Raw genomic sequence first — 72,089 nt, 5'->3', positions numbered from 1 at the left:
CAGAGGTTAGAGAGTTTGGAGAGCTTGGAAGAAGATAGCAAGAAGAGGGAAAGTTTGGACCATTGCAGAGACTTGTTAAATAGTTATGATTAAAAGGCTGACAGAAGGATGGACACTGAAGGCCAGGCTTGTAAGGTCTCAGATGAAAATGAGGAACTTACTGGGAAAAGGAACCAAGGTTTTTTACTTTTGCCTTAGCAAAGTAATTGGCTACACAGTGACCATTCCCTGAAGATCTGTGAAACTGAACTTTAGGGTGATGGTTTAGGGTGTATCTGGTGGAATGAAATTCTAAGCAGCAAAGCTGAAGAGTTGTCCGGCCTACGTCGAACAGCCTGTGCTCCTATGTGTGATGAAAGAAATTACCATAAGTTGGAACTTATATTTAACTGAGAAGCAGAGCTTCAACATTTGGAAAATTTGTAATCTGGACAAATGGCCAAAAAGAAAAGCTGATTTTCAGGGGGAAAATCAAGAAGCCTTCGGATATTTGCATAAAAAGGAGCCCAGTGCTAATAATTCAAGACAATGGGAAAAAGGCCTTGAAGGCATTTCAGAGATCTTTGTAGCAGTCCTTGCTGTCACTGGCCCTGGGATTTAAGAGAAAAGAATAGTTTCCTGGCCCAGCCCCATGGCTCCACTGCTGTGTGCAGCCTCAGGACACTGCTGCCTGCATCCCTGCAGCTCCTTTTCCAGCTCCAGCCATGGATGAAAGATGCACAGGTACAGCTTGCGTCACTGCTTCAGAGGAAGCAAGCTCCAAGCTTTGGTGGCTTCCACATAGTGTTAAGCCAGCAGGTGCATAAAGCACAGGACTAGAAGCTTCAGAGCCTTGGTCTGGACTCCAGAGGATATATCAGAAATCCTGAGTGTCTAGCCAGAAGCTTTTCCAAGAGGCAGAGCCTCATGGTAAACCTCTACTCGGGCAATACACAAGGAAAGTATAGGGTTGGAGTCCCCATACAGGGAGGCACCATTTTCCAGACCCCAGTATCATAGACCCACCAGCTGCTTGCACCCTTAGTGTTGAAAAGCTACAGGCACTCAACACCAGCCTAGCCAATGAGGGCAGCTGTAGGGGGAAGATTCTGCAATGCCACATGTGCAGAGCTGCCCAAGGCCTTGGGATCCCAGCCATCACAAAACCCTGTGCTCTGGATGTGGACATAGATTCCAAAAAGATGATTTGGAGCTGTATGATGGAATGCCTGGCCTGCTGTGTTTTTGACTTGCAGGGGGTTTGTAAGTCCCATCTGTGTTTTGTGCTTCTTTCTGGGAAATTTCTTCTTTTTGGCTTGGAATGCTTACCCAATGCCTGTACAACCATTGTAACTTGGAAGTGGTTAAATTGCTTTGTATTTCAGAGTCTCAGGGCAGAAGATATGGCAGCCTTGTCTCAGAGGAGACTTTGGCCTTTGGACATTTGAGTAAATGCTGGGATGAGTTAAGATTTGGGGGACTCTAGGGAAGGCCTCATTGCATTTTGCAATGTAAGAAAGACATGAACTTTGGGGGACCAGGGACAGAATAATATGTTTTGGCTCTGTGTCTCTACCAAAACTCATGTAGAATTTTAATGGGAAATGTTAAAGGTGGGGGCTTGTGGAAGGTTAGTTAATCATGGTGAAGAGTGGAGGTTAGATGGTTGGGGGGTGGGGAGGGTTGGGGGGATTAAGGGGTGGGGAGGGTTGGGGGCGATTGTGGTGGGGTTGGGGGTGAAAGGCAGGGGTAGGGGGTAGATCCTTCACAAATGGACATTTGAGTAAATGCTGGAATGAGTTCAGACATTGGGGGACTGTAGAGAATGCATCATTGTATTCTGCAGTATGAGAAGGATGTGAGATTGGGGGGCCAAAGGGAGAATAATACGATTTGGCTCTGTGTCCCTACCAAAACTCATGTGGAATTATAATGGGGAATGTTAACTGTGGGGCTTGGTAGAAGGTGATTTAATCATGGTAGAGAATGGGGGTTGGAAGGGGGATGTGGGAGAATGGAGGTTCATGGTGTGGGTGAGGGTGAAACATGGGGATGGGTGGCAGATCCTTCACAAATGGTTAAATACTATCTCCTTAATGCAGTCTGTGTGATAGTGAGTTCTCGTGATAAATGAATGCTGTCCTGCTGGGTTTTGGAGTCGGATTGGGCCTGTGTCCCATTTGTGTTATTTTTCTGGGAAAACCTTCCCTTTGGTTTAAGAAAGCCTACCCAGTGCCTGTGCCATCATTGTAACTTGAAAGAAAAGAATTGTCTTTTACATTCAGGGATTCATAGGCAGAAGGGGTTGCAGCCTTGTCTTGGATGAGACTTGAACTTGCTACATTTGAGTTACTGCTGGAATGAGTTAAGACTATTTGAAACTTTTGAAAAGGCATGTTTGTATTTTTCTGTGTGAGAAGTACATGAGATGTGGGGGTGTCAGGGTCAGGATAATATGGTTTGGCTGTGTTTCCCTACAAAAACTCATGGGGAATTGTATTCCTGACAGTTGTAGGTTGGGCCTGGTGGGAGGTGATTTAATCACAAACGGGAGGTTGGTAGGGGTGGAAGGGAAAACAAATGGGTAGGATGGGGAGGAGTAGGCTGGCAGTAGGGTGGTGAGAGGTTCGTGGGCAGTAGTAAGGGCGAGTAGCCTGCTGCAGAGGCAAAGCCTCATGGAAAACCTCCACCAGGGCAGTGCACCTATGGCTTTGCAGGGTGTAGCCCCCATGGCTGCCCTCATAGGCTGGGTTGTTGTTGAGTGCCTGTAGCTTTTCCATACTGAGAGTGCAAGCTGTTGGTGAGTCTATGATTCTGGGGTCTGAGGATGGTAACCTCCTGTGTGGGGCCTCCAAGCCCATATACTTTTTCTGCTCTGCCCTATTAGAGGTTTTCCTAGTGGGTCTGCCTTTTCCTCAGGCTTCTGCCTGGAAACAGCGAGGGGTGTGGGTGGTAGGGGGCAGAACTTTCACCAATGGTTAAGCAACATCTTCTTGATACTGACCTTGTGATAGTGAGTTCTCAGGAAATCTGGTTGTATAACAGGGTTATACAACGTGTGGCACCTTTTTCCTCTCTCTGTTTTGTTTCTACTTCTGCCATATAAAACATCCCATTGCTGCTTGGTCTTCTGGTATGATTGGGAGGCTTCCTGAGTCCTCCCAGAAGCAGAAGCCTCTATGATTTATTTAAAGCTTGCAGAACCATGAGCCAGTTCAACGTCTTTTCTTTCTGATTATGCAGAAAAATAATGCTATAAAGTGGAACTATGAAATGCCTTCAAGGCCTTTTTCCTATTCTCTTGGCAATCAGCACTCAGCTTCTTTTCAGGCAAATGTCTGAAGCCTGCATTAATTTTTCTCCTGAAATGGACTTTTCTTCCTTTACCACATTGCCAGGCTGTGACAAACGTAGCTGAAAATGTAGGAGCAGGTTGAGACGTGTGTAATGGCCAGAGGTTGGAGAGTTTGGAGGTCTTGGAAGAAGACAGGAAGATGAGGAAAAGTTTGGATCAGTGTAGAGACTTGTTAAATAGTTATAATTAAAAAGGTGACAGAAGGATGGACAGTGATCACCAGGCTTAGAAGGTCTCACATGAAAATGAGGAGCTTGCTGGGAACAGGAGTCAGGGTCACCTTTGTTTTTTCCTTAGCAAAGAATGTTGCTGCACGATGCCCCTAACCTGGAGACCTGTGAAATTTTGAACATCAGGGTGATAATTTAGAGTGTATTTGGTGGAATGAAATTTTAGGCAGCAAAGCTTAAGAGGTTTCCTGTCTGTGTCGAACAGCCTATGGTCCTATATGTGACCAAAGAAATGACCTCAAAGTGAAACTTGTATTTAAATGAGAAGGAGAGCTTAAAAGTTTGGATAATTTGAAGCCTGGCCAAGTGGCCAAAAAGGAAAGCTGATTATCAGTGGGAAAGTTCAAAAAGTCTTCAGAAATGTGCATAAAAAGGAGTTCAGTGCTAATAGTCAATACAATATTAAAAAGGACTTGAAGGCATTTCAGAGACTTTTGCAGCAGCCCTTGCTATCACAGGCCCTGAGGCCTGAGAGAAAAGAATGGTTTCCTTCTCCAGCCCCATGGCCCCGCTGCTATGTCCAACCTCAGGACACTGTTGGCTGCATTCCTGAAGCTCCAGCTCCAGCCTTGGCTGAAAGATGCACAGGTACAGCTTGCATCACTGCTTCAGGGGTGCAAGCTTCAAGGCTTGGTGGCTTCCACATAGTGTTAAGCCAGCAGCTGCACACAGCACAAAACTAGACGCTTGCAAGCCTTTGTCTAGACTCCAGAGTATGTACGGAAAAACCTGGGTGTTCACACAGAATCTTTTCCAAGAGGCAGAGCCTCATGGGAAACTTTTACTAGGGCAGTACAGAAGGAGAATTTAGGGCTGGAGTCCCTAAATATGGAGGCACCATTCTCCAGACTCCAGATTCATAGACTCACCAACAGCTGGCACCATTAGTATGGAAATGCTACAGGCACTCAACATCAGCCCAGCCCATGAGGGCAGCTGTGGGGTACAGACCCTGCACAGCCACAGGTGCAGAGCTGCCCAAGGCCTTGGAAGCCCAGGCATCACACACCTGTGCTCTAGATGTGAGATGTAGATTCAGAAAAGATGATTTGGAGCTGTAGGATTCAATGACTGGCCTGCTGGGTTTTTGACTTGCATGGGGTCCGTAAGTCCTTGTACATTTCAGTAAATGCTGGAATGAGTTAAGTCATTGGGGGACAGTAGAGAAGTCATCAGTGTACTTTGCAGTGTGACAAGGATACAAGATTTGGGGAGCAAGAGCCAGAATAATATGATTTGATTCTGTGTCCCTACCAATGCTCATGTGGAATTGTAGTGGGGAATGTTAAAGGTGGGACCTGGTGGGAGGTGATTTAATCATGGAGAAGAGTGGGTGTTGGAGGTAGGGTTGTGGGGAGAATGGGAGAGATTATTTTGTGGGTGGGAGTGAAAGGTGAGGGTGGGGGGCAGATTCTTCACAAATGAGTAAACACTATCTCCTTAATGCTGTCCGCATGACAGTGAGTTCTCTTGATGATTTTGGAGCTGTGAGATTGAGTGAATACTGTCCTGCTGGGTTTTGGACTTGCATTTGTGTTATTTTTCTGGGCAACTTCTTCCCTTTGGATTGAGAAACCTTACCCAATGCCTGTTCTACCTTGAAGGAAAAGAAATCCCTTTTAAATTCAGGGACTCATTGGCAGAAGGGACTGTAACCTTGTCACAGATGAGATTTTGAAATTTTTACATTCGGAATGAGTTAAGACTTTTGGAAACTTTTGAAAAGGCATGATTGTGTTTTGCTCTGTGAGAAGGACATGAGGTTCTGGGGAATCAGGGTCAGAATAATATGGGTTGGCTGTGTGTCCGTATAAAACTCACGTGTCATCCTTAATGTTGGAGGTGGGCCAGGTGGGAGGTGACTTAATCTTGGATGGGAGGGAGTTGGGGTGGAAGGAAAAGGAGGGATAGTGTGGGGAGGAGTAGGTTGTCAGTAGAGTGGTGGGAGGGTGGGAGTAACCTGCTCCAGAGGCAGAGGCTCATGGGAAACCTCTACTAGGAGAGTGCACCTGTGGCTTTGCAGGGTGTAGCCCCCATGGCTGCTCTCATGGTCTGAGTTGGTGTTGAGTGCCTGTAGCTTTTCCATACTGAGAGTGTGAGCTGTTGGTGGGCTTATTAATCTGGAGTCTGGAGGATGGTGGCCTCCTGTGTGGGGGCTCAAAGCCTATATTTTCCTTCTGCACTGCCATAGTGGAAGTTTCATAAGAGGTTCTGCCTCTGCAGGAGGCTTCTGCCTGGAAGAAGTGGGCAGTGGTGTGGTTGGAGAATCCTTCACCATTGGTTAGTCTTCTTGATGCTGATCTCCTGACAGTGAGTTCTCATGTGATCTGGTTGTCTAACAGGATGTCACACCTCTTTCCCCTCTCTGTCTTGCTCCTACTCCTGCCATATGAAACATCTCATTGCCTCTTGGTCTTCTGATATGGTTAGGAGGGGCCTGATCAGTGTGGGCCTGCTCAGTGGACCTAGTCAGTTGGGACTTGTCAGTGAGGCCTATTTAGTGGGGGGTGGTCAGCAGGGGTCTGCTTAGAGCGGGTCTCATTAGAGGGATCTAGTAGTGCATGTCTTGGTGAGTGGGTTGATAGTGGTAGACAAATGTTTGGTGTCTGGTCAGTGCCAACCTGGGCTGTGGGACTTGGTCAGTGGAGACCTTGGGACCTAGTCAGCAGAGACGCTTGTCAGTGGGGCCCTGGTCAGGGCAGGCTGGTCCGTGGAACTTAATCAGTGGGGGCCTGGTCAGAGAGGACTTGATCATTGGTGGCTTTTGTAGCACTGGTCTACAGGGTGACCTGGTCAGCGGGGATCTGAGCAGTGCGTGCCTGTTCAGTGGGGCGTAGTCATTAGGGTCCCAGTCAGGGGCATCTTGTCACCTCAGTCCTGGTTAGCAGGGGCCTGGTCACTGGCTGCCTATTCCCTGCAGGCCTGGTCAGTGGGGCTTCGTCTGTGGGACCAGACAATGGGGTCATGATCGGTGGAACCTGATCAGTGGGGCCTTGTCAGTAAGGACCTCGTCAGTGAGGCCTTGCCAGTGAGGCCTTGTCAGTAAGGTCCTCGTCAGTGGAGTCCTGGTCATTGTGGGCCTGGCAGCGGGAATCTAGTTAGTGAGGCCTGGTGATGGGGCTCTAATCAGTGAGGGTGTGGTCAGGGAGGAAGTGATATGCTGGATCTGGTCACCAGGGACCTGGTCAGTGGGGGCTGCTGAGTACTGCTGGGAGATGTCAGGGGAAATGCATGTTATCGAGGAGCCTGTGGACAGCTGGGGTGGCCCAGTGGTGTTCAATGGTCCGTCAAAAGTGGACAAAGCAGGTGTTTGGATGGACCTGGGAGATCTTGCTCAGAGATTCTGACAGGACAAAGGTAAAGGAAGGGCCAGAGTGGCCGGAGAGATAGTCACAGTCTATGGTCTGCACAGGATGGAGGAGGCCAGGGAACAGGCAGGGTGGGCAGCTTGGTTTCAGGGAGAGGCAGGTACATGCTGGGAGGTCAGACCCTATGAGGGTTGTGGGGGCGTCAGGTGGTGTGGGCTCCAGGTGCACCCTCAGCGCACTGGGCAGGTCTTGGCCCAGGCTCCCTGGACCTTGGCCGGGTGATGTGGTCACTTGCTGGGAGACTGTTGTCAGGTGCTGGCCACCCACCCTGGGTAGCACTGTCCCATCTCAGGACTGGACTTCCTCAGATACTGTAGAGGGCACAGCCTCCAGCCCAGGAGGGGCAGCCCCTTGGTGCAGCCTGAGCTCTCCATGGGCCTGGAGCATCCCCTGCCAGCCCTGCACTCCCTCTTCTCCCAGGTCCCGCTTTTCCAGGGTCAGCCAGTAGGGAGGCCCCGTCCTCCCTTCCCTATGTGTCTCCTGGGCTGAAACTTGCAGTGCACTGGGACAGGGATGAGGCTTCCCTAAGGCCCATTTAGGGAGAGGACTGGCTCCCAGCCTGGCACAGGTCCTCAGCTCTGCCTTGGTTGCCTTAGAATGAGATGTATCAGTCAGTGCCCTGAAGGTAAAGGTAGGAGACTGTCCCTGCTGTTGGGAGGCTGGTCTAGGGATGGAGGACTTCACAGGTCCTCCCAGTCTGTCAGGCCTGGGCAGCACTGTCCTGTTTTAGGACTCAGAAAGTCCAGTTCTGGGATGGGACGGTGCTGCCCAGGGAGGGTGGCAAGGGTCTGACAGCAGTCACCAGGGAGTGACCACATCACCCAGCCGGGGTCCAGGGAGCCTGGCCTGAGACCTGCCCTGTGCACTGAGGGTGCACCTGGAGCCCACTCCACCTGATGCCCCCACAGCCCTCACAGGTCCTGACTTCCCAGCATGCACCTGCCTCTCCCTGAATTCCAGCTGTCCACCCTGCCTGTTCCCTCACTTCCTCCATCCTGTCCAGCAGGATGGGATGGGCAGGGGGACAGCCTGTGTGCACATTTCATGGCAAGCAGGAGTGACACACCATCCCTGGGAGGCGCCTTGGTTCCTCCAAAGCCCGGCCCCAGAACTCTGTCCTTGGGGTGGTTTTACCAAACCCCAAACCCAGAACTGTGGTTGTGGCTCAGGGGTCAGCACCTGCTAGTTCTACAATGTCGCCAAGGACTTCGATTGTACAATGTTTTTCTTTTCAATAGTCATTCCAAATATTGTGAGATGCATTGTTTCAGGAAGCCCCTTGCCCTCCTAAAAGCCTCCCTACTTCTCTCTAAGGAGAATGGCCCAGTCCTCTCCCGAGTTCACACATGGTAGGCGATAGCATTGCTTTTGTGTAAATTATGTAATGTAAAATTTTTTAAATCTTTGCCTTAATACTTTTAAATTTTGTTTTATTTTGAATGACTAGCCTTCATGGCCCCACTTTTTTGTACCCCAACTTGGAATGTATGAAGGGTTTTGGTCTCCCTGAGAGTGGCTCGAGGCAGCCAGGGCTTACCTGTACTCTGCCTTGAGAAAAGTTGGATAAAAGTGCACATCTTAAAAAAAACTGAATGATGAAGAATTAACAAAAACAGAATTTCAGTACAGTGGACAGCTTAGCATTTTGACAATTGGGAATAAAGTGCACAGTTCTGAACTGTACAATGTAAGACACAAAAACGAAACACAGGAAATGGAAATTCAATTATGTCACTGTAGACTGGCTACTGCTCTACATGATTGTGACCAAAGTCAGAGAGCTGAAAGAGATTTCTTTCCAGAGAACAAGACATGAACAGATTTATTTACAGAAAACAATGAATTCTCATATATCTAACCTAAAAGATAACAGATTCTTTCAGAACAAGTCTAATGTAGACAGTAAAATTAACAGGCTAAAAATTAAGCTCCATCAAACAAGATGAACTCTGAGAGAATAGATGGGGCAGGCCGCCATCTTTCCTGTTCAGGCAACTTAGTCATTCCAGCCTGAGGGCTTTGGAGAGTACAAACCGACCAGGGGCAGAAGAGATCCCACAGCACAGCATGGCTGCTTTACCAAATCATGGCCAGACTGCTTCTGTAAGCAGGCCCCTGACCCTGTTGCATGTCACTGGAAAGGACCTCCCAACTGGGGTCTCCAGCTACGGCCACCAGCATTCCTTGGCCAATGGAAATTTGAAGTGTTCCCGGTACAGAGCTCCCAGAGAGAGGGGCAGGCCACCACATTTGCTGTTTGGGTGACTAGCCATTCTGGACTGCGGGCTTTGGAAAGCCCAAGGTGACAAGGGGTGGAAGAGGAACCTCAGCACAGCACAGCCACACTACAAAAACGTGGCCAGACTCTTGTTTAAGTCAGTCCCCGAACACATTTCTAATCAGTGAGTGAAGCCTTTCAACCAGGGTCTCCAGCTACCTTCACTGCTGTTCTCTGGCCGACAGAGGTTTCAGGCCTCCCTGAGTCAGAGCTCCCAGGGGGAGGACCAGACTGTCATCTTTGCTGTTGGGGCAACTCAGCCATTTCAGCCTTAGGGCTTCAGAGTGTTTGAGGCGACAAGGAGTGGAAGTGAACCCCGGCATAGCACAGCTGCTCTAGAAAAACGTGGCCAGACTTTATTTTAAGCAAGTCCCTGTTCTTGTTCCTCCTGACTAGATAAGACTTCTCAACTTGCCTCCAGTCACATCTTATAGGTGTGTTCATATCGGCAACAAGTTCGTACCTCAGTGGCCCAGAGCTCCCAGAGGAAGGGGCAGGCTATCATCTTCCCTGGAAAATACAAGGCAAATAGGGACTGGAGGGACCCCCAGCATACCACAGCAGCCTGACAGAAAAGTGGCCGGACAGTCTACTTGATGGACAAGTCCTCCTGGTCTGGGTCTCCAGCCAGTCCACCATTGGAGCTATCAAGCCAGTAGCAACTCAGCAATTCCCTGGACAGAGCTTCCAGGAGCAAATGAAATTCCCTCTGCCACTGTCTCTGCAGTGGAACTGCCCTTGCTACCCTCAGAATATCAAGGGAGCAAAGACCCTAAGTGCCATATCGACACCTCCAATAAGCTGCAGTTGACCCAACGAACAAGCCAGTCCATCTCCCACGGGTACCACACACCCCACACTGCTCATCACCAGAGAGGGAACCCTGGCTTGGGCTTACAACACAGACCCTCCATCCTGGGCTGATTACGCTAAGTGATTGCTAACTCACATCTCTCTGGGATGGAGCACCCAGGAGACAAGCAGAGTGGTGGAGCAGCAAGTCAGGTGATGTGGAGCCCAGAGGGCAGGGACAGCTATCTCTCTAGGCTCCACTTGCCCTTGTGAGACACTTTATCCCAGCACTTTAGGAATGCTAAGCTCAGATCAGCCCCATCTCATGTTCAAGATTGCCCAGCAGAGATCAGGTCCGAGAGTTCCCCTCTTAAAAAGGGGGACTTGCTTAGAAAAGAAGCCTGGCCATGTTTGTGTAAAGCAGCTATGCTGTGCTGGGGGTTCACTTTTGAGAGAGTTCTCCTCTGAGACTTGATCTCTGCTGAGCAGTCTTGCCCATGAGATGGGGCTGGTCTGATCTCAGCACTCCTTAGTCTGCTTGCCTCTCCCAGGACCCCAGCCTGGCCACACCTGCTTACAGGGCACTCTCGGATGCCCACAGCATAGCTTCCGTGCTAGTGGACCGTAGCTGATCAGTGGAGAGCTGCAGCAAGGTGGCCCCAACAGCCACGCACCAGTCTGCACATTACCTCTCCATACTGCAGCCCTTTATATGGAAACTTCCTACATCACTTTGCTGTGTGTGTTTACACAGGTGGGTTTTGCTGTACTTGCCCTGACAGCACACAGGAGTGCAGCACACACACCAACCCACACCAACTGCTATTGAAGACAGAGCCTTGGTGGGCACAGAACCAAGAACCCCACCCCTGCCAGCACCTCACCCTTGAGCTAATCCTGTGCAGAGAAAAAGGGACCTTCTTATACCCTGAGCGACCACTGTTTCTTTGAGGGGCACAGAGAAGGCACCATGGTCTGCACTGGCCAGCAGCTCACCCTGAACCAACACTACCTCCAGTGCAACACACACACAGCAGGGGAGCCCTGGCCCACACCCCAGCTGTCTTGCCTCCACCACTGGGTGAACGCCCGCAGGGAGGCAGGGAATTTTGCATCCACTAGCATTCCGCCACAGTTGCCACACTTCGGTCCCCTCAGTGCAGTGGACTCCAAACCTCGAGGAGCCAGAGAACAAAGTTGGGGCCTAAGACAAGTTCCCTAGGGTTAAAGCACACAGTCCAGGAATTGGGAGCTGCACATTGGCCCCCCCAAAATCCTCCAAAAACAAAGCCAGTTGGTTGATTCCACCTTATACCACAATGAAACCCTCAAGATCATCAAATACAATAAAACAAAAATACCCTGTCCGAAGGTCAGCAACCTCAAAGATGGAAGGTGGATAAGCCCATAAAGATGAGAAAGAATCTGTGTGAGAACACTGAAAACTCAAAAAGTCAGCATGCCTTCTTTCCTCCAAATGACTGCATCAACTCTCCAGCAAGTGTTCAAAACTGGGCTGAGGCTGAGATGTCTGGAATGATACAAGCAGGGTTCAGGATATGCGTAGGAACAAAGTTCACTGAGTGAAAGAAGTATGTTGTCATGCAATACAAGTGAGCTAAAAATCATTGTAAAACATTGCAGGAGCTAACAGACAAAATAGCAAGTATAAAGAAGACATAACCGACCTAACAGAGCTGAAAAGCACACTACAAGAATTTTCATAATGGAGTCACATGGTGATTATGTGTGATTGCATTATGAAAATTATTGTAGTGTGTATGGGCACCAGAGATTGTCCTGTAGGCAGGTGTGGCCAGGCTGGGGTCCTTGGAGAGGCAAGCAGTCTAAGGAGGGCTGAGGTCAGACCAGCTCCATCTCGTGTGCAAGACCACCCAGCAGAATAGACCAAACAGAGGAAAGAATCCCAGAGGTTGAAAACTGGCTTTCTGAAATACAACAGGCAGACAAAAATGGAGGAAAAGGAATGAACAAAACATCCGAGAAATATGGGATTATATAAACGACCAAATCTATGACTGATTAATGTACCTGAAAGAGATAAGGAGAATGGAACCAGCTTGGAAAACATACTTCAGAATATCCTTCATGAGAATGTCCGAAACCTAGCCAGACAGGCCAACATTCAAATTCAGGAAATCCAGAGGACTTCAGTAAGATATGCCACGAGAAGATCATCCCCAAGACATATAATCATCAGATTCTCCAAGGTCAAAATGAAAGAAACAGTGTTAAAGGCCGCTAGAGAGTTAAAATGGTTAAAATGAGAGCTAGAGAGTTAAATGGTTAAAAAAAAAGAAAAGAAATTTCAACCCAGAATTTCATGTCCAGCAAAATTAAGCATCATAAGTGAAGGAGAAACAAGATCCTTTTCAGACAAGCAAATGCTGGGAGAATTCATTATCACCAGATCTACCTTACAAGAGCTCCTGAATGAAGCACTAAATATGGAAAGAAAAGACCATCACCAGCCACTACAAAAATGCACCGAAGTACACAGACCAGTGATGCTAAAAACCGACCACATACACAAGTCTGCAAAATAACCAGCTGACAGCATGACGACAGGATCCAATCCACACATACCATTACTAACCTTAAATGGAAATGGGCTAAATGCTCTGATTGAAAGACACAGGGGGGCAAGCTGGATAAAGAACCAAGACCCATTTGAGTATGCCATCTCCAAGAAACCCATCTCACATGCGGTGCCATACATAGGCTCAAAATAAAGGAATGGAGAAAAATCTTTCAAGCAAACGGAAAACAGAAAAAAGCACGTGTTGCACTCCTAGTTTTGACAAAACGTATATACCAATAAAGATAAAAAAAGACAGAGAAAGACATACAAAGGTGGTCCTGACCTTTGATAAATCTCATTATTGCTTGATACCAACCTGGGCTATCTTTATTGCCCAAATCAACAGGATAATTTGCTGAGGTTGTGGAGCTTCTCCCCTGCAGAGGTTCCCTGATCTCCCAAAATCTGGTTGAGATCTAAGGTTGATTTTGCTGTACAACTCCTTTTCTGAAGTTTTACTCATTTCCAACAAAGAAGGCAAGTTTTCCTGCTTCCATGATGATGGAGAGCAGGCACCTCCTTTCCTGAGTTTCAGCTTGCTTCTGACAGGGAAGGTGAGTGTAAGTTTTTTCCAGCTTCTAAGATGGCAGAGAACGATCACCAGCCTGAGCCTTATTTCCAGGTAAGTAGCTGAATTAGAGTTTTGTCTTAAAATTTTTCCTTAATGACTAAAATTTAAGATTACTCACCAGCTGCTTTTAATTTCTGCTTTTAATTTCTCCTTACCATTAGAACACTCAGTAATCATATGAATTGTGCATTTGTTGTTTTGCTTAACTCTTTTTGTTTGTTTATGCTTGGGGTTTTATTGTTGTTGTTTCACTTTTCTCCCATCTCTTCCTGACTTCGTCAAATCCAAAGGAATGTTCCAAATTGTGGGGAGCAAGGCCTCTGAATTGGCTAAAACTCCTATGGCTGCAAAAAAACAAACAAATAAACAACAACAAAAAGCATTCCAGTTAGCAGAAATTATTTTTTAAACCTTTTTTTTTACATAAGTGGTCTCATCTACATAAAAAGGTCATCCTTTTGCTAGCCAAGGCCAAACTGAAGGAGTAGTGGTGGTGTCCCAATGTGAAGATTCTGCCCTGTTCACTACAGAAACCTGAGTTTGGTTCCTAAGTCTAGTTCTTTCTGTTTGATATTTGTGTTACTTTTAAAGTGTCAGCAGTTTGTCCCAGCTATGATGTGGTAATAAAAGATTCAAAAGGATTTTCTTCACAAGTTCTATGATTAAAAGCTTAATTAAAAGCACATTTCTTTTTTTTTTAATTATACTTTAAGTTCTGGGGTACATGTGCAGAACATGCAGGTTTGTTACATAGGTATACACATGCCATGGTGGCTTGCTGCATCCATCAACCCATGATCTACATTAGTTATTTCTCCTAATGCCATCCCTCTCCTAGCCCCCCACCCTCACAGGCCCTGGTGTGTGATGTTCCCCTTCCTGTGTCCATGTGTTCCCATTGTTCAACTCCCAGTTATGAGTGAGAACATGTGGTGTTTGGTTTTCTGTTCTTCTGTTAGTTTGCTGAAAATGATGGTTTCCAGCTTCTTTCATGTCCCAGCAAATGACGTGAATTCATCCCTTTTTTATGGCTGCATAGTATTCCATGGTGTATATATGCCACATTTTCTTTATCCAGTCTATCATTGGTGGGCATTTGGGTTGGTTCCAAGTCTTTGCTGTTGTGAACAGTGCCACAATAAACAGACAGGTGCATGTGTCTTTATATTAGAATGATTTATAATTTGGGGGGTATATACCCAGTAATGGGATTGCTGGGTCAAATGATATTTCTGGTTGTAGATCCTTGAGGAATTGTCACACTGTCTTCCACAATGGTTGAAATAATTTATATTCCCACCAACTGTGTAAAAGCTTTCCTGTTTCTCCACATCCTCTCTAGCATCTGTTCTTTCCTGATTTTTTAACGATGACCATTCTAAGTGGTGTGAGATTGTATCTCATTGTGGTTTTGATTTCCATTTCTCTAATGACCAGTGATGATATGCTTTGCTTCACATGTTCGTTGGCTGTATAAATGTCTTCTTTGGTAAGTGTCTGTTCATATCCTTTGCTCACTTTTTGATGGGTTTTTTTTTCTTGTAAATTTGTTCTTTGTAGATTCTGCATATTAGCCCTGTGTCAGATGGATAGATTGCAACAATGTTCTCCCATTCTGTGGGTTGCCTGTTCACTCTGATAATAGTTTCTTTTGCGCTGCAGATACTCTTAAGTTTAGTTAGATCCCATTTGTAAATTTTGGTTTTTGTAACCATTGCTTTTGGTGTTCTAGTGATGAAGGCTCTGCCTATGGCTATGTCCTGAATGGTATTGCCTAACACAAGGACATTTCTGTGCCTGAGTGCTATACCACCCAAAGTAATTTATAGACTCATTGCTATCCCCATCAAGCTACGGTTACTTTCTTCACCGAATTAGAAAAACTACTTTAAATTTCATATGGAACCAAAAAAGAGCCCACATAGCCAAGACAATCCTAAGCAAAAACAACAAAGCTAGAGGCATTACAGTACCTGACTTCAAATTATTCTACAAGGCTACAGTAACCAAAACAGCATGGGGCTGGTACCAAATCAGATCTATAGACCAATGGAACAGAACAGAGGCCTCAGAAATGACACCACACATCTAAAAGCATCTGATCTTTGACAAACCTGACAAAAACAAGCAATGGGTAAAGGATACCCTATTTAATAAATGGTGTTGGGAAAACTGGCTAGCCGAATGCAGAAAACTGAAACTGGCCACACCCATACACCTTAAACAAAAATTAAGTAAGATGGATGAAAGAGTTAGAAGTAAGACCTAAAACCGTAAAAAATCTAGAAGAAAACCTAAGCCACCAACCTCAGGGGAAATGTACCTGTAGTGAAATGCATGGTACAAACACGCATTTCCTGCTTCCTTGAGTGGGCGACGTTGATTGCTAGTCCAACCACTTCAAGCACACCCTTGCAAATGTGGCTGGTTGCTTTTTGAGCCAGCTTGGCCTTGCCTGGCATACACAAGCCTCAATGCAACAACTGTGCTAAAAATGGAGCCACACAGAGGAAATGAGCAGCAAGCTCAGAAGCAGGGTGTGCACTGCCTTTGGGGCTCCAGTCCATGCCTCAGGGCTTGTATGGGACTGCAGGATTCTTGGTTGCCAAGAGGTAGACCATAGACCAGCTGAGGAGGACTTTATGTTCAAGGGCAGAAAGCAGCCAGGATTACCACCCAGGGGACTCAGCCTTCTGTGGCCCCGGCCAGACTTAGAATTTGGCTCAAGGCAGGACCAGCTCACTTGGAGTAGTGTGTCAGTAGCTGGGGCCTGTACATGCTAGGCAAGGCTAAGCTGGCTCAAAGAGCAACCAGCCACCACTGCAAGGGTGCTCCTGGAGGAGGTGGAGCAGCCAGCAACCTCAGCTACACAAGGAAGCAGGGATGGCCAGGTTCCCACAGCATGAGTGGCCGCCGCCTGATGGCTGATCAAGCAGAGGCCTGAGGAAAAGCAGATGACACTTGGGCCCTACCTCTAGGATAGAATAACTGATGTACCCTGACCGGTAGCGAGTGAGGTTGGTGATGGGTCCATCGGCTCCTGGCACACCCTTGCAGAGGAGGCTGTTTGCTTTTTAAGCCAGCTTGGCCTTGCCTGGCATGCACAGGCCCTAGGTACAGACACGCTGCTCCCAGTGAGCTTGTTCTGCCTTGGACCAAATTCTAAGTGGCTTAGAATTTGCCCAGCATGCACAAGCCTCAATGTAATAACTGTGCAACAAATGGAGCCACATAGACGAAACGAGCAGCAGGCTCAGAAGCAGGGTGTGCCCTGCCTTTGGGGCTCCAGTCGATGCCTCAGGGCTCCTATGGCACTGCGGGTTTCTTGGTTACCTAGCTGCAGACCACAGGCTGTCTTGAGGAGGACTTTATGTTCAAGTGCAGAAAGTAGTCAGGATTACCATCCAGGGAACTCTGTCTTCTGTGGTCCTCTCCAGACTTAGAATTTGGCCCAAGGCAGGACAAGCTGACTCGGAGCAGAGTGTCAGTACCTGAGGCCTATGCATGTCAGGCAAGGCCAAGCTGGCTCAGAGCAACCAGCCACCTCTGCAAGGCTGTGCCTGTAGCAGGCGGACAAGCCAGCAACCTCACCCACTCAAGGAAGCCCAGATGGCCAGGTTCCAACAGCATGAGTAGCTGCCACCTGATGGCTGATGGAGCAGAGTCCTGAGGAAAAGCAGATGGCACTGGGGCCCTAACTCTAGGGCAGAAGAACTGATGTACCATTACTGGCAGCATGTGAGGTTGGTGATTGGCCCACCTGTTCCTGGCACACCCTTGCAGAGGTGGCTGGTTGCTCTTTGAGCCAGATTGGCCTTGCCTGGCATGCACAAGCCTCGGTGCAACAACCGTGCTACAAATGGAGCCATATATAGGAAAGGAGCAGGAGGCTCAGGAGCAGGGTGTGCACTGCCTTTGGGGCTCCAGTCCATGCCTCAGAGCTCCTATGGCACTGCAGGCTTCTTCGTTGCCAAGAGGCAGACCACAGGCCGTCTTGAGGAAGACTTTATGTTCAAGTGCAGAAAGCAGCCAGGATTACCACCCAGGGGACTCGGACTTCTGTGGCCCTGGCATGACAGAATTTGGCCCAAGGCAGGACAAGCTCACTCAGAGCACTGTGTCAGTAGGTGGGGCCTGTGCATGCGAGGCAAGGCCAAGCTGGCTCAAAGAGCAAGCAGCCACCTCTGCAAGGGTGTGCCTGGAGCAGGTGGACCAGCCACCAACCTCACCCACTGAAGGAAGCCAGGATGGCCAGGTTTCCACAGCCTGAGTGGCTGCCTCCTGATGGCTGATGGAGCAGAGGCCTGAGGAAAAGCAGGTGGCATATTTAACTCTTTAATCCATCTTAAGTTAATTTTTGTATAAAGGAGATGGCACCAGTCCATGCCTCAGGGCTCATATGGCACTGTGGGCCACAGAAGGGCGAGTCCCCAGTGTGGTAATCCTGCCTGCTTTCTGCACTTGAACATAAAGTCCTCCTCAAGATGGCCTGTGGTCTGCCTCTTGGCCCCACCTTTAGGGTAGAAGAACTGATGTACTACGTCTGGCAGTAAGTGAGGTTGGCGGCTGGTCCATCTGCTCCTGGCACACCCTTGCAGAGGTGGCTGCTTGCTCTTTGAGCCAGCTTGGCCTTGCCTGGCATGCACAAGCCTCACTGCAACAAGTGTGCTACAAATGGAGCCATATAGAGGAAATGATCAGCAGACTCAGGAACGGGGCGTGCACTGCCTTTGTGGCTCCAGTCCATGCCTCAGGGCTCGTATGGCACTGTAGGCTTCTTGGTCGCCAAGAGGCAGGCCACAGGCTGTCTTGAGGAGGACTTTATGTTCAAGTGCAGAAAGCAGCCCAGATTAGCACCCAGGGTACTGGGCCTTCTGTGGCCCTGGCCAGACTTAGAATTTGACCCAAGACAGGACAAGCTGACTCGGAGCAGAGTGTCAGTACCTGGGGCCTATGCATGCCAGGCAAGGCCAAGCTGGCTCAGAGCAAATAGCCACATCTGCAAGGCTGTGCCTGTAGCAGGCGGACAAGCCAGCAACCTCAGCTACTCAAGGAAGGAGGGATGGCCAGGTTCCCACAGCCTGAGTGGTTGCCGCCCGATGACTGATAGAGCAGAGGCCTGAGGAAAAGCATATGGCACTGGGGCCCTACCTCTAGGGTAGAAGAACTGATGTAACCTGACTGGCAGCGAGTGAGGTTGGTGGCCGGTCCACCGGCTCCTGGCACAACCTTGCAGAGATGGCCGGTTGCTTTTTGAGCTAGCATGGCCTTGCCTGGCATGCGCAAGTCTGTGCAACAACTGTGACACTAATGGAGCCACACAGAGAAAATGAGCAGCAGGCTCAGGAGCAGGGTGTGTGCTTCCTCAGGGGCTCCAGTCCATGCCTGAGGGTTCATATGGCACTGCGGGCTTCTTGGTTGCAAAGAGGTAGACCACAGGCCATCTTCAGGAGGTCTTTATGTGGAAGTGCAGAAAGCAGCCAGGATTACCACCCATGGGACTCAGCCTTTTGTGGCCCTGGCCTGACAGAATTTGGCCCAAGGCAGGACAAGCTCACTCGGAGCAACATGTCGGAACCTGGGGCCTGTGCATGCCAGGCAAGGCCAAGCTGGCTCAAAGAGCACCCAGAGCATCCATTCTGGTGGATGAGCCAACCACATGGCCAGTTTCTGGGTGTGGGCACAGTGCCACATCTTCCATCACTTTCTGATGTATCCCACCAGCACTGAAGAGACAGCCTGGAGAGAGTGCAAGAGGAAGGCTGAGAAGGATGAGATAGTGAGTGCCGGCTTCTTTCTGACCCTCAGCACACCCCCAGGTGGTGACCATCAACCTTTAGGGGTAGGAGAGCAAGACTGATGGCTTCAAATGCTTCCCCAAGAAGATGGACACAGGCCACTCAGCTCAACCTCACAGCCAATGAGTTGACAAGCAAGTAGATGACAGTGACAGGCTTTTAGAAAGAGCATCAAAAGGTGGCCAGTTTTTCTTCAGCCTAAGCCAGGCCTTGGAGCTTGACTAGGCCATCCACTTCACCAGAGATGCCTTCAAGAACATCGGTGACCTCCTTGCCAATCAGTCCAGGAAGGATCTGGACCCAGCCATGGACCTGTTAGTGCTGTCTCAGGACACCAGACCAACATCCTGGACATCATCCTCATACACAAGGAAGTTCTTACCAAAGTCACGGAGAACAGGCAACATGTGGCAGAAGGGAAGACAGAGGTGCAGAGGCTGATGGCGTCACTATCACAGGAACAGGATTTCTTTGGCCACTTTGGCTGAAATTCACCACTTCCATCCAATTCACTCAAGTGAGAGACTTGAAATCACAGGTGGAGCATTTCTTGCAACAAGAGATACTATTTTTTCTAAAAGTCACCTAAAATTTGATAGTGTTGAATGACTAGCTATTTGATTGTGGACTTTTTCCAATTCACGGGTACTTTCTACAGCAGAATGATAACAGTATCAAAGAGCTAGTGCCAGCTATCGGTGTTAGTACAAGGATGACTTTGTGCTCAACTGAAACCCAGCCGAATATAGAATTGTGTAGGAAAGTGTTAATATGGTGATAGAATAGAAACAGTAGGAAATGAACTAAAATATACTATGAATGCCTAAACTACCATTATAACTTTTTGAAGAATGATAATACCACTTACTTTATTGCCTTTTGAAGTAGGAATATTTTAGTGGATATGCTATAGACCTGAAACCCTATAAAGAATCCCAAAGAAGCTGGCTGGATAAAGCCTACTATGGATGTCTTTATACTCAGACTGATGAGGCAATTCGAATATGTGACCCCACCAAATCTCATGTTGAGTTATGCTTCCTAATGTTGGAGGTGGACCCTGGTATAAGGTGATTGGATCATGAAGGCAAATTTCTCATGAGTGGTTCAGCACCATCCCCTTGGTACTGTCCTCACAATCATGAGTGAATTCTCGTGAGATCTGGCCACTGAAAACTCTATATCACTCCCTACTCTCCGTGATTTCCTCTTGCCATGTGAGACAATTCACTCTTTCATTACCTTGCACAATGATTGAAAGATTTCTGAGGCCCCCCAGAAGCAGAAGCACTAAGCTTCCTGTCCACTCTGCAGAACCATGAGCCAATTAAACCTCTTTTTCAAAATAAATCTTACCAAAAATGGCAAATGAGGACTGGAGCATTGCTATAAAGATACCTGAAAATGTGGAAGCAACTTCGGAACTGGGTAATGGGTAGAGGTTGGAAGAGTTTGGAGGGCTCCAAAGAAGACAGACAGATGAGAACATTTTTGGACCATCTTAGAGACTGGTTAAATGGCTGTGACAAGAATGCTGACAAAAACATGGACAGAGAAGGCCAGGCTGAGGGGGCCTCAGATAAAAATAAGAAGGTTTCTGGAAAATGTCTCCCTTTTGGATATGGAAAGCTTACACAATGCCTGTACCATCATTGTACCTTAGACGCAGTGAACTTGCTTTTTATTTCAGAGACTCGTAGGCAAAAAAGAATGTAGCCTTGACCCAGATGAGACTTTGGACTTTGTAACTTTGAGTTAATGCTGAAATGAGTTAAGACTTTGGGAGACTGCTGGCAAGGCATGACTGTATTTTGCAATGTGAGAAGGATATGAGATTTGTGGGGTCAGGGACAGAATAATACGTTTTTTTCTCTTTGCCCCTTCCAAAACTCATGTGAAAGTACACTCCCTAATGTTAGAGTCGGGGCCTAGGTGGAAAAAGCTTTAATCATAAAGGGGTGGGAGTAGATCCTTCACAAATGGCAAAGCACCAAGCCCTTAATGCCATCCTCCTGATAGTGAGTGAGTTCTCATGAGATCTAGTAGTTTAAAAGGCTGTGGAACCTCTTTCCTCTCTCTGTCTTGTTCCAACTTCTGCCATATGAAATATGTCATTGCCGCTTGGATTTCCGGTGTGGTTAGGAGGGGCCTGATCAATGTGGGCCTGGTCAGTGGACCTAGGTCAGTGAGGACTATTTAGTGGGATCGTGGTCAGCAGGGGTCTGTTTAGAGAGGGTCTCATTAGTGGGGTCTAGTAGTGGGGGTTTTGGTGAGTGGGGACCTATTGGCTGCCAGTTGTTTCGTGTCTGGTCAGTGCTAACCTGGGTTGTGGGGCTTGATCAGTGGAGACCTGGTCAGCTGGGGCTTAGTGCTGGCCTGGTCAGCATGGGCTGCGGCACTGGTGACCAGGTCAAGGGGTGCTATTCAGTGGAGGACTGGGCACATGGGACCTAGTCAGCAGACCCTGGTGGGCGTGTCCTCATCAGTGAGGCCCTTGTCAGTGGGGAACTGGTCAGGGCAGCCTTGTCAGTGGGACCTAATCTATAGCGTCCTGGTCAGAGAGGACTTGGTCAATGGTGACTTTTGTAGCACTGGTCTACAGGGTGACCTGGTCAGCGGGGATCTCAGCATTTGGTGCCGGTTCAGTGGGGTCTACTCACTAGGGTCCCAGTCAGGGGCATCTGGTGACCTTAGGCCTGGTTATTAGGGGCCTGATCAGTGGCAACCTGTTCCCTGGAGGCCTGGTCAGTGGGGCCTCATCTTTGGGGCCAGGGAATGAGGTCATGATCAGTGGAACCTGATCAGTGAGGCCTTGTCAATAATGACCTAGTCCGTGAGGACTTGTCAGTAAGGACTTGGTCCGTGAGGCCTTGTCAGTAAGGTCCTGGTCAGTGGTGTCCTTGTCATTGTGTGCCTGGCAGTGGGGGCCTTGTTAGTGGGGCCTGGTCATGAGGGTCTAATCAGTGAGGGTGTCGTCAGGGAGGACCTGATGTGCAGGGTCTGGTCAGCAGGGACCTGGTCAATGTGGGCTGCTGAGCACTGCTTGGATAAGCCAGGTGCAATGTGCATTATTGAAGGCCCTGTGGACAGCTGGGATAGGGCAGTGATGCCCAAGGGCCTAGGCAAAAGTGGACAAAGCCCGTGTTTGGATGGACCTGGGAGATCCTGCTCAGAGATTCTGACAGGACAAAGGTAAAGGAAGGGCCAGAGTGGCTGGAGATATGGTCACAGTCTATGGGCTGCACAGGATGGAGGAGGCCAGGGAACAGGCAGGGTGGGCAGCTGGGGTTCAGGGAGAGGCAGGTGCATGCTGGGAGGTCAGACCCTTTGAGGGCTTTGGGGGTGTCAGGTTGGGTAGACTCCAGGCACTCTCACTCACATAGGATTCCAGAACACTGCTACAAGGCTCTGAGTGTTTGTCCCTCACATAGGATTCCAGAACACTGCTGCCATTGTCTGAACGTTTGTCCCCCACATAGGATTCCAGAAGCCTGCTGCTGGGGTCTGAATGTTTGTCCCCCATCTAGGATTCCAGAACACTGCTGCGAGGGTCTGAATGTATGTCCCTCACATATGATTCTAGAACATTGATGTTAGGGTCTGTATGTTTGCCCTTAACATATGATTTCAAAACACTGCTCCTGGATTCTGAATGTTTGTCCTTCACATAGGAATACAGAACACTGCTGCTGGAGTCTGAATGTTTGTCACTCACATAGAATTCCAGAACACTGCTGCGAGGATCTGAATGTTTGACCCTCACATGGGATTCCAGAACACTGCTGAGAGGGTCTAAATGTCTGTCCCTCACATAGGTTTCCAGCACAATGTTACGAGGTTCTGAATGTTTGTCCCTAACATAGGATTCCAGAGCACTCCTGCTGTGCTCTGAATGCTTCTCCCTCACATAGGATTCCAGAACACTGCTACGAGGGTCTGAATGCTTATCCCTCATATAGGATTCCAGAACACTCCTGCTGCGGTCTGAATGTTTGTTTCTCACATAGGATTCCAGAACATTCATGCTGGGGTCTCAATGTTTCCCTTAACATAGGATTTCAGAACACTGCTCTTGGGGTCTGAATGTTTGTCGCTCACATAGGATTACAGAACACTGCTGCTGGAGTCTGAATGTTTGTCAGTCACATAGAATTCCAGAACACTGCTACGAGGGTGTGAATATTTCTCCCTCACCTAGTATTCCAGAACACTGTTGCAAGGGTCTGCACGTTGGTCCGTCATATAGGATTCCAGAACACTGCTGCTGTGGTCTGAATGTTTGTCCCATAGAATTCCGGAATACTGCTACAAGGGTCTGAATGTTTGTCCTCCACATACCATTCCAGAACACTGCTGCCGTGGTCTGAATGTATGGCTGGGAGGGTCTGAATGTTTGTCCCTCACATGGGATACCAGAACACTGCTGCGAGGGTCTAAATGTCTCTCCCTCACATAAGATTCCAAGACACTGCTATGAGGTTCTGAATGTTTGTCCCTCACATAGGATTCCAGAGCGCTCCTGCTGTGGTCTGAATATTTGTCCCTCACATAGGATTCCAGAACACTGCCACGTGGGTCTGAATGTTTGCCCTCACACAGGATTCCAGAACACTACTGCTGGGGTCTGAATGTTTGACCCTGACATAGGATTCCAGATCACTCCTGCTGTGGTCTGAAATTTTGTTCATCACATAGGACTCCAGAACACTGCTAAGAGGGTCTGAATATTTGTCCCTCACATAGTATTCCAGAACACTCCTGCTGTGGTCTGAATGTTTGTTCCTCACATAGGATTCGAGAACACTCCTGTTGTGGTCTGAAAGTTTGTTCATCACATAGGACTCCAGAACACTGGTAAGAGGGTCTGAATGTTTGTCCCTCACATAGTATTCCAGAACACTCCTGCTTTGGTCTAAATGTTTGTTCCTCATATAGGATTTGAGAACACTCCTGCTGTGGTCTGAATGTTTGTCCCTCACCTAGGATTCCAGAACATTCACGCTGGGATGTGAATGCTTGCCCTTAACATAGGATTTCAGAACACTGCTCCTGGGGTCTGAATGTGTGTCCCTCACATAGGATTCCAGAACTCTCCTGCTGTGGTCTGAAAGTTTGTACCGCACATAGGATTCCAGAACTCTCCTGCTGTGATCGGAATGTTTGTCTGTCACATAGGATTCCAGAACACTGCTGCTGGGGTCTGAATGTTTATGCCTCACATAGGATTTCAGAACACTGCTACGAGGGTCTGAAAGTTTGTCCCTCACATAGGATTCCAGAACACTGCTGCTGGGGTCTGACGTCTGTCCCTCACATCAGATTCCAGAACACTGCTGTTGGGGTTTGAATGTCTATCCCTCACATAGAATCCCAGAACACTGCTGCGAGTGTCTGAATGTTTGTCCCGCAGATGGGATTCCAGAACACTGTTGCGAGGGTCTAAATGTCTGTCCCTGACCTAACATTCCAGCACACTGCTACGAGGTTTTGAAATGTTTTTCCCTCACATAGGATTACAGAGCACTCCTGCTGTGGTCTGAATGTTTGTCCCTCAAATAGGATTCCAGAACACTGCTGCTGGGCTCTGAATGTTTGTCCCTAACATAGGATTCCAGAACATTCCTGCTGTGGTCTGATTGTTCCTCACATAGGATTCCAGAACACTGCTACGAGGTTCTGAATTTTTGTCCCTCACATAGGATTCCAGAACACTGCTACAAGGGTTTGAAAGTTTGTCCCTCACATAGGATTCCACAACACTACTACTGGGGTCTGAATGTTTGTCCCTCACATAGGATTCTAGAACACTCCAGCTGGCTTCTGAGTGTTTGTCCCTCACATAGGATTCCTGAAGACTGCTGCTGTCGCTATAGTCGTTGCGAGTGTCTGAATGTTTGACCTTCACCAAACACCAAATATCCTGGCCCTTTAGTCTTGGACTTTCCAGCCTCCAGATCTGTGAGCAATAATCTCTGTTGTTTATGAATTACTCAGTCTAAAGTATTTTGTTATACTAGCCTAAAGAGACTAAGAGAGCATCATGTGCCCTGTCACCTCATCACGGCATTACTGAAGCTATACTAACAACAGTCACTTTTAGTGGGTGCTTCATGCATGAGAATAAACGGAAAAAATTGCAAGGCATACTAAAATACAAAAAAAGAAAAAAATACAATTTGTGTCAACAGAGCAAGCTTCAGAAGCAGACAAAGATATGATTTTGGAATTTTTTTTTAAACCTCTGGAGAATATGCTAAGGGCCTAATGAATGAAGTAGACAGCATTCAAGTGTAGATGGGTAATGTAATCAGAAAGACGGACATCGTAAGAACCTTCAACATAATGTAGTGATAAAAAATGTGGTAAATAACTGAAGAATACCTCTGATGGCTTATTAGTAGACTGGACTCAGCTGAGTAAAGAATCTCTGACCTTGAGGATTTATCATCAGAAACTTTGAAAACTAAAGAAACACTGAAAATAACAGAAGATGATATCCAAGACTGTGGGACAACTACAAAAGGTGAAAGAGAGTAATGAGAATACCAGGAGGAGAAGAAATAGAAGAAAGTTCTGCAACAACCATGTCTGAGAACTTCCAGTATTAATGTCAGACACCAAACCAAAGATCCAGGAAGCTCCGAGAACACCAGGCAGAATAAATGCCAGCAACCTACACTTGGACATATAATTTTCAAACTATATGAAATAAAAGATAATGGAAAACTCTGAAAGAAACCAGAGGTGGGGCAGAAAACACCTTACCTACAGAGACACAAAGATAAGAACTGCATTCAACATTGCAGAAACTGTGAAAGCAAGAAGACAGTGAAATGAAAAATTCCAAATATTGACAGAAAAAAACCCACCAACCTAAGTTTCTGTACCCACTGAAAACACCCTTCAAAAGTGAAGGAGAATTAAGGCCTTCCTCAGAAAAATAAAAATTCAAGAAACTTGTTGCCAGGAGACCTGTCTTGCAAGAAATGTTAAATGAAATTCTTTAGAGGGAAACGAAAGATATATAACTGAAACCTGGATCAACATTTTTTTAAAAAGAGCATTAAAGAAAGAATTGTGGTACAATAAAAACCTATGTATTTATTCTTAATTGATCTGACCAAGAAGTTCATAGACAATAACAAATACACACAGATAGATTATGTATGCTTATACACAAGTGAAATGAGTAACACTAATACAAGGAATGGAATAGAAGGATGGGAGGGAGGAATTGTGGTACAATAAAAACATGTATTTATTCATAATTGATCTGACCAATAAGTTTGTAGATAATAATAAATACACACAGATAGATTGTGTATGCTTTTACACAAGTGAAATAAGGAACAATAATACAAGGAATGGAATGGAAGGATGGGAGGGAGGAATCAGGTGTTTTCTTTGTTAAGCAGGTAGTCACCCTTGAAGTGGGATAGTGTTATCTGAAAGTGGACTTGAATTGGTTGTAAATGTATATTGAGGAATTAGATGAGTTCTTTGTTAAGCAGGTAGCCTCATTTGTGGGATAGCGGGATAGTGTTATTTGAAAGTGGACTTGGATTGGTTGTAAATGTTACTGAGGAATTAGGTGTTTTGTTTGTTAAGCAGGTAGTCTTATTCGTGGGATAGTGGGATAGTGTTATTTGAAAGTGGAGTTGAATTGGTTGTAAATGTTACTGAGGAATTAGTTGTTCTGTTTGTTAAGCAGGTAGTCTTATTTGTGGGATAGTGGGATAGTGTTATTTGAAAGTGGACTTGAATTGGTTGTAAATGTATATTGCAAATTCTGTGGCAACTAGTTAAAAAAAGTTTTAAAAATAGAAGTACATGCTAAGAAAGACAGGGAAAATGTAGTCATCTAAAATCATCAATGAAAACTGCAAAAGGCAGAAAAAGAGTGGTAGACAAAAGAATGAAGACTGAGGAGAATGAATAGAAAACAGTAACAAATGTAGTAGATATTAATCCAATGATATCAATAATCACTTTGAATGTTAATGCTATGAATGTACCAATTCAAAGATAGAGATTGTCAGAGTCTATCAAAAGACAGACACATCTTGTTTCACTGCACTTTGCTTTATTGTATTTTGTGACCATGTATTTTACATATTGAAGGTTTGTCGCAACGCTGCAATAAGCAGGTCTCACTGGCACCATTGTTCCTACAGCGCGTGCTCACTTCACGTCTCTGTGTCACATTTCGGTCATTTTCACAGTATTTTAAGCATTTTATTATTGAATCGTTATGGTGATCTGTAATCAGTGATCTTTAATGCTACTGTTGTCATTGTTTTGGGAACCACAAATCACACCAGGATAAGACAGCAAACAATTGACAAATGCGTTTGTTCTGACTGCCCCACCAACGGGCCATTTCTCTTTCTCTCTCTTTTTCTCAGGCTTCTTTTTATTAATATTAAAATGTGGCCAATTAATAACCCTACAATAGCCTCTATATGTTCAAGTGAAAGAAGAGTTGCATGTCTGTCACTTTAAACCAAAAGGAAGAAATAATTAACCTTAGTGAGGAAGGCATGTTGTAAGCAAGACAGGCCAGTAGCTAGACCTCATGCAGCAAACATTAGCCGAGTTGTGAATGCAAAGGAAGTGTTCTGGAAAGAAATTTAAAGTGCTACTCCAGTGAACACATGAATGATAAAAAGCTAAACAATCTTGCTGCTGTTATGAAGAAAGTTTAATTGGTCTTGATAGAAGATAAAAAAAAAAACATTCCATTAAGCCTAAGCCTAACTCTCTTTTTCCTTTTTTTTCTTTGTTTTTGAGACAGAGTTTCATTTTTCTTGCCCAAGCTGGAGTGCAATGGCGTGATCTTGGCTCATCGCAACCTCTGCCTCCCAAGTTCAAGCCATTCTCCTGCCTCAGCATCCCGAGTAGCTGGGATTACAGGCATGCACCACCACGCCTGGCTAATTTTTTGTATTTTTAGTAGAGACGGGGTTTCTCCACGTTGGTCAGACTGGTGTCGGACTCCTGACCCCAGGTGATCTGCCCGCCTTGGCCTCCCAAAGTGCTAGGATTACAGGTGTGACAGCCACCGCACCCGGCCTCTCTTCAATTCTATGAAGACTTAGAGAGGTGAGGCAGCTGCAGAAGAAAAGTCTGAAGCTAGAAGAGCTTGTTTCTTGAGGTTTAAGGAAAAAAGTCATCTCCATAACATAAAAGCGCAAGATAAAGCAGTAAGTACTGTTGGAAAAGCTGCAGAAAGCTATCTAGAAGATAATTGATTAAGATGGCTACACTAAACAGATTTGCAATAGAGACAAAACAGCCTTCTACTAGAAGGAGATGCTATCTAGGATGTTCCCAGCTAGAGAGGAGTTGATGCCTGGCTTTAAGGCTTCAAAGGACATGCTGACTCTTTTGTTAAGGGCTAATGCAGTTGGTGATGTTAACTTGAAACCAATGATGATTTACTATTCTGAAAATCCAAGGGCCCTGAAGAATTATGATAAAACACAGCTCTGCCTGTACTCTACAAATGGGAACAAAGCCTGGATGACAGACTATCGGTTTACAAATATGGTTTACTGAATATCTTAAGCCCACTGTTGACACCTACTGCTCAAGAAATAAGATTCCTTTCAAAGTATTACCGCTCACTGACAATGCCCCTGGTACTCAAGGGCTTTTACAGAGATGTATAAAGAGCTGAATATTGTTTTCATGCCTACTAACCCAACATTCATTCTGGTGCACTTGGATCAAAGAATAATTTCAACTTTCAAGTCTTATCACTTAAAAAATATATTTCATAAAGCTATAGCTTCTGTAGAAAGTGATTTCTTTGATGGATCTCAGCAAAATAATTGAAAACCTACTGGAAAGGATTCACCATTCTAGATTCCATTGAGAACATTGATGATTTAAAAAAGAAGATCAAAATAGCAACATTAGGAGAAGTTGGGGCCGGGCTTGGTGGCTCACGCCTGTAATCCCAGCACTTTCGAAGGCCAAGGCACGTTGATCATGAGGTCAGGAATTTGAGACCAGCCTGGCCAACATAGTGAAATCCTGTCTGTACTAAAAACACAAAATATATTAGCTGGGCCTGGTCGGGGGTGACTGTAATCCCAAACACTTGGGAGGCTGAGGCAGGAGAATTGCTTGAACCCGGGAGGTGGAGGTGGTAGTGAGCTGAGATTGCATCACTGCACTCCAGCCCAGGCAAGACTTCATCTCAAAAAAAAAAAAAAGAGAGAGAGAGAAGTTGGGAAGATTATTCCAACCCTCACAGATGACACAGGGGTTCACGACTTCTGTGGAGGAAGTAACTGCAGATATGGTGGAAATAACAAGAGCATTAGAATCAGAGACAGAGCCTGCAGATCTGGCGAGACTGCAGCAGGCTCCGCAGAAAACGTGAGTGGATGAGTTGCTTCCACGGATGAGCAAAGAAAGTGGTTTCTTGAGATGAAATCTACTCGTGGTGAAGACAGTGTAAACAATGTTGAGATGACAACAGGTTTAGAATAAACTTAGTTGGTAGAGCAGAAGGAGGGCTTCACAGGATTGAACCCAATGATTTACAATAATACATAAACTTAGTTGGTACAGCAGTATGAAGGTTTGACAGGATTGAATCCAATTTTGAAAGTTCTACTGTGGGTAAAAAGCTATCAAACAACATTGTATGCTACAGATAATTCTTTTGTGAAAGGAAGAATCAATTGACACAGCAAACTTCAATGTTGTCTTATTTTAAGAAATTGCCACAGCCACCCCAAAGCTCAGCAACCACCACCTTACATTAAGGCAAGACCCTCCATCAGCAAGAAGACTGAAATTTGGTCAGGTGCAGTGGCTCACACCTGTCATCCCAACACCTTGGGAGGCCAAGGTGGGTGGATTGCTTGAGCTCAGGACGTCAAGGCAACATGGCAAAACCCCATCTCTACAAAAAAAAAATACAAAAATTAGCTGGACATGGTGGCGTGCACCTGTAGTCCCAGGTAGTCAGGAGTCTGAGGTGGGGGTTTGATTGAGCATGAGGTTGAGGCTGCAATTACTCCAGCCTGAGCCACAGAGTAAAACCCTGTCACACACACAAAAAAGATTGCAGCTTTCTGAAGGCTCAGATGACTGTTAGCATTTGTTAACAATAAAGTATTTGTAAATTAAAGTGTGCACACTTTGTAGACATATGCTATTGCACACTTTATGCAGCATAGTATAAACATACTTTTACATGCACTGGGAAACCAAAAGAAATTGTATAACTCACTTTATTGCAGTGGTCTGGAACCAAACCCACATATATCTCTGATGCATGGCCATCCTGTATTGTACACTTAAAAAAAAACTTAAGAGGGTATATTTTAGGTGAAATGGTCATCTAATTTTGTTTTTTTTTTTGAGACAGAGTCTCACTCTGTTGCCCAGGCTGGAGTGCAGTGGCATGATCTCGGCTCACTGCAAGCTCTGCCTCCCGAGTTCACACCATTATCCTGCCTCAGTCTCCCAAGTAGCTGGGACTACAGGTGCCCGCCATCACGCCCGGCTAATTTTCTGTATTTTAGCAGAAACGAGGTTTCACTGTGTTAGCCAGGATGGTCTTGATCTCCTGACCTCGTGATCCACCTGCCTCGGCCTCCCGAAGTGCTGGGATTACAGGTGTGAGCCACCATTCCCGGTCTCATTTTTTAAAAAGGGTGAGAATGAGAAATATATGGGGAGTGATGGTCAAGTTTATGGCATTATTTGTTGTGATGAGTCCTGGGGCGAATACTTACCTCTAAACTCATTAAGATGTATACATTCGGTGTCACACGCCTGTAATCCCAGCACTTTGGGAGGCCGAAGCAGGTGGTCATCTGAGGTCAGGAGTTCGAGACCAGCCTGGCCAACATGGTGAAACCCTGTCTCTACTAAAAAAATACAAAAATTAGCTGGGCGTGGGGGCGCACGCCTGTGATCCCAGCTTCTCAGGAGGCTGAGGCAGGAGAATTGCTTGAACCAGGGAGGCGGAGGTTGCAGTGAGCTGAGATCGTGTCACTGCACTCCAGCCTGGGCAACAAGAGTAAAACCTCTGTAACACACACACACACACACACACACACACACACACACGGTATATATTAAATATGTGTAATTTTTGTATGTCAAACACACCTTAGTTTTATTTTATTTTATTTTATTTTTTTGAGACAGAGTCTCGCTCTGTCACCCAGGCTGGAGTCCAGTGGTGCAATCTCGGCTCACTGCAAGCTCCACCTCCCAGGTTCACACCATTCTCCTGCCTCAACCTCCGGAGTAGCTGGAACTTCAGGCACCCGCCACCACACCCGGCTAATTTTTTGTATTTTTAGTAGAGATGGCGTTTCACCGTGTTAGCCCGGATGGTCTCGATCTCCTTACGTGATCTGCCTGCCTCAGCTTCCCAAAGTGCTGCGATTATAGGTGTGAGCCACTGCGCCCAGACAATTTTTATTTTTTTGAGACAGAGTCTTACTCTGTCACCCAGCCTGGAGTGCAGTGGCACTATCTTGGCTCACTGCAACCTCTGCCTCCCATGTTCAAGCAATTCTCCTGCCTCAGTCTCCCTAGTAGCTGGGACTACAGATGCATGCTATCACGCCTGGCTAATTTTTTGATTTTTAATAGAGATGAGGTTCACCATGTTGGCCAGGCTAGTCTGAAACTCCTGAACTCATGTGATCTGCCCACCTCATCCTCCCAAAGTGCTGAGATTACAGGTGTAAGCCACTTCACCTGGCAATTTTTAAATATATATAATTAAAAATTAATAAAAAATGGTATTTGCAAGTTTCCGTTTTGTTATATGCTTATTATTCTTTATCTTTATGTCAGGTTGCTGTGTCAATACACTTAGGAGATCATAGTTTCTAAATTGAAATACAAATAAATATGTCTGAAATTTTTTCTTTTTTTTTTTTTTGAGATGGACTCTCATTCTGTCACCCAGGCTGGAGTGCAGTGGTGCAATCTCAGCTCACTGCAACCTCCACCTCCCAGATTCAAGTGATTCTCCTGCCTCAGCCTCCAGAGTAGCTGGGATTACAGGCACCCACCACGACACCCAGCTAACTTTTATATATTTTTTTCTATTTTTATTAAAGACAGGGTTTCACCATGTTGGCCAGGCTGGTCTCCAACTCCTGACCTCAGATGATCCGCCCCACTCAGCCTCCTCAATTACTGGGATTACAGGTGTGAGCCACTCTGCCTGGCCTGGAATTTTTTTCTAAAATTTACATTTCTGAGTTAAGAATGCTTAAAATATTATAAAAACAGAAGTACAATTCATTATGTGTTTCATTAATTACCTTTATTAAAAACAACACAATTATATTACAATAGGACAAAAAAATGTTTAAGCAAATGAAAACAAAACCATGACATACCCAAACTCAGGAGGAGGCAACAAAGGCAGTGCTAAAGGGAAGCTTACAGCTGCAGATGCTTAAATTAAAAAGAAGAAACATCTCAAACCTATGCTAAAGTGAAGCTTACAGCTGCAGATCCTTAAATTAAAAAGAAGAAAGATCTCAAACCCATGCTAAAGGGAAGCTTACAGCTGCAGATGCTTAAATTAAAAAGAAGAAAGATCTCAAACCCATGCTAAAGGGAAGCTTACAGCTGCAGATGCTTAAATTAAAAAGAAGAAACATCTCAAACCTATGCTAAAGTGAAGCTTACAGCTGCAGATCCTTAAATTAAAAAGAAGAAAGATCTCAAACCCATGCTAAAGGGAAGCTTACAGCTGCAGATGCTTAAATTAAAAAGAAGAAAGATCTCAAACCCATGCTAAAGGGAAGCTTACAGCTGCAGATGCTTAAATTAAAAAGAAGAAAGATCTCAAACCCATGCTAAAGGGAAGCTTACAGCTGCCGATACTTAAATTAAAAAGAAGAAAGATCTCAAACCCATGCTAAAGGGAAGCTTATAGCTGCAGGTGCTTAAATTAAAAAGAAGAAAGATCTCAAATCAATATCCTAACATTACACCTGAAGGGGAAAAAAATACTAGTGACAAACCAAGCAAAAGGAAGAAAATAACAGATTAGAGCAGAGATAAACAGAATAAGACCAGAAAAAAAGGGAAGAAAAACAGAGTTTGTTTTTTTAAAGATCAATAAAAATTTTAAAACTCACAGCTATATTAAGAAAAAAAGAGACATCTCAAATACCAAAATCATAAATAAAAGAGGTGACAGTACAACAGATGCCACAGAAATGAAAACGATTACAAGAGACTAATGTGAGCAACCATGTGCCACAAAACTAGGCAACCTAGAATAAATTTATAAATTCCTAGAAACACAAACCACCATACTGCATCACAGAGAAATAAAAAATCCAAAGAGACCTGCAACTAGTAAGAAGATTCAACCAGTAATCAAAAACCCCACCAAAAAGAAAATTGCAGGTCCAGATAACTTCACTGGAGAATTTTACCAAACATTTCAAGAAGAATTAATGCCAATCCTCTGCAAAATATTCCAAAAATGCTCAAAAACCAGAAGGGGACATTCCAATCCATTCTATCAGGTCAACATTTATCTGGTTCCAGAGCCAGATGAACACCTTTTTTAATAAAAACACTCAAAGAATTAGTAATATATAGAAACTCCTCAGTAAATAAAGATTATACATGAAAAGCTCACAGCTAACATCATACTCAATGGTGAAAAACTAAAATCTTTTCCTCTAGGATCAGGAATAAGATAGCAACATCTCTTCCTGCCACTTCTATTCACCACAGTACTGGAATTTCTACTCAGAATAATTAGGCAACTGAAAGTAATAAAAAGCATTCAAATTGGAAAGGAAAAGTACAAAATTTTGTTCACAGACAACAGGATATAATGTGTAAAAATCCTGAAATTCTACAAAATACTGGTAGAATAATGAAATTCAACAAAGTTTCAGGATACAGTAACACACACAAGTCAGTTGCATTTCTATAAACTAACAATGAACAATCTGCAAATAAAATTTTAAAAAGAGGCCAGGTGCAGTGGCTCACACTTGTAATCCCAGCACTTTGGGAGGCCAAGGCGGGTGGACCACCTGAGGTCAGGAGTTCGTGACCAGCTGGGCCAACCCTATCTCTAATATAAATAGTAAAACTCTATCTCTATTAAAAATACAAAAATTTGCTTGGCATAGTGGCAGACACATGTAGTCCCAGCTACTTGGGAGGCTGAGGAAGGAGAATTACTTGAACTTGGAAGGTGGAGGTTGCAGTCAGCTGAGATTGTGCCACTGTGCTCCAGCTTAGGAAACAGAGTGAGACACAGTCTCAAAAAAAAAAAAAAAAAAGAAAGGAAAGAAAGAGAGAGAAAGAAAAGAAAAGAAAAGAAAGAGAAAACAAAAGAAATTTTTAAAAAGAATGACATTTGGCCGGGTGCGGTGGTTCATGCCTGCAATCCCAGCAGCTTGGGAGGCCGAGGCGGGCAGATCACCTGAGGTCACAAGTTCAAGACTAGCCTGGTCAACATGGAGAAACCCTGTCTCTACTAAAAATACCAAAAAATTAGCTGGGCGTGGTGGCGCGCACCTGTGATCCCAGGTACTTAAGAGGCTGAGGTTGGAGAATCGCTTGAATAAGGAAGGTGCAGGTTGCAGTGACCTGAGATAGTGCCACTGCACTCCAGCCTGGGAGACAGAGCAAGACTCCATCTCAAAAAAAAAAAAAACAGAATTACATTTAGAACAGCATTATAAAAATTAGAAATAAGCTTAACCAAGAGGGCAAAAGATTTGGACACAGAAAACTACAAAACACTGTTGAAAGAAATTAAACACAAATAAATGAAAAGAAAAGCTGGGTTTGCAGATTAGATGATTTCATCTTGGAATGATGTCAACACTACTCGAAGTGACCTAGATTCAATACAATCCTTATAAAGATTCCAATGACATTTTTGATAAACAGAAAAACCTATCCTAAAATTCATATGGAATCTCCAGGGCCCATGAATAGGCAAATCAATCTTGAAACAGAACGAAATTAAAGGTCTCAAAACAATTACAAAACTGCAATAAGCCAAAAAAAAATGTGGTCATGGCATAAAGACACTCTTGACACACTTATGGACCAACACAACAGAGACCTCAGAAACCAACCCTGGCATATATGGTCCGATGATCTTCCACAAGGATGCCAAGACCACTCAATGGCGAAGGACACTTTCTTCAACAAATGGTGTTGGGAAAATTGTACATCTACATGCAGAACAATGAAGTTGGACTCTTACCTTACACCACGTTAAAATTAATTCAAAGTGAATTATAAACCTAAATGTAAAACTAGAACTATCAAACTCCTAGGGAAAACAAATTTGGAAAATGCTTTATGATGATGAATTTGTCAATAATTTTTAGGATATGACATTAAAAGCTCAGGCAGTAAAAGCAAAAATATATCAAACCTAAAAACTTCTGTACCTCAAAGGTCACAACCAACAGGGTAAAAGGCAAACTGTAGAATAAAAGAAAATACCAGTTGAGTGTCCCTTATTTGAAATGCTTGGGATGTGTTTCAGATTTTGTAATATTTGCATTATTCTTACTGGTTGAGCATCTCGAATTCAATCCCCTGAGTCTGAGATGCTCCAATAAGCATTTCCTTTGAGTGTCATGTTGGCACTCAAAAAGTTTCAGACTTTGGAGCATTTGGGATTTCAGATTTTTGGATCAGAGACATTCAACCTATAGTTGCTCATCATGTATCTCATAAGAAGTGAACATTCAGAATACGTAAAGAACTCCTACAGAGAGACTACCAGAAGCAGAGAGGAGCAAACACATTTTCACACTAGGGCACCTCCTATCTCTCCTGGATTCCAATTAGGGCAGAGTAAGTGCTAGTTCTCTGCCAACCCAGGATAAGGCCCTGCAGCTGCAGTGAAAATAATCACAGAAGAAAACTAAGAAATAAAAAATGGAGAAAGTGAGACATCAAAACTAGAATTACTAGAAACCCCCAGGAAGAAGGAAGAAAAAAAACAAGAAAACAGAAAAACAATCAAACCAGTTAATTAAACCTTGGCATGACCAGAAGATCAGAGTTTCCTATAGGAGTGGAAATTTATTGACTTGAAGAGGATTTATTGATTACTGATTTGAAGAGGAAGAAAAACCATGAATGGTCTAAAGCAAAAGCCTAGTGTCTGAAGAAGTCAGTAAGGTGAAAACAAGAGCTGGCCAGAATGTCCACAGATGGTGATAAGTTTGCAAAGCCTTTACTAGACTACTTGTGAGGCTAACTAGAGGCCAAGGAGCCAACACTGTCCCCATCCTTACAGAGAGACCCTACACAGGATTCCCAGATATACATGAAAGGACAACATCTTATCAGGTCCTCTCTGTGCAGATGTGGTTATCATTCCAAATAATGAGCTCCAGCCCCAAGACTGTTCCATCCTCAATTGCTTTGAATGGGCAATGTAGGCTCTCCACACACGAGCTATATGTAGGTTCCTTGGGTACCCAGATGGGAGCAATGAAACACAAACCCTCCATGGTCAGGTCCGTATCTGTTTCCTGCCTTTTTCCCAGCAATCCCCAGGCCTCAGCAGCAGTGGTCTACCTCTGCTGATTCTCATTCAGAATCTAAACTTAGAAACAATTAGAACCTAGACCCAAATTCTACCCGAAAGTAACAGAATAACATAATCTATACTCTGCAGCATGACTGTTTGCCCAACGTAATGAGGATGAACTGAGAGATAATGAATGATCATGACCCTGGCCCAAGTAACAAGAATGAACTGTGAGATAAATGAATGATCATGACCAGAAAACCCCGCTACAACACAACAACAAAATAAAGTGATTAAAAAATGGACAAAGAACATTTATCCAAAGATGCAAAGATGATATACAAATAGCCAACAGATACATGAGATATATGAGAAGATGTGTAACATCACTAGTCATTAGAGAAATGCAAATAGAAACCACAATGGGACATCACTTCAAACCCAACAGAAAGTAACAAGTGCAGGTGAAACTGAAACCCTTGAACACTGTTGGTGGAAATATGAACTGGCTCCTCAAAAATAAAAATAAAAATAAAATGACCATATGATCCAGCCATCCAACTTCTACAGAGACAGAATAACTAGTAGCAGGACCTCAAACAGATATGTGCACACCTATGTTCACAGGAGCATTACACAGCCACATGGTGGAAGAAACCAAAACGTCCATCCAGGAATAGATGGATAAACAAAAGGATATATATATATAGAGAGAGAAAAATATATATATATATGAAGAAATATTATTCAGCCATAGAAAGGAAGAAAATCCTGACACATCTGACACATAACATGGAACCTACTTACAAAACAACAAATATTATATAACCCTAGGTATATAAGCCAAATTTTTAGAAGCACAAAGTAGAATAGTACTTGTCAGGAGGTGGAAGGAAGGGGAAATTAATAGTTGTTGAATGGGTATAGAGTTTTCCAAGATAGAAAAAAGATCTAGACATCTGCTTCACAACACTGTAAATATTCTTAACTCTACAAAACTGTATACCTACAACTGGTTATGATGGTAAATTTTAAGGTATGTGTTTGTTACCAAAATTTGAAATAATAAATTATTTATAAAAAATGATCTTTTTTGACACAGGGTCTTACTCTGTTGCCCTGGCAGGAGTGCAATGGCATGATCACAGCTCATTGCAGCCTCAGCCTCCCAGGCTCAAGCAACCCTCCCACCTCAGCCTTCCGAATAGTTGGGACTACAGGTGCACACCAAGATGTCAGGCTAAATTTTGGTTTGGTTTTTTTGTAGAGAGGGTTTTGCCATGTTGCCCAGGCTGGTCTCAAACTCCTGGGCTCAAGCAATCCACCTCCCTTGGACTCCCGCAGAGCTGAGATTACGAGCATAAGCCAACATGCCCAGCCAATAAAAAATTATTTCAAAAAACCAAAAGATTAATCAAACTAGAATATTTAGAAATATTTAACCCAAAAAATGTTAGGAAAGAATATATAGAAGATCAAAAGACAGACGAAGGCCAGGCATGGTGGCTCATGCCTATAATCTGAACAGTTTGGGAGGCCAAGGTGGGTAGATTGCTTGAGCTCAGAAGTTCAAGACCAGCCTGTGCAACATGGCAAAACCCTATCTCTACAAAAAGTATAAAAATTAGCCAGGTGTGGTGCCATGCACCTGTAGTCCCAGCTACTCAGGGGGCTCAAGTGAGGATTGGTTGGGCCTGGGAGGCAGAGGTTGCAGTGAGCCAAGATTGCACCATTGCACTACAGTCTGGGTGACAGAGCAAGACCCTGTCTTAAAAAAAAATAAACAAACAAATAGAAAATCAGTAGAAAAATGGCAGACCTAAATCCAACCTTAGCAATGATTAGTTACAATGTAACTGGACAAATACTCTACTTAAGACAGAGACTGCCAGACCTGAGAGGAAGGCAAGACCCAACAATATGGCATCCACAGAGACACAATTTAAACACAAAGACACAAACAAAGTATGAGAAAAAATATGTTATGCAGACACTAATCATAAAAATATGCTATACAGACACTAATCATAAAAAGCTTCAACAGAGATGTTAACACTAGATGAAAGAGGCTTCAGAACAAAATATATCACCAGAAATAAACAGGGTAATTTAATAAAAATAAAAGAATCAGAGAGGATGATGTTACAATTATAAATTGTGCCTCAAAGTGCACACAAAGTACACACACACAGAGCCTCAAAGTATGTGAATCAAAAACAACAGAACAAAAGCAGGAAATTGACAATCCAAAATTATAGCTGGTGAATTAATACCACTCTCTCAGTAACTGATGGAACAACCAGATAAAAATATAGGAAAAATACGGATCTAAATGACAAAATCCTGACCCAAATGGTACTTGGCAGTACCAAGATAGACTGTATGTCGATCAATTGAGAAAAGGTTCAAGCCTGAAATAGTATACAAAGTATGTTGTCTGAACACTTGAAATTAAATTAGAAACCAACAACAAATTGATATCCAGAAAAGCCTCAAATGTCTGAAAACCAAGTAATAAACTTTGAAATACCCTGTGAGTCAAAAAGTATTCACAAGGGGAACTGGAATGTATTTGGAACAAACTTGTTATAAAAATCTCATTTCTGGTAGACTAAAGGTGACAATTTCTTTCCTGCTCCTCTCTCTGTGAGAACCAATTCCCCTTAAACCTTGCCCAGACTACTGACTTGTTTGGCCAACAGAAGGTGACAAAGGTGGTATTTGGGGACTTCAGAAGCCAGGCTGAGAAAACAGAACACTTATCCAGGAGAAAGCCAGTCACCAGGCAGGAAATCCCACTCCCCTGAGACCCCATGATGGAAACCACAAGGCCAGTCCATGACTAGCTGCACGCATTGCATTGACATCCCCCACTGATCCTCCAGCAACACCGACTCCCAACCACTAGTGAGCCTTCAGCAACATCCACTCCCAACCACTAGTGAGCCACCCTGCACACCACCCCACTGTGCTTTCACACAATCCAGCTTGGCTGCAATTGTGTGTGAGATGAGCTGGCCACCAAGACTCTCTAAGCCAAAAAACAAGTAATAATGAGTTGTTTTAAGCTGCCAAGTTTTGGGGATGGTTTCTTCAGAATAGATAACTGGAACAGAATATGGTAGCTGGAAATGAGCCGCTGTGGTAATCAGAAGCTACAATATTTGCCACGACTGTGAAGCTGACATGTAACTGGGCCTCAAGGAGACCATTCATGCAACCTGGAAGGGCATCAAGACTCTTGGTCAGGGCCTGAAGGACGGTGAGAAAATGTCATTGGAAACTGGAGAAAAGACCTGAGAGTTATGTGCTGAGGGACTGTGGGAAAACTACGGCCACAACATGGAAACTGAAAGGGCACTGCACCATCTCAGGGATCTGCCTAAGGAGACATCTGGGAAGAACATGGAAAGTGCTACCAGCCTACCCTAACTGTCACTGAATAAATATGACAGGAGAGGGACATGATCTAAAGAAGGAAGTTCAGTTTTCAAACAAAATTTACAGAAAATATAAAGAAATAATTTCTTGTCTCAAAAGGCCAAAGAAAAGAAAAGAAAAGGAAAAAAAATGAAAAAGAAGCCATTGAATACCCTATTGACCATAAGAAAAAGGCAGAGAAAGTTGGTCAACGGCAACCCAGGCACTGAAGGAAAAAGAACATGGAGAATGACAAAAGCCCAGAGGGAGGAGTAAAAGGACACAAACGCTGTTCTCAGGGACAAGGACTGGGCGCCGTTCTCAGGGACCCGGACTGGGCACTAATCACAGAACTGTAACAGGCGCCCCATGGGAATGACCAACTGTTAGACGGGGCCTGCAGGGCAGCATCTCCCTCCTGCCTTCCACCAATAGCTTCTAAAGGGAAATGCCGACTGTTTTCACAGCAGTCCGCTCACTGCGGCTGAGTGTGCAGGCTCAGATGATAGGTCACAACAACCTGATTCAGTCCTCACTGTGGCTGAGTGCGTCAGGGGCAGATGACATGCCACCACAACCTGATTCAGTCCTCACTGTGGCTGTGTGTGGGGGGGCAGATGACAGGCCACCACAACTTGATTCAGTCCTCACTGCGGCTGAGTGTGTGTGGGTGCAGATGACAGGCCACCACAACCTGATTCAGGATTCAGTTGGGCTACCAGCCAGTGCCATAAGGAAAACCATTTTGGGACTCTTGAGAGGGGCAAAGCATAATTTGCATGTGGGAGAAACGTTAATAGTTTGTGGACAGAGGACAACCTGTGGTTTATTAAAGACTGCTGCAGGTTCCTACTATGCTTCTCATCAAGAGGTGGAATCTAATCACCTTCCCCCCTTGAATCATGGCTGGTCTCAGTGATGAGTACGACTGGACAGTGTGGAAGGAGAGATGCTCTGGGACTTCTGAGGGATGATCATGAGAGACCTTACAGCTTCTGCCTGGGCCTCTTGGACACACGCCCTGGGAGAAGCCAGACAAACCTGACTACCTGACACTGCCAGACTGGGAGGAAGTCCGTGCTGGCCACAAAGAGAGGGCTCGGTGCCTGCTCCATGTCCCCAGCCACTAGAGTCCTTCTGGGTGCCTGCTTCACGTCCCCAGCCACTAGAGTCCTTCCAGATGAGACCAGGGACATCATGAAGCAGCCAACCCACACCGCCTTGTCCAGTGTCTTGACCCAGAAAATTGTGACATGTAAAAAGAATAAATTCCTGGTTTAAGCCAGTAAGGTTACTGGTACATTGTTACATTGCAGATAATTAAAACCGTGAAAAACTCATGAGAGATCACAAGTAAAACCTTGATCTGAAACATGGCATGTGGTGATTGAGTATTAGGTCAAAAATGCAAGAATGGAGCATAGTTAATACTTTACGTTAAAGCTAAAACTATAATTGCCCACTTAAAATTTTCAGTTAATTAGGTCGTCACTTTTTGTTCTTAACCAAGAAATCAACTAGTTTTAGTCCATAAACAGTTGGAACTGATGCACACATCCGTTTTTCCTTACTCATTTTAAGCAGCTATCTGAAATAGGAAGCGTAACATAATGTTTAAAGAATCTGAAAATATGACAGAAATGTTTAAACTATAAACATATATTGTAAATGTTAGCATATTGTATACATTGCATATTAACATAAGCTAGAATCATTGACATAAATTTATATAAACAAAAGGTAGAAAATATGACAATGTTCTTCTTGTTTTTTGTCTTTGCATATTTCTTTATTGGCCCTTGTCAAACGTGACCCACTAACTCCTGAATGCTTTCTCTCTCCCCATGGATTCCTAAGGATGTCACCACAGTGCTGGTCAGATGCACAGGTCACAGGTGACTGAACCTCATCACCCCACAAACACACCCTTCAGGTTTTGCCAAGAATGACACTGTAAATATAACAAAGCTTCTGTGCTTGTTAGTGAACACCAACTCAGCTTCTCTCCTGTATTCGGAAATCAGGATGAGATGAAAACAACAAGCAGACCAGGCACGGTGGCTCAGGCCTGTAATCCCAGCACTTTGGGATGCCGAGGCGGGTGGATCACCTGAGGTCGGGAGTTCGAGACCACCCTGATCAAAACAGAGAAACCCCATCTCTACTAAAAATACAAAATTAGCCGGGCGTGGTGGCAAATGCCTGTAATACCAGCTACTCAGGAGCTGAGGCAGGAGAATTGCTTGAACCCAGGAGGTGGAGGCTGCAGTGAGCTGAGATCACACCACTGTGCTCTAGCCTGGGCAACAAGAGCAAAACTCTGTCTCAAAAGAAAAAAAATAAAAATAAAAGAACAAGGAAACAAAAGTAACAAGGCTTGACACCAGATGAGCCTGAATCTAAGCAAGAAAAGCCCAGAAGAAATCCCATTTTGGGTAACTGGCTTCATGGTAGTAATGCCATACACATAAGGGAAGAGAAGAGGATGTGGCTTTCACTTCGAATTTTTTGAGCTTAAGGTAAATTTGGATAGCTACAAAGAAGCATTCAACAGAGAGTTAAACCTATGATGGAAAGACTGAAGAGGTCCAAGCTGTAGAGAAACAGGACTGCAAACCACAAAGGGCTCAATCAGTCAAGGAGAACTGCAGGGTGAGATGAATAGGGACCAATGGAACATTTGGATAAGCTGTTGAGAAGAAAGGAGAATTCAGAGAAAAAGAACTGTCAGTGAGGTCATAATAGGAACTGTTATAGTGAACTAAATATGGCCTGGGAAGGACTCTGTACTTCTAGATTTGAGTCCCTGTGGACAAACTGCAACCTAACTTAATAGGTAGAAAGACTGAAAACCTAACTTAGGAGTATGCGCCTATAACAGTAGCTGAGTCCTGGCCAATCCCAACAGCCAAACTTCTGCCACTCACACACTGCTGAGTGTTCAGCTGTGTTCAAATAAGGCAAATGCTGAGCACTGTAACCAGTCCAGTTGTTTCTGGACCTCACTGCTGAGAACTGTAATGGACCCAGCTGCTTCTAGACCTCACTCCTCACTTCAGATTTTTGTACATCATGTTCCCTTTATTGTCTATAAATCTTCCACCATGTGTCTGTGCTGGAGTCTCATTGAATCTGCTGTGATTCTGGGGGCTGCCTGATTCGTGAATCATTCATTGCTCAATTAAGTTCCTTTAAATTTAATTCAGCTGAAGATTTTCTTTTAATAGATGGTGTCAGAAGTGGGATCTGTGGGAGCAGGACTGCTAGGGCCTCTGGAGCTATACTGTGGTGAGCAGTGTTGCTAAGGCTTCTAATGACCCCCGGAGTGCTGAGGTACAAGGAAGGAACCTGCAAGGACCCGTTTGTGATGGCAGCAGTGGCCCACGTGGAGCAGTTGCTATGGAGACACTGGCTGCAGTGGGGAGGAGTGGCTGGGGCTGTGTGCTCCTCAAAGCTGGTGGGAGCCAGGAAAGGGTGGGAGACCTGCCCCTTCTAAATTGTCAGGCAGGAGCCCCGCCCTCCCAGGCACAGCTGCAGCCATCCAGCCATGACTGCAAACCTGGGCATCTCTGCACTCTCAGAGGCCCAGCAAGCCCCCCTGCCCCGCAGGCTCAGTTGTACCTGGTCCCGCCACCTGGCGTCTCTCCGCTCCCAGAGCCCACTCCAACTTCGGATCCAAGTTGAGGCCAAACCCGGGCACAGTCGCAACCCGGCCCGGTTTGTGCAAGCTCAGGGCAGTGCTGACATGCCAGCCCCCTGCCACCTCCGCCCCTCCAGACTTTGGGCACTGGCAAGCACAGGAGGGAGGCTGAGGTGGGGCTAAGTGTGGCTCAGCAGTGGCCGGAAGGCCCTCCTCAGCTCGAACGGCCTGGGCACTATGGGCACAGCTACCCACCATGCATCTCCTCTCAGCTGCTGAGAGCTGAACAGACGTTGGGATGACCTGCCTGCAGAAAGGAGCTACCCACTGCAGGTCTCCTCTAAGCTGTATTGTGGCTCAATGAAGCACCTCTTCACCTTGCTCACCTTCTACTTGTCCACATACCTCATTTTTCCTGGACTCAGGACAAGAACTCGGGACCTGCCAACTAGCAGGGCTGAAAGAGGTGTAACATAAACAGGGCTGAAACGCGCTCCTTGCTTGCCAAATTGCAGGCAAGAAGAAGACAAGAGAGAAGGAGAGAAGAGCTGTGTCCCTTCAGGGAACACAGACCTAGGAGCTCCCCCAGCCAGGGCTGTGACACCTTCTTTGGGGCTCTGCAGGTCCTGCATCTCCAAGTTTCTGGGTGCCACTGCATTCCCTGATACCCACAGTGGAAGCTGTTTGCAGTTGGCCTGGTCCAGCTGCAGCCTCACAGGGAGCTGGCACCTGTGCCGGTGCCTGGAGCTGCCCACCCCACTGCAGCTGGCATGCTTGGCTGTGTGCAGTGGCCAGATCCCATGTTCGCTTGCTCACACACCCCTCACTGCTCTGTACCCAGCTCGCCCTTGGCAGGTGTGGGATCCAGACGACTAGCATGAGCCGAGTGGACAGAACTAACCCAGTGGGCCCGAGCAAAACACAGGTAAAGGCTCCACCAGCCAGAGGTTTCAGGCAGAAAAATGACACCTCAGGAATTTGTAACACTTGTGTCCTTTGACCTCTCGGAGCAGCTGGGGATCATGGTAAATTTTCTCTCGGATTTCAGAGCTCCATGGATTTGTGTTTTGAGCTCTGAGTTTCTTTGAGCAAATTTCTGTTCCAAACTGCTATCCAGTCATGACTGGCTGGATGTTTTAGAAGTTATGACAGAAACGGGACCGGGTCCAGGATCAGATTTGATCCAGTAGTTAACTGGCTTGAATCCAGTTCCAGTTAGAGGCCTCCTACATCTGACTGGGTCAGAAGGAAAGTGGTAGTAAATGACAATATTGGAAGGTTGTAACATTTAGCTTTTGAAAATTCACAGGGATTTTTGTGTTCTACCCCTTTGTTTCATTTTTCTCGCACGCTTAGGCAGGAAAAAAAAAATCATTGGCTAAGTTAATGAAGGGAACCTGGGAGTAAAGCCAATATTTTAGGTAAAAATAGGATCCTTAATTTCTGGAAAACTAAGTTCCTTCTGGCTAATACATTAGGCCTGGGAAGCAGCAAAGTCTTACAGAAATGGCAAAATCTTACTAAAGATAACTTACAGTGGAACATTCCAAATGAATAATGACCTGAAGTGCATTTAAAAATGAGGGCTCCCAAATTAGTCTCATCTAGGGATGCCTATTAATATGAAGAAGCTTCTAAAAAGATTTAGAGATGGCACAGCCCATCTGGGAGCAAGTTTGAGTCTTACCAGTTTGATACTGGGTGCTGAGCAAAGTGGCTCGTGTCTATGTTTTGTCACATGTATTTTGCTCTGGGCAGAATGAAAAATGTTAATTTGGTTAGTCCAAGCAACCCCTTGGGCAGCATCTTGCAAAGCTGAGTGGATTCTTCCTGTGATTCCATGATTTTCCATTGTGATGCAGCTTGGCCCCCAGAGCTATAATGTGGTGAGGAGGGTGACAGAGCAAGACGCAATCTTTAAAAAAAAAAATGGCCAGGCGCAGTGGCTCATGCCTGTAATCCCAACACTTGGGGAGGCTGAGGCAGGTGGATCACCAGAGGTCAGGAGTTCAGGGCCAGCCTGACCAACAAGGAAAAACCCCGTCTCTACTAAAAACACAAAATTAGTTGGGCATGGTGGCACATGCCTCTAATCCCAGCTACTGAGGAGGCTGGGGCAGGAGCATCGCTTGAACCCGGGAGGCAGGGGGTGGCAGTGAACCGAGATCACACCATTGCACTCCAGCCTGGGCAACAAGAGGGAAAATCCATCTCAAAAAAAAAAAAAAAGAAAGAATAATAGGTTTGTCTATGAGGTTTTATGAAAAAGTGGGTGACATTTGGCTTTCTCTCTTTAAAGAAGATGTTCAGGTAATATTAAAAAATAATGAAAAATTTGTTTGCCTTTTAAATAAACTACCAAAAAAAAAAAAAAAGGGAAAAACAAGAGGCAGATGGTTTGTGAAGATGTCTTCCCTCTATCAGTGAGTAAAGATTTTTGCCCTTTAAAACGTTTTTAAGTCATGATTTTAAGTAAATGAATGACTTATGGTGACCTGGAATTCTATTTCATAACATCAAGTGTTTAAACTTTTAATATATTTAATAGGCTTCCCAAAATCAAATTTCCACTTCAAAATTGTCTTTTCTGACCTCTAACTTTGGGATACTACAGAGGCCCTTGAAGCACCCAAAAGAGAGGTAAACAGGACTATTTAACATGTTAAGTCACATTGGTAGCACTGTCAAAATAAAACAAAATGTTGAACCTTCTTCAGGTTATATTTAGTTTATGTCATCAATCCGTTCTAAAATTGTATAGGATTTCTAAAATTCTTTTTTTTTTTTTTCCCCAAGAAGGAGTCTTGCTCTGTCACCCAGGCTGGAGTTCAGTGGCACAATCTCGGCTCACTGCAACCTCCGCCTCCTGGGTTCATGCCATTCTCCTGCTTCAGTCTCCCGAGTAGCTGGGACTACAGGCATCCACCACCATGCCAGGCTAATTTTTGTATTTTTAGTAGAGATAGGGTTTCACCGTGTTAGCCAGGATGTTCTCATCTCCTGACCTCGTGATCCTTCCACCTCGGCCTCCCAAAGTGCTGGGATTACAGGCGTGAGCCACTGCACCTGGCAAGGATTCTAAAATTCTAATATGCCTATATGCTATCTATCATAATTACCTGTTTTGTTTGTTTGGAGACACAGTTTCGCTCTTGTCACCTAGGCTGGAGTGCAATGGTGTGATCTACGCTAACTGAAGCCTCCCCCTCCTGGGTTCAAGCATTTCACCTCCCTCAGCCTCCCAAGAAGCTGGGATTACAGACAACTGCCACCACATCCGGCTAATTTTTTTATTTTTAGTAGAGACAGGGTTTTACCATGTTGGCCAGGCTGGTCTCAAACTCCTGACCTCAGGTGATCCACCTAACTTGGCCTCTCAAAGACCTGGGATTACAGGAATGAGCCACCACATCCACCCTAATTATGGTTATTAAGTTATTGTAGACCAAAGAAATAATCAAATTTCCTTATCAATTGTCTTTAACTATAACTATTTAAAGTCATTTCCACAGTTAATTGCTTAATGGTGATGCAGTTTCTAAAAACTTCACAAGCATGCAAAATTCTAGAATAGAAGATTCATGAAAGAATGAAAAGGACCATGAAAAACACTCGGGAACACAGGTTTCTAATAACTTTAATATCATGAGTAAAAATTGCCCATAAGTTCCCCAATCCCCCAATAATTGGACTGGTTAAGAATTCTCAAAAGTTAGGCTGGGTGCAGTGGCTCATGTTGGCAATCCCAGCACTTTGGGAGGCTGAGGCCGGTGGATCACTTGAGGTCAGGAGTTTGAGACTGTTATGCCCAGACCGTTTGTTCCCCAAAGAAGACCACCAGAGTCCAGAGTCAAAGCCAAGTGGCAAGGATCTTTACTACAAGTTCGAACCTGGTCCCTCCATTTCACCGCATACAAGAGGGCCCCGAATAATGCGAGTGTTTGCTTTTTTATAGCCTGAAAGTTACAGGGGAACAAAGGAATTCTTTTGGTTCCCGCTCTTTCAGTAAAACTTTGAACGGCTGTCCCCTCATCTGTCCCCTTATCGGAGACTTTCCTGGTGGTGTTTGTACTGGGCTTGTTTGTTTTGAGCCCGGGGGAAGTTTAAGAGATATATGGTGATATGTGGTGGGATGGGAGGATGGGATGTGTTTGTACTGGGCTTGTTTGTTTTGAGCCCGGGGCTGAGGAATGTGCACGGCTCTTTTCATTCCCCCCGTTTCTTTTCAGGTATTTTTTAGAGCCAATCTTGGGTCTTATAAGTCTGATTCTGTTTCAGCGTTTACAGGTTGGTATTGGGCTCTGAGGACCATGAGTTGTACAGTGTTAAACCTTTCTTTAACGAACCGCAAAATTCTGTTAACAACACAAGGTCCTATGGTAAGCAGAAATAGTAGACTCAGCAGGGGTCCAAGGAAGGGGGCTAACAGAGAAAACATAGATGAGTTCCACCATTGGTCTGCAGCTGAAGCAAAATGCTGTGTTCTTACTTCTGTGCTTAACTTGCGTAACTGTTGGACTCGGTCTTCCACGAGTCCTGATTCATTTATGTAGAAACAATAGTCTTCCTTTAGAAACATACACGTTCCGCCTTTTTCAGCAGTGAGTAGGTCTAAGGCCCTCCAGTTCTGCAAGGTTACCTGTGCTAGGGACGTGAGCTGCCGCTGGAGGGAGGCAAGGGATTCAGCTGACTCCTCCATAGCAACGGCAAATTGTTGGTACAACTTGTTACTTTCTATAAGGGTGTGACCTAGGGCTCCCCCAGCCAGTCCGGCCGCCATGAAGGATGCGGTGAGGGAGATTCCTGCAATGAGGGGGAGAAATATGGCTCGTGCAGGTCTCGGTCTAGGGTCTGGGTGAATAACAGCACTAGTCCAGTTACCGGTATACCCTAGGAACTCGCCGGCAGTAAGTAGAGTTAACCGGGGAACTAATGTGACAGGAAGACACAGTAGGTTGGTAACAGAGGGGCTTGATAGGTTTTTAGATAATGTTCCATTACACCAGAAGAATATGCCTGACGGAGCCCTTAAGGTGATGTTAGGGGGCGTTGCAGTGATGTTGCAGAGGCTGGAATTAGTTCCTGAGAAACAGTAGGGAAACTTCTCTTGACTGGGGTTTAGGTATAGTGGCACGTTAGGGATAGGGGCATATGAGAGGTTTTGGTGGTTGTTAGCTTGGACAGAGGTGGATGATCCCCATGGCAGGGGGACAGCGGTTAGCGGTGGACACCTTAGAGTGGCACACAGAAAGCAGCCAGACAGGCTGTGAAGTCCTGTAAGGTTGGCAAGTTCTAATCTTTCTTGCAATAATTTTAACCAGGAAAAAGGACGTAAATCTTGTGTCAGGCGGTTTTCTTGTCGCTGGATATTTCCATGGACCAGGGGCCGTACCTGCACTAGACCCCGCCACAGATAGAGGTGACTGCTAGGCCATGTGGAAGCGGAGGAGTAGTATACAGCCCCGTGTTGAGGCGTGGTCCAGCGGGAGTTCCAGGGGTCTCTAACTATCCATGTATATGAAAGGTCTCTATCTCGTCTGCGATGGAAGGGCCATCTGGGATCTATCTGTTCTTCTCCACCCCACCATTGGTATTTATGGATGTTACAAGTTATAAGGGCAGCCGGCACTTTGGTGCCACCAATAGTGCTTACAATTGTATTCAGTCTGATCATACTCGAAGCATATTATTGGTGCCACTGGTTTGGCTACTGGGAAATCGGTAAAATTTAGTAAAATTGGGCTATTGCACCCTGAGGAGGGGCAATCTGCACTGGCCACTAATTTCCCGGGCTTATGAGGTTGCCCAGGGTGGGTTTGGTTTTCATAAAGCCAGAATCTCCAGACAAAGGGATTAGGAGCTGGCTTTATGTTTTCCCCAGCGGCCACTAGGGCGACTAATGTTAGAGTTAGACTACCTAACTGCATGTTTGCAGTGAGTTATGCTGCCGGCGCAGGGTGAGTTTTAAGGGGTTGTTCTTAGCTCTGTCCACAGTCCACGTGTCCAGTGCTTCAGCCGCCACCGCCGTGATTGGCCCCAGAAGGTCGGAGGTTGGGTCCACTGGCTTGACGTGGGTGTAGTGGATCCACGACGCAATGCCTTCTACCTTCAGGGCGGTGGGTGTGGTCAGGAGTACTTGGAGTGGTCCTTTCCACCTGGGCTCTAGGGTCTCTTGTCGGTGTCGCTTAACCAGGACCCAGTCTCCTGGCTGGTACGGATGGGGTGTCGGTGGGGGACTGGTCTCATATAGCTCTCTCAGCTTGGGCCAGATTTCTTGGTGAATTTTCTGTAAGGCTTGTAAGGAAAATAAGAATTCAGAGACATTTTCTGTTTCAGACTTAAGCAGGTCATCTTTTAAGCTAGGAACCAGGGGTGGAGGTCTGCCATACATGATTTTGTAAGGGGTTTGTAAGGGGTATTACGGGCCCGGAACAGAGCATAGGGGAGAAGGACTACCCAATTAGCGCCAGTCTCTATAGTCAATTTAGTTAAGGTCTCTTTTAAGGTCCGATTCATCCTTTCTACCTGTCCTGAACTCTGGGGCCTGTAAGCGCAATGTAGTTTCCAATTTGCCCCGAGGATGGAAGCCAAGTCCTGACTTACCTTAGCGACGAAAGCGGGCCCATTATCTGACCCTATCTGGATGGGGAAGCCATACCTGGGGAGGATATCTTCCAGAATTTTCTTTGCTACGACCTGAGCAGTTTCTCTTTTGGTTGGGAATGCTTCAGTCCACCCTGAAAAAGTATCTACAAAGACAAGTAAGTACCGGTACCCGTACTTTCCTGGCTTTGTTTCAGTAAAATCTACTTCCCAGTAGACACCGGGCCTGGTTCCCCTGAGCCTTGTTCCTGCTGCAGCTTGAGATTGGGGGTATGCGTTGTTAAGCTGGCAGACTTTGCAACTTGTCACGATACTGCTGGCCGTCTCAGCTATATGTCTGATTTTGAGCTTGGAGCGTCTGATCAGGTCTATCATCCGCCGGGCCTCCAGATGAGTGGTTCGGTGGATGTGTTCTAACACCTGTTGTCCTAATTTCTCTGGTAGGATGGTTTGGTCATTAGAATCAGTCCATCACCCATTCTGGATTTGTTTCAGGGGAAGTTTATCAATCCACTGGAGATCTTGTTCTGAATATTCAGGGAAATATGGCAAGTCCCGGGGGCCCGGGTCAGGGAGCTGGAGTGCAAGGAGTTGGCTGGGAGCCTTCACCACATTTCTTGCAGTTTGGTCTGCCAGAAAGTTGCCTTGAGCAGTTGGAGTAGTTAGTTTCTGATGCCCTGGGCAATGTACAATGGCTAATTTTTCTGGCCTCCATAGGGCTGTTAGCAGGGCTAGGATCTCTTGCTTGTTTTTTATCTCTTTTCCTTCAGCCGTCAGTAACCCTCGCTCCCTGTAAATGGCCCCATGTATATGTGCCGTTGCAAAAGCATATCGGCTGTCTGTATATACTGTCAGCTTTTTCCCCGCCCCTAAGGTAAGAGCTTGGGTGAGCGCTATTAGTTCGGCCTTCTGGGCCGAGGTCCCCGGGGGCAGGGGTTCCGCCCAGATTACCTCAGTCTCTGAAGTTACTGCCGCCCCAGCGTACCTCTGGCCTTGATGCATGAAGCTGCTCCCATCAGTGAACCAGACGAGGTCGGCGTCAGGAAGTGGGCGGTCCTGCAGGTCTTCTCGAACTCCGTGCACCTGAGCTAGTATCTCGGTGCAGTCATGGAGTGGGGCGTCCAGGTCCGGGTTGGGCAGCAGCGAGGCAGGGTTTAAGGTCGTTGGGGGCAGGAAAATTATCCTGAGAGGATTTAGTAGTAGTCCTTGGTAGTGGGTGAGCCGGGCGTTACTCATCCATCGATTAGGTGGCTGTTTGAGTACACCTTCGATGGCATGTGGAGTAACGACCCGCAATTCTTGCCCCATGACAAGTTTATCAGCATCTTGCACCATCAGAGCCGTGGCCGCAATCATTCGGAGACAAGGGGGCCACCCGGCAGCTACTGGGTCTAACTTCTTTGACAGGTAGGCAACTGGCCTCCGCCAGGGGCCTAAGTTCTGAGTTATTACCACCTTGGTGACACCCTTATTTTCATCCACGTGTAAGTGGAAGGGCTTGGTAACATCAGGTAGTCCTAGTGCAGGCGTGGAGAGTAGGGCGGTTTTAATCTGTTGGAAGGCCAACTCGGCTTTGTCTGTCCAATTAAATGGTTGTTGCCCCCGTGTTGCCTGATACAAGGGTTTAGCCAGTTCTGCGAACCCAGGTATCCATAGTCGGCAAAATCCTGCCGACCCCAGGAACTCTCACTTGTCGGGTGGATTGTGGCCTGGGGATCTGCAGAACAGTTTGTTTCCGGGCGTCTGTTAGCCAGCGCTGCCCTCCCTTAAGCAGGTACCCTAGATATATTACCTCTGGCTTACAGATTTGAGCTTTCTTTGCCGAGGCTCGGTAGCCTAGATTCCCTAGAGCTTGTTAGAGACCCTTGGTCCCTTGGATGCAAGCTTCTTGGGTCTCAGCAGCAATCAGGAGGTCATCAACATACTGGAGTAAAATTATTTCAGGGTGTTTACGTCGGTACTCACCCAGGTCTTCATGGAGGGCCTCATTGAACAGGGTAGGAGAGTTTTTGAATCCCTGCGGCAGCCTGGTCCATGTCAGTTGGCCACTTATGCCCCTATCAGGGTCATTCCACTCGAAGGCGAAGAGCTTTTGGCTCTGAGGGGCTAAAGGCAAACTAAAGAAAGCATCTTTCAAATCTAAAACAGTGTACCATTGATGTTTAGGGTTTAAGGTACTTAGGAGGGTATACGGGTTAGGTACAGTTGGATGTATGTCCACAACCCTCTTGTTGATTTCTCTTAAGTCTTGTACAGGTCTGTATTCTCCACTATTAGGTTTTCGTACCGGCAACAATGGAGTATTCCAGGGTGAGTGACATGGGCGTAGGACCCCTTGGTCAAGGAGCCGGCGGATATGCGGGGCAATCCCTCTCTTGGCCTCTAGGGGCATCGGGTATTGGCGTACCCGCACGGGGTCTGTCCCAGGCTTAAGTTCAATAAATAAGGCAGGACGGTGTTTTGCTAGACCTAAGCCCCCCCGTTTCCGCCCACGCTTCTGGATACTGCTGGAGCCAAGTTGCTATGTCCTGGTCAGGGGCCGCTTTCTCCTGGTGGAGCCAGTACTCATCTTCTAGGTTTATAGTCAGGATGGACACGGTTTGATTGTGGGGGTTGGTCACGATGGGCCCCTCAGGGAGGAAATGGATCTGTGCTCCCATTTTAGTTAGCAGGTCTCTCCCCAATAGGGGACAGGGGCTCTCAGGGATGACCAGGAAAGAATGGGTTACATTCTTGGCTCCGAGGTTTACTGTTCTTTGTGTTGTCCATGGGTATTTCTTAACTCCTGTGGCCCCTTGTACCCACGAGGATTTGGAGGATAATTTCCCATTAGCTTTAACTAAGACCGAGTGCTGTGCTCCCGTATCGACCAAGAACTGGACTGGGGACCCCTCCACTTGCAAAGTTACCCTAGGTTCGGGGAGGGGGTCCGAACCCCATCTTCCCTAGTCTTCGTCTTGAGTGACTAGTACGGGTGTAGACCTAGGGGGTCCGGGTCCCTGTCCTCGTGGTTTCTTTTTGGGGCAGTCTCTTACCCAGTGGCCAGCCCCCTTACAATAGGCACATTGGTCTTTGCTCAGATTATCATGCCGGGGGGGCCGCCTAGGTTGGATGTACTCTGGCTGTAGATGCTCTTTCTGTACCACTGCTGCCAGGACCTTGGTCATTTTTTCAGTGGCCTTAAATTGCTTTTCCTCTGGAGTATCTCTGTTATTGTAAACCCGCTGGGCTATCTGAAGGAGGTCCTGAATCCGCTTTCCCTCCAAGTCTTCTAATTTCTGGAGTTTTCTCTTAATATCTGGGGCTGCCTGATTTACGAAAAACATTACAATAGCTGCCTGACTTCCTGGAGCCTCTGGATCTATGGGGGTGTACTGTCTAAAAGCTTCCATTAATCTTTCTAGGTAGGTAGCTGGGCTCTCTGTCTTTCCCTGCAGAATAGAATATACTTTAGCCAAATTAGTGGGCTTGTGAGCAGCTGCCCGGAGACCTGCCATTAGAGTCTGGCGATAAAGGTGTAGCCGTCCCCTACCTTCTGCCGTGTTGTAGTCCCACGCCGGCCTGGTCAGAGGAAAGGTTGCGTTTATGAGGTCGGGGTTGGCAGTCGGTTGACCGTCGTCCCCTGGGACCAGCTTTCTAGCTTCTATCTGTATTTTCTCTCGCTCTTCCGTGGTGAACAAAATTCGGAGGAGCTGCTGACAATCATCCCAAGTGGGCTGGTGGGTGAACATGACACTATCTAGTAAAGCCAGTAAATCTTTGGGGTTGTCTGAAAACCGAGCACTCTGAGTTTTCCAGTTATGCAGATCACTGTTGGAGAATGGCCAGTACTGGAGCCTGGGGATTCCTGTGTCATCCGGGGGTCCTATTTCCCGAAGGGGTAAAGGCACCGTGGAGTCAGGCGGCTGAGGGGGGCTGGTCCGCGAAGTGCGCCCTCGCGTCCTCCCCGCCGGCCCTTCAAAGTTACTTTCCCTTTCAGCGGGCCCGTGAGTGCCGGCCGCCTCCCGTCCGCCTGCTCCCTCCCACAGCTCAGCCAGGGGGGCTGGGGCCTGGGGCCCGGAGGGGTATGGAGGGGGTTCTGTGAACAGTGGGTCCCCGCTGTCAGGTAAAACAGGATGGGGGGGCAGTTGGTTGCTTGGATTTTAGTGGTCGAGCAACTAGTGCCTTACAGGGTTCAGAGGCCAATTGGAAAGGGGACAGCCAAGGAGGCGGGTTCTCAACAAGGTCCTGCCATATGAGGATATATGGGATATGATCTAAGTGGCCCGCAAGCCCAGGTAGGAAAATCTTGGACTTTACCCTAGTGATGACAGCAAGTTGGAAGGTCCCTTCAGGCGGCCACCCCACATCAAAGCAGGCCATTCGGAGCGACACAGAGTAATTAGCTTTCCTTTCTTGATTTCTATACCAAGATCACGGCCCCTTGCTCTAACTTCTTTGAAATTACTCGTAAGGAGAGATAGAGGAGTGCTCTGGGTATTACCCATCCTGTAATAATTTGTAGTCTCTTCCTGTAAAGGAATGTGGGTTTGAATCCCTGTAAAGGAAATCTGATCTGACTTACTTATTAATGATATCTAATCGCAGGCACACTTTGGCAGCCCTGGTCAGAGGCAGCTGCTGCCCACCAAACCGGGGCAGTTCAGATCGCAAGCGTGCACCAGAAGCCCGGGTCAGAGTCAGCTGCCTGGATCGCGGTCGCGCTGGGGGCAGCCCAGATTAGAGACAGCTGCTGCCCGCCCAACCAGACAGCTCAGATACGGCTGCTGCCCGCCAAACCGGGGCAGCTCAGATTGCAAGCATGCACCGGAAGCCCGGGTCAGAGTCAGCTGCCTGGATCGCGGTCGCGCTGGGGCAGCCCAGATTAGAGACAGCTGCTGCCCGCCCAACCAGGCAGCTCAGATACAGCTGCTGCCCGCCAAACTGGGGCAGCTCAGATCGCAATATAGATCAGATGAGAGCCAGGGGACGTCTCCCACCGGTCTCCGCTGGCTGTCCTATAGCACGTCCGCCAGGACTGTGCCAGCTCCAGTTTCAGACCTCGCGAGTCACAGATTCAGATTCAGAACAGACATGGACAGACAAACGGAGATGAGCCAGCTCACCTATCAGTAGATCGATCCTAGCAGATCCGTTGACCAGGGGTCTGGTGGGCTTGGGGAATCCCGGACGGGCCCCCAGATGTTATGCCCAGACCGTTTGTTCCCCAAAGAAGACCACCAGAGTCCAGAGTCAAAGCCAAGTGGCAAGGATCTTTACTACAAGTTCGAACCTGGTCCCTCCATTTCACCGCATACAAGAGGGCCCCGAACAATGCGAGTGTTTGCTTTTTTATAGCCTGAAAGTTACAGGGGAACAAAGGAATTCTTTTGGTTCCTGCTCTTTCAGTAAAACTTTGAACGGCTGTCCCCTCATCTGTCCCCTTATCGGAGACTTTCCTGGTGGTGTTTGTACTGGGCTTGTTTGTTTTGAGCCCGGGGGAAGTTTAAGAGATATATGGTGATATGTGGTGGGATGGGAGGATGGGATGTGTTTGTACTGGGCTTGTTTGTTTTGAGCCCAGGGCTGAGGAATGTGCACGGCTCTTTTCATTCCCCCCCTTTCTGGGGGGCAACAACCATTTAATTGGACAGACGAAGCCGAGTTGGCCTTCCAACAAGACCATCCTGGCCAATGGTGAAACCCCGCCTCTACTAAAACTACAAAAATTAGCCCGGTGTGGTGGTATGCATCTGTAATCCCAGCTACTCGGGAGGCTGAGGCAGGAGAATCACTTGAACCCAGGAGGCGGAGTTTGCAGTGAGCCAAGATTGTGCCACTGCACTCCAACCTAGGTAACAGAGTGAGACTCTGTCTCAAAAAAAAAAAAAAATCCTAAAGTTTAATAAGAAGACCAACTGGTTTATAAAACTGCTAACCCAAGTAAAACAAAAATTGAATATCAAGGAAATATTTTGCCAGATTTGCATGCTAAATCACCAATATTGAAATTGTTTAGATATATAATTTAAATAAACTCCATGGTCTAAGCCAAATTACCTATAACTCATCAGTTACCAGTGCCATGCACCTAATTTGAAGAAACAGCTGGTATTCAAGAGGATGTAAGTCTAATGTTAATTAAGCACAGACTTATGAAGAACCAGGATGGCCACCTTGTCCATCTTAAGTCCTTAAAACTTTTGTTATTAAAAGTTCTGCGTTCCATAACTCATCATGGAAAGAGAAAATGATCCAAATTAAATATATTGCTGTGGTGATCTCTAAATTGCTAAAATAGTTTATAATCAATGTTTGGTTTGTCAAACCTATATTCTTAGGAAAACAATCAAAACTTCAGGTACATTTGGTTACCTGATGGGCCATTTAAACATTTTATAAAGGGATTTCATTCAGTTGTCATTTTCAGTGCATGCTTTCTGATTGTATAAAAGCTCTTCCATGCAAGAGGGTTGATGTTAAAACAGTAGATTATTATGCTGAAGTGTATTTTCACCAGCTAAAGAAAGCCTTTTATGGTTCACAGATGACAGCCAACCCCTTCACAATCTAGAATCTGATGACTGGATCTTCTGAGAACATCAGAGGACTGCCCTTGCCATCCACATGACAGCAAAACTTTAAAACCTTAAACTTTGGGTTCATAGTCTTACAACTCAGAAGGGTCCCTCCACACTCGGAACCATACACCCCTTGGAACCCTTAAGGTAAAGCTAACAAGGACAGTTCCCCCCCAGAAGAAGATGGCATCCTTAATGTGAACAGCTTTTCCCAAGATCACAGATCAAGACTTCTCTACTATCATGAGACTCTTATCTTAAGTATCTGTGCAGCTGCTAACATGGCATATGGAGAAAACATTGGGTATTATAAAGATTTGGTTGTAGGGAATTAACAAAAAAAACCCACTTAGTTAAGCAAGTAAACCCTTTATCTAATTCATTCTTTAATCTATTTGATTTTAGGTGGTTTGATTTATGGGGACCCTGAATAAGGAGCATATACCAAATTCTTGGTGTTATCCCAATAGTCATATGAGTCTCCCTGGTGCACTGTACTTACTCATATGTTTTAAGAGTTTGCATGCAGCCATCTCTAAAATGTCAAATGGTATCTCTTCAACTGGAATGACAACAGATTTAAAAAAATGTGCAACCATAAGGACACCGTAACCTATGAGTGACATGCTAAACTGGAAACCCAAAACAATGGGAGCGACATGCTAAACCAGAAACCCAAAACAATGGGACTGATGTACTAAAAGCGGAACCCAAAACAATGGGAGTGATGTACTAAAACCAGAACCCAAAACAATGGGAGTGACGTGCTAAACCAGAAACCCAAAACAATGGGAGTAACATGCTAAAACCAGAACCCAAAACAATGGGAGTGATGTGCTAAACCGGAAACCCAAAACAATGGTAACTAAGAGTGAGGCTAAGGCCCTACATTTTGGTCACACTCTCAACTAAGTGAGAACTTGACTGAAAAGGAGGATTTTTGTTTTTTTCTGAGACAGAGTCTTGCTCTGTCCCCCAGAGTGGAGTGCAGTGGCATGATCTCAGCTCACTGCAAGCTCTGCCTCCCGGGTTCAGGCCATTCTCCTGCCTCAGCCTCCTGAGTAGCTGGGACTACAGGCACCCGCCAGCATGCTTGGCTATTTTTTTGTGTATTTGGTAGAGATGGGGTTTCACCGTATTAGAAAGGATGGTCTCAATCTTCTGATCTCGTGATCTGCCCACCTTGGCCTCCCAAAGTGCTGGGATTACAGGCATGAGCCACCGCGCCCAGCCAAAAGGAGGAATTTTTTAAGCAAAATTATGGGAGGCCATTGTTTTGAACTAAGCTCATGCAATGGGTCCCAACAGAACAAACCAAACCAAAATGGAGTCACTCATGCTAAATGGAACATAATCAAACTAAGACTTTAAGGAAACACATAAATCCTAGAACAAACCAGGTTTTGTTTTTCTCCTGTAAACAGGATGTTCCAGCATAAGAAGACACCTTCTACTTAAGTCCTTGTTCCACCTTTTCAAATCTCACTGTTCTATTTCCCAGTGGGTTTCTAAACCAAATAAGTACATTTGCAACGGTAATAGTGACACCAGTGACTGAAGTTTTGGCCAATCTCTCAAAATTGAGAAAATAACCAAGGGAAGGCATTGTTAAAGTGAACTAAGTATGTCCTGAGAAGGACTCCATAATTATATATATGAGTCTTTGTGGGTGACCTGCAACCTACCTTAATAGGTAAACAAGAATGAAAACCTAACTTGAGTGTATACACCTCAAACAACAGCTACATCTTGGCCAATCCCAATGGCCAAACTTCAACCACTCAGGCACTGCCAAATGTTCAAACTGTGCTCAAACAAGGCAAACGCTGAGTTGTTTCTGTACCTCACTTCCGATTTCGGTATGCCGCTTGCCTTTTGTCTATAAATCTTCTTCCACCACATGACTGTGCTGGAGTCTCTGTGAATCTGCTGTGATTCTGGGGACTTTCCGATTTGTGAATCGTTTATTGCTCAATTAAACTCCTTTAAAGTTTTTCTTTTAACAGAACTAACACAGAAGAATTTCCAGATCATGAACAGACGTTTTGTAATACCCAACGTTGTATTAACATGAATAGACTCTTCCTTAGATAGCTAACCTTGTTTTTAATATGAATAGACTCTCCCTTAGCTGAGAAAACCAGACAAACTCCATTTGGCTCCTTCATTTACAAGACATCAAGGGCTCCTTACCCACCCCCTTTCCTCAAGGACTTTAACTTGTGCAAGCTGATTTTCAACATATCAAAGAGTGCAATTAACTGATAAAGTGCTGAGGCAAGTGATGTCCGCAGTTCCCAGCAAATTACTCAGAGATAATATCATAAAGCCCCCACATTTGTCTGGCAGATAATGCCCAGAGCCCCCTCACTCATCACTTTGTGGTGAATTTAAAGCCTCTGCACCTGGAACAGTTTGTTTTCCTGTAACCATCTGTCTTTTTAAGTTTTTTGTCTGTTTTTTCTTCTGTAAGTTTATTGCAGCTGGAATCCCCCCTCCCCTCTCTAAACCAATGTATAAAAGAAAATCTAGCCGTTCTTTAGGGCCGAGAGTATTTCCTGTGTTAGCCATCTCTCAGTCACCAGCTAATAAAGGACTCCTGAATTCGTCTCAAAGTGTGGCATTTCTCTCTAACTCGCTTGCCTACGACCGTTTCAACTATGGTAGAAGACTCGAGTAAGACAAATACAGCCCCCCTAAATTTGACTATTATTTAGGTTAATGGTGAGTTTAGAAGAAATAAGTTAAGACTACACAGAGTGGGCTAAATTGCAAATAAACACTGAAAATATTTCCCAGAAAATATGACTTTGAACAGGCTGCTGCACACCCTGCATGTAGAGATAAACTAAGAAAAACGTGTGGAGAGTTATTTAAGGACATGTGGTTAACTCAGCCCTCAAGATGTTCCAGGTTTCATCCATGAGTGAAGGAGGACCACCCAAAAGCTGTTTGGGACCACACTCTTTGAGCAAGGAGCATGCCTTACGATGGAAGCTGTGCTTTAGCGGAAGATGACCATTTCCACTGCACCACACGCCATGCCTTAGCGGAAGATGACTGTTTCCACTGCACAACACTACAAGTGCTTACTGCCAGACCGGTGTGAAATATGTTCCAGCACATAATCTATGTCACCAATGAAGGTGGTGATTAAGACTTGGTGCACACAAGCTTTCCTGTCCCACAAGAACACAGCATGCTCTCTTTTTGGGTTCCATTCCAATCACGTAACAAACATGACTGCCTTTTTTGTTTCGGCATCAGAAAGATCAGAGGAAACTTTGCACTCAACTTAGACAACTCTAAGCTTTTATAACCTGTCTATATCTACAGATCAGCTTTATCTTATTTATGTATATACCCTTCAACCTGAGTTTTACTTATTTCTACTTTTCCTTTTTAATTCACAGACACCCATAAACTCAGAAAATACAGTGTAAAACAAAGTGAAGGACAAATAAACAACTCACCAGAGATTTATTCGTTTCTTGTTGCTCTTGGAAACACCCAGAGGACACTGGAAACATAGCTGGAAGAGAAGGCAAATGACGTGGATTAAGGAGAGAACTGGTGAGGTGTGGTCCCAGATTCTTCTGCCCAACACTCTAGACACATTACCTGGAAAAGCCCTCCTCCCTCCTGAAAAAGAAAAACTTCCCCATGGGAGAAGAGCCCTTCACACCTCATTAGGGGCAGCAAAGACTCAAGTTAAGATAAGATACATCTACAAGTACATTAATTGGTAGACATTAGATGCACAATTTATTTTTGAATAAAAATATGTATTACCTACTAATTTAGTAACAATATTACCTAAAGATATAATCTAATAATTTAATACAAAGAAACATTATAAGTTCACTAAAATAAATGTTATAGAAATATACTGGGCTGTATTAACTATTTTCCTATTAATATGTGGATTCCACAAATAACTTCATATGAGTATTCCCATGACAGTACATCTTGCTTTTCTATACCTGAACATCATGGAAAGTGCATCTTGCAAACCAGCAATTTTAGCCTACATTTTTTAAAATGTACATAATATGTATTTCCTGCAGTACACCATTCTACTCATGTTTCCCAATAACACCTTTCCCTGTATCCAAGCCCTCATATTATGCTCTGACAATAAATTGGGCTTTTCCATCTGACTTGTCCAGTGAATGGACAATGGAAAATGTCATGCAAATATCCATTGGTTCTTGCCTTTTTGGACACAGTCATATTGTGAAGAGGTCTGGAGCTACCCTGTTGGAGACACAGGGCCTAGCCAAGAGTCACCACAAACCGCCAGATTGTGAAGGAACCTATCTTAAACCAACCAGGCTCAGTCAAGGCACCAGGTGACTAAGGCCTATTTTGTGATCCAGGCAACACAAATATATCAACTACCCAGCTGAACCCACCACACCAAAATGCAGATCCACAGAACTTCAAACAAATAAAATGGTGGTTGTTTTTTATAAGCCAGTAAGGTTTAATTAGTTCCTTAAACAGCAAATATTAACTGTTACACCTAAGTGAATAGAATTCAATATGTTTTTAACGAAATTATGTAGGGGGAGAAAGTCTTAAATTACAAATGAAATGCAATCAATAGAACTTCACAATCTATGCTAAATTTGGTGATGGACTAGGTTTAATATATCTCAGACACTGGAAACAACAAGCTAAGGTTGAAGGAAATGGACTGTATTTGGAGAGTATTTCAATCTTTTCAAGTATGACAGGTCACTCCTGCACCCCAGACCACACTTTCAGGCCCCTTCAAATAAGGAATATTTCCTAGGTCCTTGCCTGTTCTTCTCAGCCGAATTCACCTCAACCTTCTGAAAGTTCTTCCAAACCTTCCACTATCACCTAGTCTTTGCAAATCTTGTGTATTCTAGGGAGTAGAATTAATATTTCCTGAGCGAGGAAAACTGGGATCTTCACCTGTGACCTTTTATAGTCCTCTGAAGCACCAGTGAGAGGTTAGACCAGAGGGCTGTTCTTTCAAGTGCGCTTCTTATTCGTAGGGAACCCTCCTTTTCAAACTTTATAACACACAGTTAAGACTGAAGTACCCTTAAGGCTGAAGACCATCATCCAGTACCCCATCTCCCTCGCGGAATCAGTGAGTTCCTCCATGGAAACTAGGTCTCGTATAAACTTCCATAAATGCAATCCAGGAGGACTAGGCAGGTCACACAGTGAAGGAGGGAACCAGAAACTTCACTTGCTAAATAGACACCGGGAAACTCAACTAATACAAACGCCCAGCTTAAGACTAGAGACACACGCATTTCGCACTACTCCTCTGGGAATGGGGAACGTCTCCAGAGAACTGTGTGTTAGCACCAGGAAAGATGGGCAAACTGAGCTACATGAGGGTTGGTAACCGGGTCCCTCAGTGGCAGGACAGGAGCGCGGCCTGCAGACTCCGGGCCCAGGGCCACCAGCCTCGCCTACCCACTCCTGCGCCTCTGGAACCCGCTTCACTGCCGGGACCCCACGCCTGTCCTCCCAGCCCCCGCCAGGGTCCACGGCCCGCAAATGCACGTCAGGCCCCTCCTGCCCGCGATGCGCCCACATGTCTGCCCCCACAAATGGGGAACACTGGTCTGGCCCCCCGGGATCCCCCGAGGCCCACAGGTTCCTCTTCGCCCTCGCACCTACCCACAGGGACATAGAACCAAGCCCCAGGCCTGCTCAGCTACAGGACCACCGCTGGGATCCGCACTTCCGGAGGAAAATGGCGAAGTGGGCGGGGCGGCGCATGCGCAGAGAGAAAAGCTGGTTCCCAAGGTCCTTGATGGTAACATCATTGGAAGGTGACACTACATTTCCTATGAGGCTCTGCGGTCCCCTGTTAGGAACGCACGCCGGACATTCTGTTTTGCCCAGCAGTGAGTCCAGTTACCTGGAGACCCGGACTTAATGGATCAGGACTGGTCCCTACCCACGTGACACAGATGTGGCATTCTGGTTCGTTATTAAATCCTGGTTTCACAGCCTGGGACATTGTGAAAATAATGGAGAAATTCCAATAGAAACCAATTGGTCTATGCTGTTAATGAGTAACTTTTTTTTTTTGAGATGGAGTCTCGCTCTGTCACCCAGGCTGGAGTACAATGGTGCGATCTTGGCTCACTGCAAACTCTGCCTCCCAGGTTCAAGAGATTCTCCTGCCTCAGCCTCCTGAGTATCTGGGATTACAGGCGGGCGCCACCACACTCGCCTAATTTTTGTATTTTTAGTAGAGACGGGTTTTCACCATGTTGGTCAGGCTTGTCTCGAACTCCTGACCTCGTGATCTGCCCTCCTCGGCCTCCCAAAGTGCTGGGATTACAGGCGTGAGCCACCGTACCCAGCCCTCAAGTCTATTTTTTATAGATGCATTCGAAAGCATGAAAAAATCATGTCTCTATTTTACTTTACATTTTTAAAATCACAACTAATGAATATGGTATTTCTCTTCCAATCTGTTATCTTTTCTCTCACTAAACTAATTTGTGAGCTTTCAATTTACACAGTTAGAAAAAAATGCTCTAGTGTATATACTAGGATAAAATAACAGGGTCATAAGACAAGTGCACTCCATAATCTTTGTGACAACTTACACTTCCAATGTCTGATGAACATTTGCCCATAAACTCCCACGTTTCATCCATCCATCCATCAATCAAATCTACCTATCTTTATTTATTTATTGTGTGAAATACCTGAACTTTGCCTTTCCTTCCCTGACTTCTGCCACAAACTAGGCAAGGAGTTCTGCCTAGGGGTTTTTCAGAACTCCGGCTACCACCGAGGTTCCTAACAGGGAAATTGCCAGCTTGAATGCTTGGGGTTGATGTGGGAGTGCGTGTGAAACGGGTGTGGGGTGAAAGGGCAGTGAACTTTGTAGGTGGGTAGATGGGGGTGTGAAGGGCTTTCAGGTAAGAGACACAGAGGAAACTGGGAGAGGCAGTGAAAGCACTTCATGTCTCAGATCACCAGAAGATGCTCCCACCAGAGCCGTGACAGTTTGCCAGTGCCATGGCAGCACAGGAAGTCCCCACCCCTTGCCATGGAAACAGCTGGAAGTTACTGCCCATTTCTAGCTATTTCTGAGTAACCCGCCCCTTAATTAGCATGTCATTACAAGTGAATTATAAAAATGACTACAAGCCACCCCTAGGCTGCTACTCTGGGAGCACAACCCACGGAGGGCTCCCTGCCCTGCAGGAGCGGACGCAGGGCTGTAACACCGCCAATGCCTCCATAGAGCTGCTTTATTCCACCACAGGCTTGCTTTTGGATTCCTTCCTGAGCGACGCCAAGAACCTGCCCTTCCTCAGTGTGACTCTTGCCTAAAACCTATCCCTGGTTTACTCTTTTCTTGAGCATGCCCTGACTTGTTCTTTCATCTCCTCTGAACTTGCAATTGCTCCTCAGTGACTCTATTCTGCAGATCCAGAAAACTCAAACTTAATCTTCCCAGAGCCCTGTTGTCTCCAATATTGGAATCTCTAGCCTTGCTTTCTCAGACGCCTAGATTACAGGCCTCTCTCTTGAACACCTAGTGGTAAGGTATCTGGGGATCCTTTAAATACACAATGATTGGCAGGGGTTACACAGGGGAAATCAGTGCCTGACAATTCGCCTTCCAGGATATGGATTGTCATTCCCTCTCTTTGTCGGCCCCAGTCTCCTATACATAAAAGTAGAGATTGTAATACTCATTTGACTTGCAGATACCTCACCCCGAACCCACCTACTATAATGTAAAAGCCAAGAATGCAAACCCTTTCCTCACCCCGTGAAGGTAAAGTCCTCAGAGCCAAGGAGAGAAGGCTCAGGGATGGTACCTGGGTGTTTCCAACACTAACAATGCATTGTAGTTTTTAGTGTTCAAGTTTAAGCTTCTTATGTTAAAGTTACCCCAGCTTTAATTCTATTGTAACAAGATTTATTTTTGTAATTCCATTTTTGGATTCTTGATTTCTTGGTAAAGAAATACGGTTATTTTTGTATACCAATCTTATATAGTGTTACATTCCTAAATTTGTTCATGAGTCCTAACACTTTTTAGTAAATTTCTTATGATTTTCTAAATGCAAGATCATGTCATCTGTACATAAAGATAAATGTGCTTCTTCCTTTCCAATCTAGATGCCGTTTATTTATTTACGTTGCCAAGTTGTCCCAGCTACCACTGTTATCAAGTAAAAGGGTCTCACTGCCCAAAGCACTAGAAGCCAGTACCATGACACTGAGATTTTGAGAAGAGAAAAACTTTAAATTCAAACCAAAACCTATGGGATAAAGGCCAGGTGCAGTGGCTCATGCCTGTAATCCCAGCACTTTGGGAGGCCGAGTCGGGTGGATCACGATGTCAGGAGATCGAGACCATCTTGGCTAACATGGTGAAACCCCGTCTCTACTAAAAATACAAAAAACAAAAATTAGCCGGGCATGGTGGCGGGCACCTGTAGTCCCAGCTACTCGGCTGAGGTGGGAGAATGGCATGAACCCAGAAGGCAGAGCTTGTAGTAAGCCAAGATTGCACCACTGCACTCCAGCCTGGGCAACAGAGAGAGACTCCGTCTCCAAAAAAAAACAAAAACAAAAAAACAAAAAACAAACCTATGGGATACAGTAAAAACAGTACTAAGGAGTAAGTTTATAGCAAAAAGCACCTACATCAAAAAAAGTAGAAAAACTTTAAATAAACAACCTAATAATGCATCTTAAATAGTTAGAAAAGCAAGAGCAAACCAAAACCAAAATTAGTAGAAGGAAACATAACAAAGATCAGAGCAGAAATAAATGAAATTGAAATTTAAAAATATAAAATATCAATGAAATGAAAAGTTAATATTTTTTTAAAAGATCAACAAAATCAACAAACATTTAGCCAGACTAAGAGAAAACAGAGAAGACTCAAATACATAAAACCAGAGATTAAAAAGGAGACACTGCAACTGATACTGCAGAAATTCAAGTAATCATTAGAAACTATTATGACCAACTATATTCCAATAAATTGAAAAACCTGCAAGTAATGGCCAGGCACCGTGGCTCATGCCTGTAATCCCAACACTTTGGGAAGCCAAGGCAGGTGATCACCTGAGATCAGGAGTTCAAGAACAGCCTGGCCAACATGGTGAAACCCAATCACTACTAAAAATACAAAAATTAGCCAGGCATGGTGGCGTGCACCTGTACTCCCAGCTACTCCAGAGGCTGAGGCAGGAGAATCACTTGAACCTGGGAGGCAGAAGCTGCAGTGAGCTGAGATTGTACCAAGCTCCATCCTGGGTGACAGACTCCATCTCAAAAAAAAAAAAAAAAAAAAAAAAACAACAACCAAACCACAAACCTAGAAGAACTGGATAAATGAGATTGAACCCATAATAAAACATCTCATAGCAAAGAAAAGCCTGGATCCAATGGCTTCACTGATTAATTTTACCAAACATTGAAGGAAGAATTACTACCAATCCTACTCAAACTATTCCAAAAAACAGAGAAGTCTGTAGTATTTCCAAAATCATTCTATGAAAAAGACCATTCATCATGTCTAAGTGGGATTCATCCCAAGGATGCCAACATGGTTCAACATATGCAAATCAATCAATGTGACACATCATATCCACAGAATGAAGAACAAAAACCATATGGTAATTTCAATTGATGCTGAAAAGCATTTAATAAAATCCAACATCCCTGTGATAAAAAGAAACCCCCCAAAAAACTAGATTTAGAAGGAACATACCACAACACAATAAAAACCATATGCAACAGACCCTCAGCCAGTGTCATCCTGAACAGAGATAACCTGAAATCCTTTCTTCTAAGATCTGGAACAAGGCAAGAATGTCCACTTCCAACAGTGTTACTCAACATAGTACTGGAAGTCCTAGCTAGAGCAATCAAGAAAATTGAAAAACAGTAAAGGGCATCCAAATTGAAAGAAGTAAAATTATTATTGTTTTCTTGTTTGCAGGTGATTTGATCTTATATTTGGAAAAACCTAAGAACTCCACCAAAAAAACTATCAGAACTGATCAACAAATTCAGAGTCACACGATACAAAATCAAAATACAAAAATCAGTAACATTTCTAAATGCCAAAACTGAACAATCTAAAGAAGAAAATCAAGAACGTAATCCCATTTACAATAACTACAAATAAAATAAAATATCTAGGAATAAATGTAACAAAAGAAGTGAAAGATCTCTACGATGAAAACTATAGAACACCAATGCAAAAAAATTAAAGAAGACACCAAAAAAAAAAGGAAAGATAGTCCATGTTCATTGATTGGAAGAGTAAATATTGTTAAAATACACATACTTCACAAAGCAATCTACAGATCCAATGCAATCCCTATTGAAATACTAATAACATTCTTCACAGAAACAGAAAAAAAAATCCTAAAATTTATATGAAATCATAAAAGACCCAGAATACCCAAAGCCATCCTTAGCAAAAAGAACAAAACTGGAAGAATCACATCACCTGACGTTAAATTATACTACAGAGCAATTGTAAGCTAAACAGCATGGTACTGGCATAAAACAGACACATAGACCAATGGAACAGAATAGAGAACCCATAAATAAATCCTTACATTTACAACTAACTCATTTTCAATGAAGGTGCCAAGAATACACATGGGGGAGAGGACAGTCTCTTCACCAAATTGTGCTGGGAAAACTAGATATTCATTGGCAGAATTTTTTTTTTTTGAGATGGAGTCTAGCTTTGTTGCTCAGGCTGCAGTGCAGTGGCGCGATCTGGGCTCACTGCAAGCTCCACCTTCCGGGTTCACACCATTCTCCTCCTCAGCCTCCCAAGTAACTGGGAGTACAAGTGCCCCCACCACGCCCAGCTATTTTTTTTTTTTTTGTATTTTTAGTAGAGACGGAGTTTCACTGTGTTAGCCAGTATGGTCTCGATATCCTGCCCTCATGATCTGCCCAACTCAGCCTCCCAAAGTCATTGGCAGAATAATTAAACTAGAACCCTCTCTTGTGCTATATACAAAAATCAAATCCAAATGGGTTAAAGACTTATATCAAGGACAAGAAACTACTGAAAGAAAACATTAGGGAAACTCTCCAGGAAATTGTTCTGGGCACAGATTTCTTGAGTAATACTCCAAAAGCTCAGGCAACCAAAGCAAAAATGAACAAATGGTATCACATGAAGTTCAAAAGTTTCTGCATAGTAAAGAAAACAATGGACAAAGTGAAAAGACAATCCACAGAATGGAAGAAAATACTTGCAAACTATATATCTGACAAGGGATTAATAACCAGAATATATAAGGAGTTCAAACAACTCTATAAGAAAAAAACTAATAATCCAATTATTTAAATGGGCAAACAATCTGAACAGACATTTCTCAAAAGAAGGCACACAGGTCAGGCACAGTGGCTCTCACCTGTAATTCCAGCATTTTGGGGAGCCAAGACAGGTGGACCACTTGAGCCCAGGAGTTCAAGACCAACCTGAAAAACATAGCAAATAATTTTAAAAACTATCTGGGCATGGTGATGCATGCCTGTGGTCCCGGCTACTCAGGAGGCTGAGGTGGGAGGATTGCTTGAACCCTGGTAGTCAAAACTACAGTAAGCCATCATCATACCACTGCACTCCAGCCTGGGTGACAGAGTGAGACCCTGTCTCAAAAAATGAGCAAAAACAAAAAAGAAGATATATAAATGTCAAATAGGTATATGAAAAGATGCTCAATATCATTGATCATCAGAGCATTTCAAATCAAAACTGCAATAAGATATCATCTTACCCCCATTAAAATGGCTTTTATGCAAAAGAGAGGCAATAACAAATGCTTGCAAGAATGTGGGGAAAAGAGAACCCTCTTAATCTGTTGGTGGGAATGTAAATTAGTACATTCACTATGGAGAACAATATGGAGGTCCCTCAAAAAATTAAAAATAGAACTATCATATGATACAGCAATCCTGCAATGCAGCAACTCAGCAATGCTGGGTATATACCCAAGGGAGGGAAAATTAGTATATCAAAGAGATATCTGCATTCCCATATTTATTTCAGCACTATTCATAATAGCCAAGATTTGGAAGCAACCTAAGTGTGCATAAACAGATGAAGGGATAAAGAAAATGTAGTACATGTACACAATGGAGTACTCTTCGACCATGAAAAAGAATAAGGTTCTGTCATTTGCAACAATGTGGATGGAACTAGGGGACATTATGTTAAGTACAATGAGCCAGGCACAGAAAGACTTTGCATGTTCTCACACATTTGTGGGAGCTAAAAATTAAAACAATTGAACTCATCAAGATAGAGAGTAGACTGAGAGTTTCCAGAGGTTGGGAAGAGTAGCGGTGTTACGGGATCTTTGGAGTGTCACTTTTCTGGACAGAAAACTCTATGGCTGGTGGCACCTTTACCTGAGTTTTGCTTGGGCCCCGCCCACTCAGCCTGGCAGGCTGTGCTCAGCTCATGCTACCAGGTTGGATCCCATGTTTGCCAAGGGAGACTGCGCGGAGTGGCAAGGGGTGTGTGAGCGAGCATGGGGTCTGGCCACTGTGCAGTCAGACTTCCTGGCTGCTGCAGTGGGGCAGGTAACTCCAGGTGCCAACATGGGTACCAGCTCTCCACAAGGCTGTTGCTGGACCACGGGCACCGCAAGCAGCTTCCACAGCTGGCACACTGGGAACACAGTGGCACCCAGAAGCTTGGAGATACCAGGAACCACAGGACCCCAAAGAGGGAATCACAGCCCTGGCTCGGGGAGCTCCCAGGTCTGGGCTTCCCAAAGGGTCACAGCTCTTTTTTCCTTCTCTTTGCCCACAGTGTGGCTAGCAAGGGGCATGTCTCAGCCCTGTTTGTGTTACAGCTCTTTCAGCCTCTTCTCTAGGATTTGTCATAATTAATTCTCATATTGTCTTATTTTTTTACATGTGTTTCAACCTCAGAAGATGTATGGATCTAAACACAACATGATGTGTTAGCTAGCTGCCATATGAATTTCTCCCTGTTTCACCACTATGTAGCCTAAAGTTATTCCGTCATCCTTGACTATCCTGGCTAAAGAGTCTAAAGATCTTTGTTTGGTAGCTATGGCTTCAGCTAGTTCATTTGCTACGTTACCTAGAGTGGTTGATAGATTTCTAATTATACGTTCATGAGAGGTTACTCCCCACCATTGCAAGTGACTTCTGCCAAACATAGGCCAAAATTCATCTCCTTGGTGTGCAGGTATGGTTTATCTAATCCTGGAAAGTAATTTCGATGAATTACTTCAGTGTTCAGAAACATTGGAGTTATAAATAGAAAAAGGAAGAGTCACATAACCTAATAGACAATTACTTCTCATATGCCAGCGGTCAACACATTCATAAGCCCATGGGTGGTTGATCCAGGGACCACACAGGGTCCCTGACAGATTCTGAAAGTTAAGGCTTTGGTTTACTGGTAACAGAGACAGGTTAAAGTACACGTCTTCAGTCTTGAGTAGAGTGTAATCAGTTCATTTTTTTTTTAATGAGACAAACATCAGGTAAAGACTTTGACAAGAAGGAAGAGAAATCCCGAGATTCTATAATCATAATAATCGAATTGTAATTGCTAGTTTAAGTAGTCCTTCAAAAAATACATCTCATTCCTGACAGGATAAAACAAGTTTTTAAAAATATATTATATTCAGATTCACTAGGGAACACTTGGAGCCAGGAAATAATTCAGGATTCAGCCCAAATTATAGGCAAATAATAAAAACTCTAAAACAATGATCAGGGTTGTAATCTAATAGCATATGTCATAGTTTTCTTTTGGAACATAAATTTTCTCTCTAGTCCATCATTTTATCAAAGACAAATCATAGTAGGACCAATATTGTATGCAAAATAAGTTTTAGTCTTATCATACCTGGCCTGATTATTTCCATAAAGTGCAGCAAGAATATTTATTGGCCATATAGGCTTCTTAAAATTGGCTTTGTTGGAAATTTTAAATAAGGAATCTTAGACTTTAAAAGCCTTGAAGCTAGCCAAGTAAAAGATTTGCATCAGACTGTGTCTGTAATACTTTTTTAACCTACTTTTTTAAATTATACGTTAAGTTCTGGGGTACATGTGCAGAAAGTGCAGGTTTGTTACATAGGTATATATATTCTGTGGTGGTTTGCTGCACCCATCAACCCATTACCTATATTAGGCATTTCTCCTAGTGCTATTCCTCCCCCTTCCCCCACCCCCAACAGGCCCCAGTGTGTGATGTTCCCCTCCCTGTGTCCATGTGTTCTCATTGTTCAACTCCCACTTATGAGTGAGAACATGTGGTGTTTGGTTTTCTGTTCTTGTGTTAGTTTGCCAAGAATGATGGTTTCCATCTTCTTCCATGTCCCTGCAAAGGACATGAACTCATCCTTTTTTATGGCTGCATAGTATTCCATGGTGTATATGTGCCACATTTTCTTTATTCAGTCTATCATTGATGGGCATTTGGGTTGGTTCCAAGTCTTTGTTATTGTGAACAGTCCTGCAATAAACATACATGTGCATGTGTCTTTATAGTAGAATGATTTATAATCCTTTGGGTACGTACCCAGTAATGGGATTGCTGGACCAAATGGTATTTCTAGTTCTAGATCCTTGAGGAATAGCCACACTGTCTTCCACAAAGGTTGAACTAATTTACACTCCCACCAACAGTGTAAAAGCCTTCGTATTTCTCCACACCCTCTCCATTATTTGTTGTTTCCTGACCCTTTAATGATCGCCATTCTAACTGGCATGAGATGGTATCTCATTGTGGTTTTGATTTGCATTTCTCTAATGACTAGTGATGATGAGCTTTTTTTTCATAAGTTTGTTGGTTGCATAATTGTCCTCTTTTGAGAAGTGTCTGTTCACATCCTTCGCCCACTTTTCAATGGGGTTGTTTTATCTTGTAAATTTGTTTAAGTTCTTTGTAGATTCTGGATATTAGCCCTTTGTCAGATGGACAGATTGCAAAAATTTTCTCCCATTTTGTAGGTTGCCTGTTCACTCTGATAGTTTCTTTTTCTGTCCAGAAGCTCTTTAGTTTAATTAGGTCCCATTTGTCAATTTTGGCTTTTGTTGCCTTTGTTTTTGGTGTTTTAGTCATGAAGTCTTTGCCCATGCCTATGTCCTGAATGGTATTGCCTAGGTTTTCCTCTACGGTTTTTATGGCTTTAGGTCTGATGTTTAAGTCTTTAATCCATCTTGAGTTAATTTTTGTATAAGGTGTAAGGAAGGGATCCAGTTTCAGCTTTCTGCCTATGGCTAGCCAGTTTTCCCAACACCATTTATTAAATAGGGAATCCTTTCCCCAGTGATTGTTTTTCTGAGGTTTGTCAA

At 44.9% G+C, this 72,089-nt stretch overlaps 1 long non-coding RNA gene across 1 annotated transcript; it reads right to left on the bottom strand.

Moving 5' to 3' along the window:
* Positions 1-13,135: 13,135 nt before the first annotated feature.
* On the bottom strand, positions 13,136-62,485 carry LOC134808706 (uncharacterized). Its single transcript, XR_010152138.1, has 3 exons — positions 62,397-62,485; positions 60,203-60,261; positions 13,136-13,519 (listed from the first exon to the last, which is right to left on the bottom strand). It is a non-coding gene; the product is annotated as an uncharacterized LOC134808706 (long non-coding RNA).
* Positions 62,486-72,089: the final 9,604 nt, after the last annotated feature.

This window comes from Pan troglodytes, chromosome 17 (assembly GCF_028858775.2).
Source record: "Pan troglodytes isolate AG18354 chromosome 17, NHGRI_mPanTro3-v2.0_pri, whole genome shotgun sequence".
Taxonomy (NCBI): domain Eukaryota; kingdom Metazoa; phylum Chordata; class Mammalia; order Primates; family Hominidae; genus Pan; species Pan troglodytes.
The sequence above is the reverse complement of the archived record's forward strand: the minus strand, read 5'-3'. Positions and strand labels throughout refer to the sequence as shown.